The sequence below is a fragment of the Macrotis lagotis genome, chromosome X, assembly GCF_037893015.1.
Source record: "Macrotis lagotis isolate mMagLag1 chromosome X, bilby.v1.9.chrom.fasta, whole genome shotgun sequence".
Classification (NCBI taxonomy): Eukaryota; Metazoa; Chordata; class Mammalia; order Peramelemorphia; family Peramelidae; genus Macrotis; species Macrotis lagotis.
The window spans coordinates 130,503,177-130,575,265 of record NC_133666.1 but is presented as its reverse complement, the minus strand read 5'-3'; the positions used below and the strand labels follow the sequence as shown (position 1 = coordinate 130,575,265).

The following is a 72,089-nucleotide window of genomic DNA, read 5'->3' as shown; positions in this document are numbered from 1 at the left end:
TTATTAAAAATAATCTATGATTATTATTTCTAGATACAATTCAAATGAGGAGTTACAGGCAGAGTGCTAACTAAGACTTAGGGCAGAACTGCCAAACTGGGGCACTCAGGGGAAACTGAGTCAGCAAAGCATATTGTTCTAGATACTAGGAGAGATCATAAAATGGGTAAGAGTACTTTGAAAGAGAAGGTAGAAAAAGATAAAAGAAAAGCAAACATTTGTCTTATAAATTGGCCAAGGGTCAGATCTTTCTTCACTAATACAATTTTTCTTATACTTTTTGCTCTATGAGAATCACTGTATGTTACTCAACAAACTTATGCAGGCAATGTACCAAGAACAGGAAATGCAAATATAAAAAAAGAAAGATAGTCTCTGTCCTCAAGGAGCTTTCAATAAAAAAAAATAATAATAGCACACAAAAGGAAGCTGAAAAGGGGAAGACTTGGGCAGGAATACTAAGCAAGAAGAGGAGATTGGGGTGGAGGGGGATGGAAAAGTTCAGAGGAGTGTGACTGAAAGAGTGGGAACTGAAGAGATGACCTGGATTCATTCTTAAATGGAGGTTTGGGAGAATCACCAATTTGGGTTGAATGAAATGACTGTAAATGGCTTCTTATTCTTAAATTCTATGATTTCTTACCTGAAATGCCCCCCTTTGATAGACCTAAGACAAATAATCTTGAAAGCATTTAAGGGTGAAATTGTCACGGACAGCTCGGTGGTGCAGTGGATAGAGCAACAGCCCTAGAGTCAGGAGAACCTGAGTTCAAATCCTATCACAAATACTTAGTAATTGTCTAGCTGTGTGACCTTGGGCAAGTCATTTAACCCCATTGCCTTTCAAAACAACAAAAAGGATAGAATTATCCATCTGCAAGTATTTATTAAGTGCTTATTAAGCATCAAGTAATATACTAAGCACTAGAGAAAAAAGAAAGGCAAAGAAACATCCCTGTTTTCAAGGAGTTTGTTTACTAACAGGAAAGAAAAAATATTAGTAACTTAGTACATAAAAGATATGTGGATGGTTGGTTCTTGTCCTTTATTATCAAAGAAGACCAAAAATCACCATGTTAGAGACAAATTACATTGTATCCCACTGTGGCTGGTCAGACCAAAATGAACTCGGAATGCACTATCATAGGTCAGACACAAATAGTCCATGTGAACACTTGGGGTCTTTAAACATACACATCTATGAATCCCTTGAGCTGCTTCAGTCTACCTTGTTCATAGAGCACAACCCCCCTTTCTAATGAGGGCACACCATGCTGGGAGTCTTGTGCCAGTGTCTCCCTTGAAGCACAATCAATTCTGAAGTTCTTTTCTTTTTTAGGTTTTCTTTTTTGCAAGGCAAACGGGGTTAAGTGGCTTGCCCAAGGCCACACAGCTAGGTAATTATTAAGTGTCTGATACCGGATTTGAACCCAGGTACTCCTGACTCCAGGCCCAGTGCTTTATCCACTACGCCACCTAGCCGCCCCCAATTCTGAAGTTCTTAGGAGAGATCTTCAGAGTGCTCTAGTATAATTTCTTCTGACCCCCTTGTGAGCACTTGCCCTATATGAGTTTTCCATAAAAGTCTTTTTGGCAAGCATATGTTTGTGATTCTAACAATGTGGCCAGTCCATCATAGTTGTACTCTCTGTAATATAGGAATGGCAAAGTGGTATGGGTGATATCTTTTGATATGTACATAAATTGGATTTAAGGGAGGGAGAGTTGCATAAAGTTGTCAGCCTCACACATCCAGTGGTAAGAGAATCAAGACAACTGGTAATGGTTCCTTGGTATCTTTGATGTCTAACCAAGCTCTAAGGGTTTGACAGCACCTGTTTCATGGCTATTGGAACGAAGTGTTATCATCCACCCATTGCACCAATTTATATGCTTGGTATAGACACCCCTCCTCAATTCACTGATGAGTCTGAGACTTCCTTGGTTACCCTCACCTTGATTTAGTCCATCTGCCCAAACAGTTTACCAGGGTTTGGCCACTGCATGCTACAATCTTGGAGTTACTGAGTTAGGTGACACAAGTGAACATCAAAGGTGGAAAGCAGCCCTGAAAAGGGCTTAGCAACCCTCATAGTAGAAGTTCTAGTCTTTCTTGAACACACCCTACACCAACAAAATATATACAGAGCAGATGGAAGACAAGTTGATAGGGAAGGCAGATGGAGGTGGCATGCCTTCTAGAACAAGGAAGATCCCTCTGCAATAGGTGGGATATGAGCTGAGACTTGAAGGTAATCAGATAGAGGATGGGATGAAAAAAATCTAGGTATAGAGGATAGCCAGTTCAAAGGCAAGAACATTTGAGGAACTACAAGTAGATTAGTATTGCTAGATCATAGACTGCATGTGGGGTTGGGAGGAAACAGGAAAGAGAATAAAGATAAAAAATAACAACATAACAAGAATAAGCATTTTCTTTATCAATGATAGTGGAGTTGCCACTTTTGGACACATACATAACAGTGCCCAAAATGCTGAATAGGTAAATAGAAATAGGGCCAGAGAAAGCAAAGTTGGAAAAATAGCTGAAATTGATTTAGAACACAGATGAAAATTTTTGTTGATAGCAATAAAATTGAGGAATATAATTTTAATATATTTTAAAAAAAGATTTCCAAAGACTTGTTGGGGAGGAGAAATCTGATCTTATTATTTAAGATTAAGTGGGTATGGGTGAGGGGTTGAGCTAAATATCAACAACTATAAATCATGGATTTTCCATCTCAAAAAGGTCTTTGTAAGACTAATCTACCCATACTGCTGTTTCTTTGATGAGGATATGAGGAATGAATAAACATTCATTTTCTTTCTTTTTCTTTTTTTGGCAAGGCAATGAGGTTAAGTGACTTTTCCAAGGTCACACAGCTAGGTAATTATTCAGTGTCTGAGATCAGATTTGAACCCAGGTATTCCTGACTCAAGGGTCAGTGATTTATCCACTGTGCCACCTAGCCACCCCTGAGGCCAGTTTTGAACTCAGGTCTTCCTGCTTTCAGGACTGGTGCTCTATCCACTATACCACCTAGCTGTCCAACATTTATTTCCAAAATACATTTTATAATACTCTTTAGGATTATATAAGCTTGAATTTTGTAGTAAATATAATATTTCATTGTTGAGTGATTATAAGAAAGTATTTGATTAGGTAGAGCAAAATACTTTCTTAAAGTCTCTCCTCAATAATGTCTCCATTAACAAATCTTAGATTACTTTAAAGATGTAAAAATAGAGTTCAAATAGTGTTCATTAACTCTGATTATTAATATCAAACAAGAGAGCAAACAGGGAAACATATGCTTACCAAAGATGTTTACCATTACTATGTCCATCATTGGACCTGAATGGAATAGGAATTCCTTAGAGATGATTGAGCTCCTCCAGATGCTCCTGTTTGTTAATGACAATGTGCTGATTTCATCAAGAAGTGGAACACTGCATATTCCACTAAATGAGAGATATAATAATTCAAAAGAGTTTAATTTAGCTCTTCATACAAAAAAAAATCAAATGGATGAAAAATAACCATAGTTCAGACCAGGAAATGCAGTTGAATGGATAGTTAATGCAATTGATCCATGGTGTAGGTCCTGATTAATGTAGAGAACGAATCTGCCTAAGATGATCGCATTACTCAGATTCACACTGTGTATTTCTATTGAGCTGGAACCAATTATCACATTTTATATAATTATAACTTCAAATAGTGTGTATTTAAATGCATATGAACACTTTAGGATATTCATTATTCACACTATTAAGGACTTAGCCATATCTTGATCAGACATCAAGCATGGATGATGAAATGAACCCAGAATTGAACAAGAGGAGAATGGGCTGGACTGCCTTTAGGGAATTGTCCTATATTCTGTTTTGTTTTGTTTTTGTTTTTTAGCAACACCAAGTTTCTTGCTGAAGTAAGGACCTACATTTTAATGTAATTTTTCCCCCTGGTGATTTCATATGGCTGTAAAGGTCATAGAAAACCCTGTTTTTCAGAAATACCAAAGTTCAAAATCACTCACAGGACAATGGAGAAGCAGATGATAAGTTGGAATGTTGTTCCCCCCATAAAGAATTGTGCATGGGAAGCCTTCCTAATAATATCATTAGAAAGAATAAAAGGACATGGTATCAAGAAAGAGGAATAACGTAAAAACACAAAGAAAGAAAGAGGAGTAACTGATGAAAAACCATCATGCTCTATTGGTATCTAGGCAATATCAAGGGGCCTAGAGTGGAGGTTTTTAATTTGGGCATCTATGAACATTTTTAAAAGGTTTTTAAAATAACTTTTTCAATATTATTGATTTCCTTTATAATCTTATGTATTCAATATTGTGCATTTAAAAACATTCTTCTGGAAAGTGACCTTTAGACTTCACTAGACTGCCTCTTGTGTAGAGGAATCTTCCAGAAGCTTAGGTGGATCCTCTAGTAGAGGACTTATGAGAAGATATAGATAAAAGATGACTATTATATGAAGATATATATATATATATATGTACATATATATATATATATATATGTAATGATTGTCTGCACCTCAGACCCCTCCAGTAATGAAACTGTAGACCCCCAAAACATCAAAATGCTTCTCTTTCACTTCTTTTTGCTCCTTCGAGTGATAACTAGCTATTGAGGAGTAGGTCAAACATCTTTATTCCATGGGTTTTCCTTTGATCCCCTTAGTTGACAGAATCATCTCTCTCTCTCTCTCTCTCTCTCTGAATTTCTATGGCACCTACAGTCTTTTAATTCATCATATTCTTCTATGTGGCTTAATTGAGCACTGTCTGTTGAGTCAGTGGGCCTAGGTTCTAATCCTGCCTATAACAATGCAGGTATGATCTTGAGCTCTTAAGCTCCATAAGCCTTGATTTTTTTAACTGAATATGAAAGTGTTGTACTTAGTAGCCTTTGAGGTCCTTTCTAACTCTCTATATATGATGCTATGATTGTCTAATTATCTGATGTAATGTGTGTATATATGTCCTGTCTCACCAAACACCTTAAAAGTTCCTTAATGTAGACTCAGGTCTTATGATTCATTTTAATTCAGCAAGTATTAGTTTATGTAAAGTTAGTTTCTAGGGATACAAAGAACAATATGCCTCTGTTCAAGGAACTTTTATTGTTTTTTGAATTAACAAATCACATTTATATAAAATTTAAAAGTTTTAAAAGCTTCTCTCTCTCATCATCATCATCATCTTTCATTTGATTTTCCAAAGCCTTGGGTGAGTGTAAATATTATTAATCACATTTTATAAGAAAGGAAAACTGAGACTCAGAGAGATAAAAATGACTTGCTTACTTAAGATCATTTAATATAAAAATTTCTAAGATGACTAAAACTCACTCTCCCAGTGACTTTTTAAAATAAATTATACTGAAGTATCCACTTTAGAACAGAATAAGGCATTTTAAATGAATATGGTGCAAGAAAGATTTGTTGCTTTATTTGAAACAAAGGTCACTGAGTGACCACTGAAACCATCCATTAATGGTGAACCACTATTCCTCATCTGTAAAATGAACTGGAGAAGGAAATGGTCAAACTCTCCATTACCTTTGCCAAGAAAACCTCAAATGGGGTCATAAAGAGTCATCCACACACTGAACAGTCATATATGCACATATGAACCTGCATATATATTCATACCCCTTTCCTCTGTACCCCACCTTTTCCCTATTTTCACCTCAACCTCTTTTGCATCCCAACTCTTCTCCCCTTGTTTCGTCTGGACTCCCTGGAATAAGTAATTACTCTGTTGAGGAAGGATGCTTGAGACAAAAATAATCTGTAGATCTTTTCATTAGTTAATTGGTTGTAAAATCCAAACCAAAGTCAGTCATCTCATGCTGTTATCAGAAAACCATCCCTCTGATTTCTGTATTCTTTAACACCTTCAAAGAAAAGTTTTAAGATGTTCTTTGTTGTTTTTTAGAGTAGATTATTTCCTGATACGCCTCTCACCACACTTATACACCTATATATATCTTGAAATCTTCTTTGTTACAGACAGTTAAGCAAAATTGACAAAGAACTCATATATAATAGTATATGTAATACTGCATTTTCAAAGAATTCCATCTTATCTTCTCACCCAACAGACATATTTCCCTTCTCTTTTAAAAGTCAGGGAATATATTTTATCATCTTTCCTCTGAAACCAAGAATAGTCATTGAAATTAACTTCAATTTGGTTGCTTTGTTTTCATTTAGATTATTGTACCTATTTTGTACTTCATTATCCTAATCCTACTTAATTTTATATCAGATTAGTTATTTTCCTGTGAATCTCTGAATTCCTTTATCGTGTCCTTTGTTCTAGTGTCTCTACATCTCTCTCATAATTTTTTCACTTCCCAATCAAAGGACCTTCACTTTCTCATTTTTTTCTTACCACAGAATTACTGCTTTGAGTATTTTGTTATATGTAGGACCTTTCTTTCTATCTTTGAGCATTTTGGTGTAAATTCCCATATAGTAGGATAGGAACAATTTGGTGTCTTTTTTCAAATAATTCCAAATCATTTCCAGGACAGTGGTTCTATTTCAAAGCTCCATCCACACTGTACTTATGTACCTTTCTTCCTGTAGCCCTCCCAACATTGACTATTTTTTACACTTGCCCTCAAAGTTAGTCTGAGTGACTCCTCTTTGGTTCAATGCATTTTTCAGTGAAAGTTCTGGGACAGAAAAAGAGGTCATTTTTTTCTTTTTCATTAAAAAGTTCCAGTTTGCAGGCATATATACAGGAGCTTAAAATATTAGCTGACGTACTTTATCATCACAGTTCCAAACACTTTGTCCAAATTTAATCTATTCAGTGCAAACATTAATATAAAAAATGCCTTTCCCATGGAGCAAATGTTTTTTTCTCCCTTTCAGTCTTTAGGCTTTGTTCCTTTTATCTTGAAACCCCAGGTAAAGCAGGCTCAGGTGTCCTATGTTTGAAGACTTACACTGAGGGCTTTCTGGAATCATCTGGAGCATGTTTGGGGGGTTTAACTTCGATAAGAGGCAGGAAGCAGTCTTGCTTGCCAGTTTTGCTTACAAGTGACTTTTCATAGTAGGAACAAGATAGGGTTTAAAGAGTGAGATCTAATAGCAAAAAAGTGTAAGTTTATCTAGCAAGAAATTCTCCTTCTCTCCATCCCCCCAATAATCTCACTCCAGAACTTTATAACTTCTCAATCATATTTTTTTAAATGGCATAGGTATTTGCCTGTGTATCTTGAGGCCCAGAACACAGCAAAGAATGAATTCAAATGGAAGGCATATCTATGTAGTGGGAGCCATTCGACAAGACATACTTTGGAAACAGAATGATGTGCTGTGCACTGAAATTGGGTTGAAGTGACCCCTAATTTTTGTTTTCAGTGGAATGTCTTAGCAGAGCCTGGCAACTCTTTCTCAATACAGTGTTTTGTTCCAGGGTAGGCGTGAACCATATGCATTTCCTGTGTGTGTGTGTGTGTGTGTGTGTGTGTATGTGTGTGTGTGTGTGTGTGATCCATATGGAGCAATCTTTGAATAGCAATTTTTCTTTGAATAGTTAGCAACTTTTCAGTTGTCTCAGGGGTTGACTTTAGGGAAAGTTCTTAATGGATCAGATTTTCCTATAGTCTTGTGCAGAAGGGGAAATCATTGACATTTCACTGACGATTAACTCAATGCTTGTTAAAGTTAATGCCAAACTTCAAGAGTGAGGTTCATAATAATTTTTAAAAGAATCTGGGATTAAAGAAATTGAGATTAATCATTCCAAAGCCATTTTAAACTTAAAAGAACAATCTATTACAGTACTTTTCTGTACCTGGGTAGATTTCATGAATTTAATCACAGATGGATAAACTTCACTGTAGCTAGGTAAATATTTTTTGTTTTAATCCAGAACATTTATATGAACACTTAAATGTATATACTAACCTTTGGATTCAAGATCAAAGTTTTTATAATGATTAACAGCATCATGAGTGGGCATGGTTGAAAGCACCCTTGTGCCCTTCTTATAGCATCATTTGTTAACCAAAAAAAATCATAGAATGTTGGAATTTTGCTTGTAGTCTAGTCCTTATTGTTTTCTCTGAAACCAAGAATAGTCAAATGAGGAAATTGAGGCCTAAAGAGGAAAAGTAACATGATGATGTAATTAGATATCATTTATAGAAATTCAGAGCAGCAGAAGTTACCATTTCAAGAACCTGTCATTCTGGATTCTGTCTCTTTGATTGACTGTTAGCTCATAGGCTTTATTTAAAGAACACTTTTATTTACTATTGGACATCCCACATACCTGCTGTGTTCATATGCAGCTCTATTACTTGATTTTTCTCTTTCCAGGTTACCATGCCTTTTCCCCTTCCTAACTCCCTTCCAAAGACCTAATTACTAGCCTACTCAAGTGGAGTCTAACATCTTGTTTTCCTATAGCATTTATTCCTTGGTCCAGTTTAGACTCCTGTACTCTTTCTTGTAGTTCTCTGGCTTGTATTCATATTAGTCTTATGTCCCTCTTCTAATATCATATTCCTGGTATGAAAACAAGGCATGCACTGAAAGTTTATGTTCATGCTAGAATATAAGCAGGGATGTGCAGAAAGCAGGTAAAACCAACTCATACAATCTGATTGTTAAATATGAAAATTTTTTCATTAGAAATGGGCAAAAATTTCAAATTAAGATTTGATTTATTGATTGTGGGAGGTATTAAATTCCTAGACCCAGATATAGCTCAAACCATATTTCTATGTAGTTAGGATTTTTTTACAAAAATAAATAAAAATATAATATAACAGGTAATGATAATTTGTAGTTTTCTAAGTTAATATGCCACCAGCCCAAATCCATTTCTATTTGAGCTGAATACTACTGGTCTAAACCAAATGTTGGCAAATAACTGCTCAAGTAGCAAAATGTAACCTCCAGCTTGTTTTTGTTTAGTGCTCTGAGCTGAGGTTTTTGTTTTTAATATTATTATTTTACATTTTAAAATAAAACTTCTCTTTAAAATGTAAGACAAAAATAAAAACATTCTTAATTTAATTGTCATACAAAAATACCAGGTCCTATTTGATTCACAAGTCATAGTTTGCTGACCCTGGTCTAAAATTAAGAAAATGGTGAATAAAATGATAGTAATGCGGATTAGAATTTAAAGTGGATTGTGTATACATTTGGGGTTCAGGGGAGGTTGTAGGAGAGAAGAACTTATTGTTAAACATCTATTGAGTGTTAATATAATATATTATATTAGTATATAGACATTTGAAATTTCCATTGGAATCCATTTAGTGAATTAAGCAGAGAGTGATATGATGGGAGTAGCACTGGATTGGAAGAGAGGACTAGGGTTCAAATTTTTCTTCTCTAGTAGTAGTAGGTTCTGTAGTTCCGGACACATCACTTTCCCTCTCTGGATTTCAGTTTTCTAATTTATCAAATGAAGGATGATGTGCTAGATGGGCTAGAACTTTATCTCTTCTGGATACTAATGACTATTTAAATAATGGATGGGAAATGAGCTAAGACAATCCCAAAGGATTCATGATGAAAAATGAAATATGATTCTAAAGGGAAAAAACTCATATTGTGTAGATACAGACTGAAACATAATTTTATTCTTTCTCTTTCTCTCTCTCTCTCTCTCTCTCTCTCTCTCTCTCTCTCTCTCTCTCTCTCTTTCTCTCCTTTCTTCCTCTTTTCTTCTTTCTTTTTTTGTTTGAATCCTCTTGTGCAAAATGACTAATATGGAAATGTTTTATATGATTGCAAATGTATAATCTATATATTGGATTGATTACCACAAAAGGGAATAGGGAGGGAGGGAGGGAGGGAGGAAGGAAAGATAGAATTTGGAGTTCAAAATTTTTAAAATGCTAAAACTTGTTGTAACATAATTGGGGAAAATAAAATTTTCCTTTAAAAATGGCTGGAGAGAACAAAAGGGAAAAATTAAATTAGATGACCCCCTAGGACCCTATAATTATTAATATATGACCTTGTGATCCTATAATTACTTCAATTCCCCTAGATCATGCTCATTTTGATTGAAAGAGCTAATATTGCTTTTGGTGATAACTGGTCACTCACTTCACTTAGTCATTCACTTCACTTGGTCATTCACTTATTTCAGGTAAAATAATAGCTAACATTTATAGAGGGTTGGCACAACAATGTTATGTGACAGGCATTATATTGAGCACTTCACAAATATTATGTCATTTGATTCTTACAGCAACTCTATGATGTAGGTGCCATTATTTTTCCCATTTTACAGATGATGAAACTGAAACAGAGATTACGTGGCTTGTTCATGATAACAGGGCTAGTAAATTTCTGTAGCCAAATGTCAATTCAAGTATTCAGAACTTGTGCTCTAACCACTTCATGACCCCATTGTCATATGGGATAAGTCTTTAAACAGAGCTTATAGAATTGTTTAGTTTAACTGAACTCTTCTACCCCACAAAGAACTGGAGGTTCAATAATAACTTCTGCAATTTTTAAAATAAGTTTTTAAAAAGGGTCACTAAGGATTGTAATTATAGTACAAAAAATTATAATGATTTTTCACATCTGATGGTTAGATCATTAATTCCCTATTACCCTTTCTACCATCACCAACTTCTTGAGCATGTAATTATAAATGATCTCCTTGACTGCCATCACCTTGGATTATGGAAAATACCTGTTAGTGTGATAAAGGGTTCATTTCAGAAAATAATGTGTATTGATAAATTGTGAAATAACCCAAAGGGAGGAAGAAAGGAATAGCTAAATGGTAATAATACTGTGACAGCTACTGGGGGTGTAATACAGTTAAATTTTTTGAAACTGATGAATGTTTATGGAAGCATCTCAGTATGACATTATCAATTTGGTCTCCAGTTGAATACAAATGAGAAAATTTTAGAGTGGGAAATGTAAATACATGACTTAAATCATTGAAAATCTGATTTTAAAACCTATTAAAGGTTGATACTCTCAATGATTTCTTTTACTTTACAGGTGCATTGCTTCTTTATAAGAAAATTTTCTTGGTTGGTCATTGCAATGGTCAGAGTTATTAAGGCTCTAAAAATTATTCAATTTGCTATTGTTGTTACAAGGATTTTTCTCTTCCTTTTCTTTTTTCATTGTGGGGAGGTAGAGGAGAAAAATTTGCTAATTGAAAACAAAATTTTTAAAAAAGGAATTCCTTTACTTTATAGATGAGCAGAGTGAGAAATTTATGTCAAGGCCCAAGTTCGTGGTGAGGAGCAGCATCACAGTTTGCAGGCCATTCAATCCCAGGTGCAACATTTCCCCAATTATGATGAAATCCAAGTGTCTGTTCCTTTTTTTTACTTTTTAGGATCAATTGGGTTTAAATGACTTGTCTAGAGTCACAATTAGTGATCATCTTAAGGTGGATGTGAACTCAGATCCTCCTGCTTTAAGGGCTGGTGCTTTGTCACTGCACCATCTAACTACCACCTAGCTGCTCTTTCTGGTCTTTACTAACTGCAAGGTTGAGTATGCTTCTCAAGCTTAGTCAATCTCTGCTTTCTCTTCTGTAAAAAATGGGAGAATAATAAAGATATACTTCCAATGTCATGGTGAGTTTATTGTAAAGCTCAAATTGAATAACACTATTTAGAACTCAAAATTTAAAAAAAAGATGCTAATTTTACATGTAATTGGGAAATAGTTAATAAAATAAATAAATAATGTATCTTAAAATTAGATAATATTTTGTACAGAGGAAATAGTCAACAAATATTTGATTACAATAAGTTTATGTTTATAAAGTGCTTTGTAACTCTAATCTCTGAGCCTCAATTTTATCGTCTGTAAAAGATAAGTAGACTGACAGCACCAACTCTAAGGTTCCTTCTAGCTCTGGTTCTAAGTTTTACAAGTTTAACTATTGAGGAACATGAGAGGACCATGAAGTATTGTGAATAACACTGTTAAATCATCAGTGACCCCCAATTTTATCAATGCTACTAGATCATATAAATGTTTAAAAGGGATTTCAGAAGCTCTCTTGTCCAACCTCTTGATTTTATAAGCAAATATGATCAAATTTCATTTTTCTTTTTTAAAAACCTTTCATTTATTTTAGCATTCTTTTCAAATTGAGCTCCAAATTTTCTCCTTTCCGCTCTTTCCATCTCTTAAAAAAACTGGGGAAGGATGATGAGTGCTGGATATGGAGTTAGAAGAACTAAGATTCAAATTCAGCCTCAGACTCTGTGTGATCTTGAACTCAAGTCACTTAATTTTTTTTGACTTAAGTTTCTTCATCTGTAAATAGGGATAATATTTAGGGTTGTTGTTAAGATTTAATGACTAATACACATAAAGCACTTTGTAAACTATCATCATCATCATCATCATTCCTCTTTGATGTTTTTGGTATTATTCTTGTCCTGGAAAACAAATGACATTTAGACAGTATTTTCAAAAGTCAGACTTTAACATGTTCCTACTAGCTATTTTTTTGTTCAGTTCTAGAAGATGCCTAAAGCAACATAACACTTGAAACTATCAAAAGTCTGTGATTTATGATCATTAGTCTAGAGCTAAAATCCTTAGAGAACTCTGATACAAGCCCTTCATTTTACAGTTAAGGAAACTAGGAACCAGAAAATTAATTTGCATGAGGGTTTATAATTGGTAAGTGGTAATTTGGACCTAGATCCTCAAACTTCAGACTGGGTGAAGGGAGGAACAGAATAAGAAAAATAAAATGGAAAAATGTTCTTCAATCTGCAACCTGAATTCATCAGGTCTTTATCCGAATAGAATGTTATATCTTGTGGTTTTGTTTGTTATTTTTTTAGTTGTGATAGATCATTGTTGTCTATCAGAATCACAGCTGATTATCTTTACATTGATTTTCTTGTATTTCTGTTACAATATTTATAGTTCTAGTTCTGTTCTCTTCACTTTGCATCAGTTCATTTAACTCTTCCCATGTTTTTCTGAAGACTGAGTATTATTACAATCAATAATCCATCATAAATCCCACCCACATGTGTGTATGTAATATGCATAATATGTATTCATATGCAGGTTATATACATATTTTATATATATAATTTCTTTCTTACACCTACCCCAATGAACAAAATTTAAACATTCATAATAAATGTACATAATTTTACAATGCAAATTCTCATATTGGCCATTTCCAGAAATATATGTCTTATTCTGAATGTTGTCTATCATCTAAACAGAATTAAGTACTATGGTTTATCTTCAGATCTCTAGACTTGAGGTTCATCATTACATTATTCAGAGTTCTAAAGTCCTTTAACATTGTTTTTATTTATAATATTATCATTTTACAAATTTTTCTCCTAGTTCTATTTTGTTATTTTTGAGTTCATAAAAATCTTCCCAATTTCCTTTACAACTATTCATTTCTTCATTTATGACACAGAACTATACAATTATATCCACATATATTAATTTGTTTAGTAATTTCTTATTCTCTGGGCAGTCTTTAGTTTCTAGTACTTTGCCACCACAAAAAGAACAGTTATCAATGTTTTGTACCCATGATTCCTTTTCTTCTTTCTCTTATCCCTTAGAGTTACATAGCAATAATCATTGGGACAAAAACCATTGTTTCCTGTAGACCAACTTCAGAAGCATCAGACAATAATTTGAAAACTGCATGACTTAGAGGATGGTCTTGTAGATTTGCTGAGACTAAAAACAGTCATCTCCCTGCAGACAGGTTAGTTCCAAGAGATATACAATGTGTCCTGAAAGCTTTCAGCTCTCCTAGCATAGCTTCTGAGACTGAGACACAACAAAATATGGATCAATTTTTTTTTTGCTGCTTATATTTATTTTGACCTGGAAATCAAGACTAAGAAAACAAAGGTTCTCTCCACCAGTCAGCATAGTATCATCTACACATGGAACCATTGATTATAGTAGATGAAGAGAGTTTGAATGCTGTGGATAACTTCAGTTACTTTGTCATCATACTTCCCAGAGGTGTCAACATAAAAAGATGAGATTGATTCAGGCACTGACAGAATTAACTCAGCATTTGGGAGACTCTGAAAGAAAGTGTCAGGGAGAGAGAAGAAATATTAAGCTACCCATCAAACTGAACTTTTACGAAGTCATTGTATGGATGTCATTGCTATATGCCTGTGAAACCTGGCCAGTATACCTGTGCCAGAAAATTGAACCATTTCCATTTGAATTGGCTTAGAAAGATTCTGAAAAATCACCTCACAAGATAAGGTAATTAGACACTGAGATCCTCTCTAGAGCAGTCAAACTCAACTTCAGAGAATGCAGCTTCAATGGGATGACCACATATCCCTAATCCCCAAAGCATGATTAACTAAAAAATATTTTATAGAGAACTTACAAAAGGGAAGCATCCATACAGAGATCAAAAATGATACAAGAGGGGCAAGTTAGGTGGTGCAGGTAGGTGGCATGGTGGATATAGCACCAGCCCTGGAGTCAGTAGGACCTGAGTTCAAATCCAACCTCAGACACTTAATAATTATCTAGCTGTGTGACCTTGAGCAAGTCATTTAACCCCATTGCCTAAATGGTACAAGAATCTCTCTCAAGGTCACTGTGAAGAACTTTAGTATTGATTGTGAGACATGGGAGTTGCTGACCTAGAGCTGTCTAGAATGGTGTGCTCACATCAAAGAAGATACTATAGCACAAAGGAAACATGAGATGAACAAATCTAGAGACATCTTTATCTCAAATATTCAAATGGGTTTTTTGTACCTGACCTTTTGGAGCCTTATGAAATTGTATTGAACTGATCAGCCACAGTGAAACACAATGTACCTTGAACTCAACATCATAATATCTCCAGTTCTCTTCTAGTTATAAAGAAAAAGGAAAAACAACAGCGCCACTTCTCTCCCTCACATGCCCAATCCAAGGTCACCTTCACATCATTAAAAGGTATTAGAATAGAATTTGAGTAAAGTTAAAAAATACACTTCCAGCACAATAATGTGTGGCATTGCTATTGACTCACTATTATAATTATTCATGCACAATTTATTGCTTTTACTTATAATTGCTTTTGTAAGCAAGTTGTGGAATCTATTTTGTAGTACTTTTTAATACTTCTTACTATAGTATTAACATGTGCCTTTGCTTTCAAAGAGATTGCAATCTAGTTGAAAAAATAAATCTAAATAATATGCAAATAATTATGAATATATGGAAAATAAAAATGAATTAAGATTTTAAAAAATCTTGCTTTTTATTCCCAGTGTTACAGAAGTCTTAGGAGGCTCTCTGAGTCTCAGGTTACATATTTGTAAGACAATAAAAGTCTTTATAATCTATTTGAATAGTTGTGAGGTCCAGATGAAATAATGAATACTTTTAAAAGTTCTATAAAGATGTGAGGCATAACTATTAACTTCCAGGCCATAACTTTCATGAAAACAGGGACCTTTTCTTATCTATCTTTATATCTTTCACCACCTGCCACAGTGTTCTATACTTAGTAGTCTTTCTTTCTTTCTTTCTTTTTTTTTTTAGGTTTTTGCAAGGCAAAGGGGGTTAAGTGGCTTGCCCAAGGCCACACAGCTAGGTAATTATTAAGTGTCTGAGACTGGATTTGAACCCAGGTACTCCTGACTCCAGGGCTGGTGCTTTATCCACTATGCTACATACATAGCCACCCCTATACTTAGTAGTCTTCAATAAAGTGTTTGAGGAATGGATTTGAATTGAATATAAAATGGCAAATAATGCACAAAAGTAATGCAAATCCTCAAGGCATAGACTACAAATAAAATTAGATTTGAGAAGGGAACCAATAAAAGCACATTTCTTCCTCCTAGTATAGTAAGAACAAAGATTGTCCTATACCTTTAACTTTGAGTCATAATTATTTGCAGCAGATAACTCTCACTCAGGTTATTTTTTTGTAAGTCATCACAGTTTTTCTTGGCTTGCAATCTTGTTGTAGCTGTTTTGTGAGATGTATGCACAGCTCATTTCAAACAAAGCAATAGTCTTTATTTTTGCACATTTTATGAAAATTCTCTCATCTGTGCTGTTTGTAGAGTTTTGCTTACCTTAAGACAATGTGAAATATTTCACGCAGCAACTGTTAAGAATGTAAGGCTGCTCATGAAACAAATGTTTCTGCTATGCAAATGCTCATGAAACAAATGTTGCTGATATGGTGAAAATCTCAAGGCCTCTTGGGAAGTAATGAGATTATATATTACCTTATATTGCCAAGTCTGTAAAATATTTCTATTTATACATATATATGTATGTATACATATATGATTATACCTTGAACTTATAGATTTCAAGAAAAGTATTTTATATATATGCACATACATAATAGATTTATATATGTAAATTATATAATAAATAAGAGAAGGTATTGTACATACATTCATAAAAGTATTCCCATTGCATATATGCCCAGTAATTACACCCATGCACATATATGAATACATATGCACATATATAGTATATATACATATATGTGTATGTGTATATATATACATACATATATGTATGTATGTATGTGTATATATATATACACATACACACACACACACACTCCATCCAGAACTGTCCTTATCATCCTGATCCATATCTGGTCCCTGGACTCAGATGATTTCAGAGAAGAAAATGAGGCTGGTGACTTGGTACAGTCCTCCTTCACTTAAATCCAATTCACTTACATGTCATAGACCTTATGTTACGGTCTTCTTTGAGGAACAAAAGATAAGTCATAATAACATATCTATATTGATATCTCTAATTATCTATCATTCCTATTTACCTATTTATCTATCTATCCATTCATCCATCTACTTCTCTCTCTCTCATCTCCTTCTTTTCTTGTCCTTCAAAATTTCCTTAGATACTCTAAAGGTATGGATCAAAATGAAAATTCAAATAACCCATAATCCCATCCATGTGGTAGCTCATAGAGGACAACACAGGGCAATGTAAAAGTTATTGCACTTGGAGCCAGGAGACTTGAATTTCCATTTTGACTCACTTACTAGCAAGACAAACCATTTAAGCTCTCTGAGCTTCATTTTCCTCCTCTGCAAGTGGGCCCAATAGCAGTTGAACTATTTTTTTTTTTCACAAAGCCAGAGTAAGAAAAATTATTTGTAAACTTTAGTCGTCTAAAAATTCAGGGTGTTATATTCATCCTCCTGTCACCTCAGGTTGTAAGTTCTCCAATACCTTGGTAGAATAGCTCATGAGTTACTGTGACTTTGAAAAAAAGCAAAAAGAAATGCTAAACTTTATCACCTGTTGGTTAACCTTTTTGATGATCAGACTCTCCATATTTGGGTAGCCAAGTCAACATTCTAAAGAAAAGTCAGACAAAATCCAATAATGGGCTTTGTTAACATAGACTTTGAGGACCCAAGGGTACCTTCCATTCATCATTAAGAGAAGCATAATGTGATGGAAAAAATAAATGAAATGAATGAAAAAGTTTTATATGTACCAAAACCCACAATAACTACTGGGTTAGAATTACAAGCAAGCAATGTAAAGTTTGAAAGGAATCAAATAACCTGGGTGTGAATTATGCTGTTATCACTTAATATTTTTTTGAACTTGGACAGGACACTCAGAGTTTCAGTTAACCTTAAAGTCCCTTCCAATTTTATATCTATAACCTGATGATTCTTTGATATATTGAAATAGGACTTCCAGAGGATAGTAATAATAGCATGAATTACTAAAGGCATTTTTATATACATTACTTTATCTTGTCCTTATAAAAACCCTGCTAAAAAGTAATAAAAGGAATATTATTTTATGGAAAAAAAATTCCCAGGCTCAGACTCCAGCAACTAGTCCAACCTCATACACTGCTAAATGGCACAACTGGGATTTGTCACAGGGTGACTGATAATCTAGAAGCACTATAGAGGGTCCCTAATTTAACCTCATTTTATAGATAAGAATACTGAAGACCAGTGAGAAAAATCAGGAAAGTAAGTAGAAGTGAAATAATGTTACAAGGGAAAAATCTTAGTCTCTCATTAGTAAAACAATATTGTAAGGGCTGAGCAAGATAAAGAAACCTATTTTACGTGAAGAGATGAAGTGGGATGGCTGTGAAATCAATAAGACAAATAGATGATTTGCTTTCAATTTCCACCTCTTCTGCTCCTCAAATATTCCATCTTTGGTGTGATGGAATAGTGAAGAGAAAGCATTAATCGATAGGTCACAGAAGGAAGAGTGGGAATTGAGGACAACAAAAAAGCAAAAGAATTTGAAACAATTTGGAGCAAATCCACAATACAAGTAATGGGTGAGACACTATGGTGACTGTGTTTGGACACTTCAGGAAATTCATCTTTATAAGAATGGTCCCATGACTTAGTACTAATCCTCACTGGGGGATGAAGGTATTGAGTTTTTGGGAACAAACATTTTGAAGAGAGAAGAAAAGAGGTCATAGATTCAAAGAAAAGTTGCCATGAAATCAAAGAGATAAGCAAAAAAAGGAAAAAGACAAAGAATAGGATTTTGTCCTTTGAATTAGTGTTACAGACTTCTTTTTATATGTTATATCTCTATTAAGAGTTATAATTTTGTGAATTAATTTTTACAAAATTTAAGAATACAATAGAAATAATAAAAAGTGGGAAATTAAATCAATGTTTCTTGAAAAGGGATGTTGACATCAACAATATTAAAATATTGTTTCTACTGTCACAACATATTTAAAAATTTTTCCCACTTATACAACCACCAGCTCTTCTCAACCCCCCAACTCTTGCCTAGATTTTTTCTACAGCCTTCTAATTTGTCTTTCTGTGTAAATCATTCCTCCACCAACCCATTCATCAGTATTAAAAGTGATTTTCCTCCATTTAACCACCTTGTCACCTTTATCTCTACACTCCCACCACTACAGAATGGACACACCCAATAAAATCTAGTGGCTCTCTTAACTTCAAAAGTCAAATATAAAATTTTCTGTTCATCATTTCAAGCTATTCACCACCTGGTGCCTTACTTCAAATCTAAACACTTTACTCTCTTCCATCCATTCTATGATCTGGTCTATTTGTAGATCTTTTTTTTCTATATTCTATCTCCATCTCTCCGAGTTTAAATTTGTTCTTTACCATATCTCTTCCTCACATCTTAGAGGATTCTTAGAATCCGTGACTTCCTTCACATTTTGTTTCAAATTGCATCTTCCGATGGCCTTTCCTTTCCCTCCTCCACTCCCAGGTGCTAGACAGTTAGAATTTTCCCCCTTTAAGGTTACCTTCCATCTTACTCTGTGTTTTTATATTACTTATTATTTACATGCATTTATTTATATATTGTAAAATCACCTAAATATGTATGTATTTCCTCCATTAAAAAAGGCAGATCCTTGGGGACCTTTCTATGTATCCCCAGAATTCAACAAAATGACTAATGAATTAGCCTGGATAAAGTGGAAGTGTGAGGAGTATTGTATACCTAATCTTATATGAGTGGGAGAAAGTAAATGTTAAAATTGCATATACAGAGAAAAAGTAATAAATGTATACACAAGGAGTTGGGATCTCGCAGGGTAACAGGATAGAAGTAGTGCTGGGGGAGAGAATGAGTTCCGGTTAATTTAAATAAAACAAACTACAGTCTAAGTACTGTTTTAAAATAGACAGATAGATGATAAGTTAATAGAGAATGCATACTCTTTAAATCATAATACTTAATGTAAACAGACTAAAATTTCCCACAAAATGAAGAAAATAGAAAGAACTAAGAAAGCAAAACTCAAAAGATTTATAATATATATAATATATAATATATGATATAATATATGATATATAATAAATAAGATAGTCACCATGTGAAAATTAATGAATTTAATAAAATGTATTATGCTTGAGTAACTCTAGCAAAATAGGAGTTTTAATCTTAATTTCAGATAAAGTATATGAATATGGTAAGAATTGTGATTCCTTATTATGAATAACAGAATTTAGGACCAGACAAGATATAGAGAATATTGTGATATAAAAGGGATAATTTTAATTAGTAAAATTATAAAATTTTTGCAGAACCAAAACCAATGCAATCAAAATGAACAGAAAACAAACTAGGAAAAACATTTTTACAGCAACTATTTCTATAAAAGCCTAGTTTCTTAGAATATAGATAGAGCATTAACTCAAATATAAAAATACAAGTCATTCCCCAATTGATACAGGGTCAAAGCACAAAACAGGCATTTTTCAGACAAAAAAAATCAAAGTTATTCTTAGTCACATTAAAAGAAAATTCTTGAAATCAATTTTGATTAGAGGAATGCAAATTAAAACAAATCTGAGGTATTAAAACAAATCTGAGGTATCAACACACATCCATCAGAATGGCTAATATGACAGAAAAGAAACATGATAAATGTTGGAGAGGATGTAGGAAAACCAGGGCACTAAGGCACTAAGGCTTTCTTTCCTTTTTTTTTTTTTTTTGCAAGGCAATGGGGTTAAGTGTCTTGCCCAAGGCCACACAGCTAGGTTATTATTAAGTGTCTGAGGTCGGATTTGAACTTAGGGACTCCTGACTCTAGGGCGGGTGCTCTATACACTGTGCCACCTAGCCACCCAACTAAGGCTTTCTTGATGGAATTGTGAACTGATACAACTATTCTGTAATAATTTGGAGCCATGCCTAAAGTGCCCTTTGATGTGCAATAACTACTAGGTTGATATCCCAAAGAGATTTTTTGAAAAAGGTAAAAGTACCTACATGTGTGAATATATTTATAGGAGCCTTTTTTTGGCAGTGGCTAAGTTTTGGAAATTGAAGGGCTACCTATTAATTAGGGAAAGTCTGAACAAATTATGGTATGTGATTATAATGCAATGTTATTATGCTACAAGATATGTTGAGCTGGATAATTTTAGAAATACCTTGGAAGACTTAAGTGAAGTGAGTAGAAGCAAAACATTGTATACAGTAATAGTCATATTTAATGATGAACAACTGTGAATTATTTAATTATTCTTATCTATACACTGATTGAAGATAATCCCAAAGGACTCATGATGAAAAATTCTAATCACATTCAGAGAAATAACTGATGGTTTTAGTACCAAAAGCATGCTATCCTTTTTTCTTTTAGAAATTAGATTTTTTTGAAGTATGCTGATTTTAAATGATGATATTAAATAATACATGTGTTTCTTGGCATTCTGTATTACTTTAAACAGTGGTTATATTTCAAGTCATAAACTAATATAAAAAGACAGTCATAAGAAATTATATTTTATAGGCAACTCCCCCAAATTAGTAGTGTATAATTAGTTGAAAATAAAGGAAATTAATGACTACAAAAATATTGAATATTAAAATAAAATACTTGATACTTGAAATAAAAGATTGTAGAACAAATAAACAAAGTTAATGATTTAATAAAAAAATGAACTAATCCAATAAATGTAGTAAAAAATAAAACAACCAAAAATAAAAATATTGTTCGTAGCAGAAAGGAATGAAAAATAATTATTTCAACTGTCTATCCATAATTACAAGTCATCAAATTGAAAATTCAAAAAAGAATTGATAACTATCAATAGCTATAACATATAGATATGTAAGTGTTCATATCTTTGTATCTGGACACTATAGGAAAATTAACAAAAAAGGAAGTACTAAACAACCTAATATACAGAAAAATTTGATTAAGCTTTTAACAAAATGTCAAAGGTTGGGGAGAGGAAGAAAAGATAAATATCAAATGACACCAAATAGTTAAAGATTATTTAATACAAAGGCTAAAATTATTGTCAAAAATAGAAGAAGATACTGTACCATATTGTTTTCATGAGACAAGTCTTGTTATGATAATCAAACTTCATATCCAAACTAATCAAGAAAGCAAACTAAAGACCAATTTAATTTTGAATAAAATTTTTAAGGGAGATTAATGGATATATTTCAATATGTCTATTCTGAATCTCAGAGAGACCAGGGGAGTTATATATTTGAAAAATAATTAGCACAGTTAAGCACAAACTATAAAGGTAATAAAAATCCATTATTTTTTGAACAGGTATAGAAAAAACTTTGACACAATATATCATTCAATTATGTTAAAAGTGTCAAAAAACCTGAAAGAACCTTTATTTGATATTATAAAAAATCAAAAAGTTAGAACCAAGAGCTAGTGGATTTTGTAATGATGAAACAGGAGAAACTTTCCCAGTATAAACAGCTGAGGCAAGGATGATCCTCTTCCCTACTATTATTTTTCATATTTCTAAATTTGCTAATGATATCAATAATATACCAAAATTAAAGTTTTTATCATGGTCAAAGAGAAAGTTAATCAAGTTGGCAGAGCATAAGATGATATGGGGAAAATCCAGAGAATAAGCAAAGAAATTCTTTGATCTTAAAACTTTTTTAAAGTGGCAATATTAAAAATAAATTCATAAAATAATCAACACCTCTATTTAAAAAGAACATCAGTAACAAACAAACAAACAAACATGAGAAAGACATGGCCATAAGCTTCTAACAAATGCCCTACAAATATATTAAACATTAGGGAATTAACTTATCAAGATACACATAGAATTTACACAAATAGAAATACAAGATATAAAAGGAGACATATTTTTAAAAATAACCATTGCTCATGGTTGGGCCATGTCTATATAAAAACTATGTTATAGATATCATTATCCAGAGATACTTTTAAAAATGTTTATTGACCAATTATTTTGCTTTTATATTACGTGTATTTTTCCAATTCTCCATTCTTCTCTCTCTCTCTTTCTCTCTCTCTCTCGCTCCCTGAGAACCATTCCTCAATTCCTTATATTAGACTATAAAAAGAGAAGGGAAAAATAGCTTAAGAAAACGTACATACATATATATATATATATGCATAATATCAACATATATGTACCTCTATATTTTAATCTGGATATGCAATTTTCTAGATCCATAATCTGTCTCCTTTGCTAAGACAGGGAGGAAGAGTCTTTTATATGCATTCTTTGGGGTGCAGCTTTTGTATTTTGATTATGCAGCTTTTGATTTCATTTGTTTTATTGTTCTTTACACTCACATTGTTGTAAGCATTCTATGTATCTACATTCTTTTCATCTGTATAGCTATATCTTCCCCTTAATTCTACTTACTTAAGCTTACTTTAGTTCATATAATTTTTTCTCATTCTTCTCAGAGTTCATCAAGCTCAATGTATCTTGTAGTAGAAAGATATTCCCTTCCCTTCTCATATCATAATTCGTTTACTCATTACTTTGTTGATGAGTATCTACTTTGTTTTTAGCTTTCTGAATATGTACATTTCTACCCACATAGACACATATTCACTCAAAAGCCACTTTTGTGTATGTGTACTATATATATATAGTATGTGTGCAAATATGTATATATGTATGTATGTGTGTGTGTATGCATGCATATGTCCAGATGACTGAGAGAAGGGATCCTGGAGGGACAAGAAGGGGCTGACAAGACAGGATTGGAGGGAGGGCAGTCAGAAGAATAGAAGAGGCTGAAAGGATTCAGGACTAATGGGGAAAGGAAACTGGAAAGGAATTACAAAGGAGAAAAGATTGGGAGGACAAATAAAAAATCATGTATCTATATAAGTGAATTGAAATTATATTATCTTTATTTCTTTACAATATAGTCTGAACTCCATAAATGCTATTTATTAATTTCTACTTTTTCCTATTATATACCTTGAGATTCTGCATGTTTTGTTCCTTCAGTGAATCTTTTTTCCTAGGTCTGCAAATTGATTCTTTGGCAGTTTGATTGTTGTAGCACTAAATCTGTAAATTTATGTTGTTGGTGTTATCATTTTTATTATATTGATGTGACCCAACTATGAGTACTGAATATTTCTCCAATTACTTAACCTGTGCTTTGTTTCTTAAGGAATATTTTGTATTTAGGTATTTAATATGCTTTGGTAAATTCACTTCTCATGCTCTTTTCCATCATTGTAAATGGCAATTCCATTCCAATTATTCTTTCCAGGATATACTTATCATAAATACATAAAATAATAATAAAATTAATTTGGACTATATTCTCATAGTAAATAATGAGTAAAAGTATAAATGGAGTGGACTCAGAATTGCCAGGAGGGAGATGAAAGGAGACTTCATGGGATGATATCAATAAAAGATATTTTAAAAAAGAAAATTGGATATTGCCATTCCACTCCACTATCCCATAAATTTATTGAGTGATTTGATTTATTTCAAATAAACAAGAGTTCTTCATTCAACTTTGAAATTACAATATAAAAGAAGAGTTTGGTGGTGTGATAAAGTTTTTTTTTTTTTTTTTTTGCAAGGCAATGGGATTAAGTGTCTTACTCAAGGTCACACAGCTAGGTAATTATTAAGTGTCTGAGGTGGTGTTTGAGCTCAGGTCCTCCTGACTCCAGGGCTGGTGCTCTATCCACTGTGCAACCTAGCTGCCCCTGTAACAGAGTTTTAAGATGGGTACAACTTGACCTGTTAAGACAATACTATTAAAAAGAAATCTAATGCTCCTGGAAGATGTCAGCTGAGTCTAATTTCATTCAAATGAAAAAACTTATCATGCAGTTCCTTCATTTTTTCATTCTTAGTCTATTGGGAAGACATGAATGTATTCACTTTTTCCTTTGATTTATGGAGAAAAAGAAATCCATTGATTCATAGAATTCCTCATAGAGTTTGAGGGTGACCTTAGAAACCATCTATGGCAATGCCTTAATTTTATTTATTTTTCTTAAGAAAATTTTAATGTTATCCTTTAGTTTTATATAATATTCATTTCATACTTCCCTTATAATAAAGGCAAAAATAGCAAAACTAAAAAATATATCAACCATGTTGGAAAATAAAAATCACACTCCATACCCATCATTTCTCAGTTATTCAGTGAAGGAAGAAAATTCAATTTTTCACATGTTCTTGAGGGATAAGCCTTGTAATTATAATAATATAACATTCAGTTTTGTTTTATTTTCCTTTCCATTTACATTATAATCATTTCTATTTACCTTATCCTGTCTCTTTTCATATATCTTCCGACGTTTTTCTGAATTCCTCATGTTTATCATTTCTTTTTTTGAATTTTGTTCATTATATTTGTTATCCTTCCTTTTCCAATAACTTTCAAAAATATATTTATTTGACAGATCTAGATTAAAATGCATAAAAGGGGAAGGAAAACAGAGTTATAGAGTAAGGAACAGTAAATTATTTTGAATCAATTAACTGCACTCATTAACATTCTGTAACAATGGGATTAAGTGGTCTGATTTATGGTTTCCATGACATTTGTTTATACAGATAAAATTATGGCAAGTTATGGCAAGTGTTGTTCTTCCTAAGGGAAATGTAAATGAATTGATATTTCTTGCTAGAAAAAGGTACATACATACATATAATCTACACATATGTGTGTCTATATACATGCACCTTTATACATGGTTAAATAAATAAAGGCTTCTTCTCCTCTTAATATGGCCCTCTTCCCCTTTAGAATTCTAGTGTTTTAAAGTTCATTCTATTTCTTTCTGAACCTGAGTTAACATTCACATGAAGAATTCCAAGGCAGAAAAAGCATCTTTATCAGAGGTCTAAGATTTCTATTGGAGAGACCATCCTTCTGGCTCTGTAAAACAATCAGGGCAGAACTCCCTAGGAAAAGGTATACACATATTAATAACTAGAATATCTAAGTAGTATTAATTATTTCTTGCCTTATTTTGCTTTCAAGCTAGAAACCAGCCCTAGAAGGTTTCTTTAATTATAACTTCAAAGAGGAGCATTCTTCTGGGCCAAAATTGTCCTAAACCACTGGAATATGAAATAAAATTGTCCACATCTTGGTAGCCAAACCTTGAGGAAATGAGAAAGCATGCCAGTGTTCTGTCCTCATGTTTCTCAGTTACTGTGCCTAAATATTCCAAAGCACATAAATGGAAGACAATATCTTGTTCTTAATCAATTATTGGCAACCCTGCCCTAATTCATATTTATCATTTCTTAGGTCCAATACTATTCCATAACATTTATGCATAGAATTTGTTTATTCATTCCCAAATGATTAGTGCCCACTTTGTTTACATTTCTGACCTATCACAAAAGTGTTGCAATGAATATTTTGACAGGCATGAAGACCCTTCCTTAAGACAAATGACCAAAAGCAGGATCTCTGGGGAAAATGGTATAGACATTTCCATTTTTTTTTCTGAGCATCTTAATTTAAGAAACAGGTTTAGTAGGTGAAATGACTTGGTAGATCTTAAGCAAACATATGACTTGTCAAGTTAACAAATCTAGTTAGTGCTGTAACAGACTAAAAATCAGCTCATTGCATGAAGACTAAGTTGTTAAGTTTAGAATTTAGGATTTCAGATGATGATATTCTTTTGAAGTGGGAGATTAGAAAGGAAGTCATATGAACTCACTTTCACTATGCTTTCTTCACACTTCAAGTCTGAGAATATAGCAAAATTGCTTCTGTGTTCACTTCCAATGTAGCTTTCCTATGGGAGGAAAGACTATCAAAAAGAGAATGAATAAAATTTGCTAAAGAAGGCCAACATTTGCTCTCAAGACAACACAGGAGACATAGTAGCTCCTGTTCTAAAGTAACATGTTTCAAGGGAGGAAATATGAGACTTCATGGCCAATTATAAGCAGGATTCACCAGATCTTGCTATAATAAGCAAATTATTAATTGTTTTTGCTGTTGCTGTTTTTCTCTACTGGCAGCTCTATAATCTTTCCAAATTAGATGTCCCCTCCATCAGTATGGCTTGTAGCCCATTGAGGCCTTTATTTTTTAATCATCCAAGACTCTTGTCCATGTTTTACAATTCAATATTATGAGTGGTTTTCTTTACTTTCTTTTGACATGAGAGTGTACCAATGGAAATATTCAGATTGTTCTGCTATTTTTCATCTTTACTATGCAATCATCCCATCTTTTTTCTCTCATGTACTTCCCTGAGAATATCTTTTATCCTAGTTTTTCAGCTTTTTTATGTGTTATATGTTGCATCCTGCTCACACCCACTGCCATGTGTTTTATCTATCACTCTCTGTGTGATATTCGAATTAACTCCTCAGAGGATATAGTGTTCCAAGATTCCCAGTCAAGTAACAGCACTAGTAGATTCTTGGTATTAAAATTATGCTCCCTTTTTCTCAGAGAAGTTTGAGGCTATTATAGGAGATTTTCTAAAAGCAACCCAGTCCATTCTCTTCCTTCCAGTCAGTTCTGAGCCCAACTCATTGCCTATTTGTAATATATGTATGTATTTACATGCCTGCATATACACTGATGGGCAAGTTCTATCAGTTGTTCTAGCTCTGTCACTCACCACATTGTGACACTTTTGAAGACAAGGAATTGAGGAAATCTTTGGCAGGTGCTACTTTTCTGGAAAAACTTTGAGAACAGTCCCAGAACAGAATATATTTACTTTTTTTTGTTTTTGTTTTTTACAAGGTAATGGGGTTAAGTGGCTTGCCCAAGGCCACACAACTAGGTAATTATTAAGTATCTAAGGTCAAATTTGAACTCAGGTACTCCTGATTCCAGGGCCAGTGTTCTATCCACTGTGCCACCTAGCCACCCCTTTTTTTTTACTTTCTAAAGCTAAATATGGAGAAGTTCATAGCAGTAGATCAGTCACTTGGTAATGAATTCTTTAGCCATGCCAAGAGGCAAAGACAAATATAATAAATGGTTCTCGGCTATATAAAATCTAATTTCATTTGTTCAATGACAGTGATAGAGAGATTGGTGTGGGGGCAGATGAACCATACAATTTTTAGTCTACCTATAAACAATGACGGTTAATGGTACTCTGCAAGTGAGATATTTATTCGGTGATTAAGTAGCCTGATGGGACAAAATTTTATCTATCAATTGATATTCTTGCTGTGAATGAAATCAGAAGACAATAAGAAATTGTAGTTGAATGAAAGGATGACTTGTACATTCACCTCAAAGGAGCAAATAAAAATGTTACAAGAGTTGGTCTTATTGAATATTCAGAGAAGATGAGAAAAACCATTTCATGTGATACAATTATCTAAAAGCACTTTGTTTTAAATCTTGTATCAAACACTTACTAGGTATGTGACCCTGCAGAAGTAACTTACACCTTATGGGCCTCAATTTTTTCCATCTGTAAAGTGGGAGAAGGAAGTCAAAGACCTCTGAGATACTTTTCAATTCAAAATCTATGGACTTAGGGGGATTTACAAAAAAGATCATCTTGAAGGTAATTGCAGTTCAAATAGCACTTGTTGTAAACATATAGAGAATGAAGACAGAAAAATACTATGTAAACTATCCAAATTATTTTACAAAAATATTTGGTGAATTCAATGCAAAGGTGAGTATAAGAAAAGCCATAACTGAAATGGAGAAAATGGAAGTTGGTCACATTTAGAGGGTTCCAAATTGGTTCTACAAACTTTGGGGGAAATGATTGACCTTCCTTTGGTCTATTTCAGGAGGATAAGTAGTCAGATTGAATTAATAGTAATGCTATGGGTCCTGACTCATCCACCAGAGACTGGGAGAGTTTGATCCAGACATCTTCTTTTCCTCAGATAACTGTAATTTCAATATTTTTAGTTCTTCCCCTCCAGGGGAAGTATTAAAGGAATGTGGACAATGACAACTTCAAGTCTTTAAACTTCCAGACAGATTATGAGGTGTACCTAGTCCCATGGGGAATGCAGTTTTTTTCTTGTCTCTTAGTGATAGAACTCCAATTGTCCATCCATCCATTCCCTTGTCTTTCTGAGTCGTCCTTTCAGATGAATCAGTCTTGGAAGTTTTCATCTGAATTCTCTTTTGTACTGTAAAGTCCTATTTGTATGTAGTTATTTGTATTTTGTCTCTCCCACTAGAAGGGGAATTCCTTGAGAACAAGGATCCTCTGTTGCCTTTCTTTGTATCTGCTTAGCTCAGTGACTGACCTGGCATATAGGAGGTATTAAATTTTTTTTGACTCAGTGACTGACTCTGAATTCTGTGTATCAGCCCTCATATCTTTCCTGGCCTGTATCGTGAGTAGTATGCTGGACATCTCTACTTGGATGTTCCATAGACATTGTGATCCCACAACGTTAAAGAACAAAAAACCCAAAACAAAATTAAAAATCTCAGTATTCTATACTACGAGATCCATCCTCTTTTCAAACTTCTCTATTTGTCTTGATAGAACACCACTTTTCTAAATCACCCAGATTAAAAACTTTGCCATTGAGTTTACCTTTCCCTCAACAGTCTTTCACAGTATCTCAATATTATTTGTCCCTCATCTCCCACTCAAACAACCTTTACTTTATATTTGCTCCCCATTACCTCTCATCTTGATGGTCTTCTAATTGGACTCCAGTTTTAGTCATTCTTCTCTACATTCTATCCTCTACTTAGTTGCAAAAATAAGCTTTTCTAATTTATAAGTCTGAATCTGACTTTTTCCACTCAAGAAACTTCAATGGCTGTAGGATAAAATCCAAATTCAGCTTGGTATTTTAACACCAATCAGAATTCAGAACTAGCCTCCCCCTATAGATTTATTTCAAAGCATTTCCATTGTTGTACTCTTCTATTTTCTATCCAGACTTTTCATAGATTTCATAGATTATTATATGCTTACAATATATCCTCTCCTCAATTTTGTAGCTAGGTTTGCTAGGTTTCTTCAAGTTTTAACTGCAGGAAGACTTTCTGATACCTCTATGTATTAATCCTTTCTCTCTTCTCAAAGCAACATGCATATACTTATCTGTTTATTAGTTATATTCTCAGAGTAGGATATAAACTCCTTGAGGGCAGGAACTGAAGTTTTTTTAGTCTTTGTACCTCAACTTCCTAGTCCAGTGCTTTTTTTATAGTAATTTCCCCAAAAATGCATATTGGATTGGATTGGAAAGTACCAAAAAATCCACATGAATGAATTCTCCCCACACACACTTTTTGAACTGGTTTGTGTGTGTGTGTGTGTGTGTGTGTGTGTGTGTGTGTGTGTGTGATGAAAGTGGACTCCCTCTTCAACCCATCCCTACTCCTTAGGCTAAATTAAGGACAGCATCCCTGTCCCTTAACAAAATTGTAGAATGTTCCCCTTACAGCTTTGTAGATAAGGGAAGATATCAAAAGAATGAAAATACTAGTCAACATATATAAATGAGAGGGCAAAGGCTTATAGATGAGAGAAACCCCATACCTACATATTATGAGTATCTTCTTTCAAAATACAGTTGGGAGGTCCTACCTACCATGAACACCAAAATACATCACAAACAAACCAACAAGAACAAAAAAAAATGAATTATATTTAAACAGACAGGAAATAACTAGTTACCACTACAGTAGTTGTTTCTGAATCAGCTGTCTATGTAAAGTCAACCCCTAGACTTGTAAGGGTAAAGATCAAAATCAATATCAAATTAGAAGAATAAAAATGAGAAGATGGTATGGTGTGCAAATGAAGCAAACTCCAGCCTGACCTATTTAAACAAGCTTGTTTACTTTGGGTGACAGAATCAGGATGCAAAATGATCTCGACAGACTGGAACAGTGAGCTGAAGCTAATAAGATACAATTTAATAGAAATGAATAGAAAATCCTGCATCTGGGTTTGCAAAAACCGACTCACCAGCATGGAGTGGGGAGCCGTAGCTAAAAAGCTATTTACGTGAAAGAAACATAAGGGAAAAACATGGCATAGTAGAAAAATCCATTTGTTTAGAGCCAAAGGACCTGGGTTCACATTCTGGGCCAGGCATTTATTATCTCTGCGATCTTTGGCAAATCAGTTTCTCTCTCTGGGCTTCCATTTTTCCATTTATAAAAAATTAACAAGGGAGAGCTAGTGTTTAAAAAGTTTTTTAATGATTTGCTAAACACTGTATATGTTATCTTATTTGAACTCTTAAAAATTCTGTGAAGTAGTTACTATTACTATCCCAATTATACGAATGAAGACATTGAGACTGTGTAAGGTTGAGAGACTTTTGAAGGGTCTAGGAAGTTAATAAATGTCTGAGGCAGGATGGCCTAGATCTCCTCTCTCAGATTCCTTCTAACTCTACCTTGGGATGTTACTGGATTGAAAATTCAATAGAGTGCTGGATTTGGAATCTAAAGGAGGTATTTATGCTATGTCTTGGACTCTTACTAGTAATGATATTGAAAGTAGGGGTGATAATGCTTAGTAGTCCCTACTTCATCTGGTTGTTGTGAGGATCAAATGAGATAGCTTGGGTAAAGTGCTCTGCAAAGCTTAAAATGCTTTAGACATTTCATCCCCAAACTTCTCCTTGAATCAAAAACTAATCTTTGAAATACCAGTGTTCTATTGGTGTTCTGTAGTTGTACCTCCTGGATCATTATAATCTTTAAAGAATGGAAATTGAACTTCACACAGAGAACAATGATGAAGAGCAGGGGAGGTGTGAGGAGAGTATAATACATAATAAATGAAGAACTGAAGTAAAGAATATTATCAATGAAATAGAAGATATTACATAGATATATAGCTATTATATATAATTATATAATACTATACAAGACACATATATACACATAAATACAATTTACTTAAAGGTATATAACAAAATAAACATGCATGCATCTACATTTATGCACACATACACATGCATTTATCTGTACAACATACAAATACAATATATAATATACACATACGTATACACTTGTATATTTACCAATATGAGGGTGTGCACAAGTGCATGCATGTATATATTTATATTAGTTAGGTATCTATAGGCACATCATGTTTATACTTGCATATGCTACACACCATATGTTAAATGTCATGCAATGTAAATGTATGCACATGGTTTCATACATGTGTGTAGGTACTCATGTGTGTGTCTCTATATATCACACATTTCTCTATTTCCATGTATGTATGTATGCATGCATGCATGCATGTATGTATCTATCTATCTCTATAAATGTTCACCTTATGGGAAGATATAGACAAGAGTAGCTCAGGAGTTCAGTTTGGGTCACCATATTTGAAGATGGGCACTGGCAGACTGTGACTGTAACTATGAGAATGGGACCAAGGTAGAGAGGATGCTTAAGACAATGTTCATGAAGATGAGTTTAAAGAATAGAGAGAAGAGTTAAAGAAGACATCATTTCTGAGGGAGGGGAGACTGCCATATAGAAGTAATCTACTTTTTCTGTTTGACTTCAAAAAGCAGAACTAGAAATTATGGATGGAAACCATAGGGAAGTGGGTTCAGTCCAACATGAGGAAAAATTTCCTTATAACTGGAAATGTCTAAATACCTGTTTTAATAAGTATTTAGTTCTCTGTCACTGAAAGTCTTAAATGAGGGAACAGACAATCAACTTTGGGGAGGTGTTGTAACAAAGAAAACACAATATTGATTTTGAGTTCTATCTAACTCTCTTAATCTAGAAGTCATTTCACTATTTATACAAACACAGACCATAACTTGGTTATTGTTTCCTTAGGTATTCATTTTCTCAATCCTTTTTTTATATCTCTAAAGTTTCTGACTGTACTTATTTGTTATCTTGTCTTTGATAGTCTCTGCCTTTAAATTTCTATGATTCTTTTTTTCCTGTTCTTCTCCAGCTTTCCAGCATACTCCTTCAAAGTTCACCCATGTCATGCTTCATAAACACAAGTATCCTACAAAGTTCTGCCCTGGGCCTTCTTCTCTTATACCATATTACTTGGTAATTTTATCAGCTCCTGTGGTTAAATTGTCATTTCTACCTGTCTAATCCTACTTTCTCTCCTGTCCTTCCATCTAGCATCATTAAGTACCTTTTGGACTCTGAAACTGGAAATTTCACTTCCCAAAAAGAATTTATCTTTCTTTCTAAACTATCCTCCTTCTAAATTTCCTCTGTGAAAGGTACCATCTTCCTTCAAGACAGCTAGGTTCCCAAATTCAGTATCATTCTTGATTACTTATTTGCATTCCCAACCACATGTCATCTGTTGCCATATCTTGTCATTTCTTTCACTACATCTTTTATTTCCCCTCATATAGCTACTGCACTAGTTAGGGGCCCTACATCTCTCACATGAACTAATGCAATAGCCTCCTAATTGATCTCTGGTTATTTAATCTCTTGCTAGATTAATTTACCCTTCATTGAACTACAAAAGTCATTTTCCTAAAGTGCAGATCTGATCATATCATATCCCCAACTCCATTCAATGAACTCCAGAAATTCTTAATTACCTCTAAGACCAATATGATATTCTCTGGAATTTAACATCTTTCATAGCTTGAACCCTTTTAGTCTTTCATTTTACTCTACTCATTCTACGGTTTATCTGCATTGACTACATGCTACTCCTGGTAAGGATGCTCTTTCTCCTGTCTGGCTTTTTCCCTATGTTTGTAATATTTTGACTGCTGTCTATTAGCTTCCCTGGATTTTATCAAGTCTCAAATTCCTGATACTCCAGGAGTCCTTCACAAATACCCTCTCTCTTCACTTTTACTATCTATCCCACCCCACCCTACAGTGCCTTCCTTGTCATTATTTTCCATATGCTTTAGATGTATCTCATATGTACCTGTTTATATGTTGTCACCTCCAATATGTAAGCTCTTTGAGTGCATTTGCTATATTTTTCTCTTACTTTGTATCTCTGGTTCTTAACATATTGCCTGGCCTTTAGTAAACAATTAATAAATGTATAGGTGAGGGAAGGAAGACTAGAGTACAAAATCACAGGATAAACTCATTCATGGAATGGATGTTGATAGGTGGTCATAGATGAATGGTTATTTCTGGTCAGATGAAAAAAGCCTGAGAAAATCACAGGGAATTTTTATGACACAATAGATATTCAAATTTAGATGAATTGCAAAGTTGTTATATGTTGATTTGGGTAAATATAGTTAAAAAGATAGGTTAAGACTAATTTGTAGAAAGCTTTGTTTCCCAGGTAGAGTTTGAATTTTATCTTTTAGGCATAGGGTGCTACTGAAGGTTTTTGATATAATATAACATAATACATGATTCTATTCTTCTATAGAAGATCAAAGTTTAGATTGAATTAAAATGTTAGAATGTTCTATTTAGGGTGGACAGGCTGTACTTATTTTTTTCTCATGCATATTGCTTTAATATCATTGCTTTAATATCAACAACCCCTGGGACTAAACTCTTTCTGCCAATGTAAATTTACAGCTGTTTTATTATGAATGGCACTAAAAGTTTAAGTAGCTTGTCAGAGTCACACAATTAGCATGTGTAAGAGATGGGACCTGAAATCATGTGTTATTGACTCCAAAGCTGGTGAGGCTTTATCTACTACTTTTTCTCATGAGTATTCTCTGTTGTTGTAGTAGTAGTCATGATGTGCTGTTGATGATGGTGGTGATTTTTGTGGGGGGTAGTTGTTGATCATATTAAAAGAGGAGCAGTGAAATCACAATGTTGGAGTCAAGGTACAGTGTATTTGATGAGGTGCAGTGGCTAACCAATCTAATATGAGGTGAGAAGGATGGAGATGTCTCTAGATGATATAACCTTTCATGTTTCTTTTGTGCTACTATGATTCTATTTTGCTCATAGAACATAGTGCCTTCTTTGATATGGGCATACCATGCTTCATGGTCCTGTGACAGAATATCTAATGGCTAAAAATCTATGCCACAGTTCTTCAGAGACACCTTGGTTTCCATGTGAGTACTTGCCTTGTGTGAGTTCTCCATAAAATAGTTTTTTAGGTAAATATGTTTGACATTCAGCATATGTGACCAGTTTATTGGAGTTGAGTTCTCAGCAGTAAAGTTTTAATGCTTCACAGTTCAGCTTTAGAGAAGATCTCTGTGTGTGGTACCTTATCTTGCCAGGTTCAGAATTTTCCTAAGACAATTCAAATGGAAATAGTTGAATTTACTGGCTTGGCACCAGAAGATTGATCAGGCTTCACAGACATTTAACAGTGCCATCAACATTGCTGCTCTATAGATCTTCAATTTGATAAGCATCCCAATACCTCTTCTTTCCTTCATTTTCTTTTGGTGGAGGCAGTAATGATGGTCTTGATGATGTTAAGCATATGAAGATAATGTCTCTTTTGTTGTACCTCCTCTTCAACTTCTTACCAGAATGCTAGGCATACATTTATATCATAATACTTACTGGTCATTTAAAATAATTTCCCTTGGTTTTCCCCCCCATTATCACTGAATCAGCTAAAGGTTTTTATAAGGGAGATTTGAAGTGGTCATATCAAGATCAGGTTTATATGCTTAGAGGATAATGGACATATCTTTCAAGTAAGAGTCCATCAAATTTCACATTGGTTACAGAAATAATGTTCAATTTCAAATTGAAGTCATACTCTATCAATAATTTGCAGGAGAAAGCAAACATCATTGAATTCCAATTATAGGAAAGAGTTTTCTTTATTTTATCATTCTGGGAATCTAATTCTGAAGTGGTTTTTGTCTTTGGTTAGAGGGTCTTGCAAAATTTGAGTTTTTAAGAGTCATGTAAATACCCTTCTCCTTGAAAAATATTAAATCTTTCCATCACTTTAGCATTCTATAGTTGGCTACAGGGGAATCATTATTCCTTCTATTTCTGGACTTTGCTTTATTTATTCTACAAATACTCAAACTACTTTGGAGACTTTAGTGAGATATTTTTGTCAGGTACAATTTCCATTACAGAGAAAGGTAGGTTAACTGTCCAGAAAAGTGCGAAGATAAACTAGCAGTCCTCGATTCTTACCTTGCTGGAAGAAAATGAAGCTTCTTTAGCTTTCTTTAAGGCAGTTGCCTATAAATTGGTTTTTGAAATGAGTCCTTATTTATAGATACAAGATGATGTATAGACTTTTCTCCCCCATTTCTATACAATTGAGATTGAAATCTTAACCTCTGATGCTTACTATATAACTTTAAGTAAATCATTTAACTTTCCTGGACCTGAATTTCCTCATCTATGAAATAAGGATGTTTGACTAGTTGGGCTCCAATATCCCCTCTATCTCCTAATTTATGACTTTACTGGAAGTAATAATAAACTATTAAATGTCTTCCAAGTGCCAATCTACAAGATCACATAGGGGGTAGGGTTTCATCAATGCCTTGGGAAGGCAGTTGGTGTAATGGAAGCAGAATCTGAGAGCTTGTATCTAACTATCATTTATTATCTGTGTGATCTTTGGGAAGTTGTTTAAGCTATTTGACCCCCAGTTTTTCATCTCTAAAATGAGGGGTTGGATTGGATGATTTTTGAAATGCATTCTAATTTTAAATCTATGATTCAATGACCATAATTTACTTGGTAAATTGAGCACTGCCTCCCCCTTATACCACAAAGTTTCAAATGAAGATGTATAAAATTATAGGAAAGCACTGCTCTATGCTGATATAAGAAAGGATAGTTTAGAAAAAAAGGACACTTTCTTTCTAAAAAGAAGCGAAGCACAGTACTTTCCTCTTTGACTTGCTCAGTCAACCTTTAGAATAAAACATTCAAGCTTTATTGATACCCACATATTCTTTTTTGGACTGGACATTATCATCTTCAAATCAGAATGGGACTCAGACCTACATCAAAACATAGAATAAAAAAAATTATAACTTGTATTATGTTTTCCATAGTCCTGATCTCATTAATTTGAGGCAATTTTCAAGATGGAGAAGAGCTGATAAAAGAGCTGAGTCTGTAAGAGATTTCTGTTTTTCATCCATCAGTCAGGTAATTGTGGGAGTTATGGCTTTGTTAGGCAGAAGCGCAGAGCCCTAAGGAACTGATAACAGAGCCTCTCTCCTGTACAGACAACAGAACAGGGTCCTCTAATTGAATACATCAATAAGCTTTCTCATCTCGTATAACTTCAGTGCACTCGACGGGCCTACATTAGACATAATCATATTTTGATCACAAGAAAATAAGACTTAGATGAAATAATATCAATTTTATTTACAGGGTAGGGAAGGGAGCATTCAATCGGTGACAGTGTTATTTATTTATTTACTTTCTTTAATCTAGCTTTGATCTGTGTGTGAAGCGCTGATTGGATGACAGATGGATCTAGAAAGCCTTCATTTATGATAGTGGCTGGACCTTTCAGTACCACAGACATTGAACAGCATCATCTTAGAAGATTAAAAACATGATCAAAATAACAAAAGGACATTAGAAGGACCCAGACTTCCTCAGTCCTTAGACCTGTAAGTGTTACAGCAGGAGGGTATCCTGAGGCTTTTGATGTCAATCAATAAAGCTGCATTTGTAATATCCTCTGCTACCAAAACACATTTTGTCCTTGATATTTGAGAAATGTTTCTCTTTCTTCTGAATACCTGCACCTAGAACTAGGACTTACAAAAATGGAGAAAAAGATTTGACAGTGTAGGGATGGTGGGATTAGGAGCAGACTGGTTATTAGGAGAACTTGGTTTTAATCTTAATTCTCCCATTAACTAGTTACCTTTCTCTATGTGACCTCCTAGGTTGATTCTAGCTCTAATATTCTATAGTTTTATGATTTTGCTTATTTGCAGGAGTTGGGGTGGGGATGAGGTTTGATTAAATATCATGAAAATCAACAGTTCTTCAGAAGGTAGTCAGGGAAGCTATGATACAAAAGGTAACTTACACATAGAACATAAACAAATAAAAAATCCTTATTCTTTACCTTCCCCAACCCCTCCCCACCACCTTTCCTAAATATATTATGTTCCTTGTTGACCAAGTCTTTCTACAAAAAGCCCTTCTTATAGAAGGATAAACATAATTAGATGTCTGACAAAAGTTCCTATGTTGAGAGCATAATAGAAGTGTGATTTGTTTATCCTCCAGCATTTAGTTCAAGGGTTCCCAATCTTATATATATGTATATATATATATATAATATATATATATATATATATATATATATATATATAAAAACTTATCAAAGAATATTTTAGGAAACAATTCTATTATTCTGTTGAAATTAATCATTTTTACTCCATTTTTTGATATCCACAGGAGATTTCAATTTATTTTTTTTCATATTGAATTGAATATATGTGAAGTTTTAATAAACACCAAGTAAAAAACAAAATTGGAAACGCTGAAATAGACTTTCCAGGGGAAAAAGGCAATGAAATCGCATTTCATTTGTCTCATAACTGATTTTTCAACAAGGAAAGTTTTTCACAAAATTCCACAAAACGAGATTGACTTAGCTTGAGTGAATCATTAAGGCCATCAAAAAACTGTAGAGATAGATCTGATCATAATAACTAAGATTATTTAGTTTTTATGGGATATATCTCTTTTAGGGGAAATGCCTGAGAAAATGATAAATTATGGTAACAAAATTTTATAGATGTTTAGTGACCTTCAATTATTAAAAAAATGAAAACCATATGCAATAGAAACAGATCAAGTCAAGTGGTGCAAATAGAGCTAGTGGAATGCATCAATGAAGAAGACAATACATAAGGTTTGGGTGTGGTTTTCTTTATCTTAACAGACTAAAGTTTTGTGATACCAGTATCCATTTAAGGAGAATCTCTTTGGAAGGTATCTCTTTCTATTTAAATTTGTCACATTGATCAAAATTCTTCAATCTCTTAAGGAACTTGCTGCCAGAGACATGAAAAGTTCATTGATTTTTTCCTTATCTGCCAGACAGTAAGTACAAAAGGCAAGATTTGAAACCAGGTGTTCCAGAGACTTGATACACAAGGAATCATTTTTAAAAATTCATTTCCTATATGAAAAGGCAAATGGAACAAATGAAAGTAAATCTACAATTTCATTCATCTGTTTAATCAACACAATTTTCTGAGTTCCTAAGAGGTCAAAAACATTAAGAGATGCTATGGGGAATATATGTAATAAATGCCTGTTGACTTAAAGCCTTGCAGAACCTAGCAAAATACTATACATACAGATTAATTAATAAAAATGTATAAGAGAAAAGAATCTATCCACAGCATAGCTGTTATGGTTAGACATTATTCTTCCCAAATTCTTGATTTTGTAGGGCAGTGCAAGAGCAAATAAACCATGTTTATGGAGAGGAAGTTTTTGTGTTTTTTTTTTTTTTTTTCATTCTTGGCCATGAAGGTTTAACTACTTGTTCAAAAAAGCAAGGCCTATTCTAATAACGAATCGTGATTTATAATGTTAATTTTGAGGCAGATTCACAGAATTGTTTCATGGAAAGTTTCTATTGGATAATTCACAATATTGGCATCTATAAATAAAGTTCCTTGTTAGCTCCTTAAGCTATCCAGTTAAATAAAGCATTTAAGTGCTTACTGTGTACTATTACTATGTCTAGTACTGAGAAAAAACTACAAGAAAAAAGAAAATACAGTCCCTGATCTCAAGGTGCTTACATTCTAATAGGGAAAGATAACACTTAAAGACAAAAAATATTTCTAAAAAGAGCAAAAGCAAAACTAAAGCAGACTTTATAGTCCTTCAGGAACTACAATTTCAAGAGCCTGAAGAGAACTTGAAGAGAATGAAAAAAAAATCATCTCTTTAAGTTCTAGCCAACTGCTCTCTACCTCCTCACATAGGAAGAGGGCATTGATCTCCATCAATAATGAGAACTGAGTACTATAACCAGTGGACATTGATAATAACTTTATACATATGTATATATATATATATATATATATATATATATATACACATACATACATACATAAACATACAAATTTACTTTAGGACTTGTCATTATGCTGACTTTCACTAGAAAAAGGAGCAATTAGTGAAATGGACAAAGATGGGTTTGCTTCAGCAGATATGTATTAAAAATCTCCAAAGTTTTTGGGCTTGGAGAAGTAGGACATGGTTAATGGGGCAATTATGCTTTTTACCATATAAATATAAGTAAGTTTCCATGTACTTAGTTGGCAACAACTCTCATATAGATGACTAAAAAATAAAAGTGCAGGTCAGTAGTCTGATTACACCTTGACTAGATCAATGCATCCAAATTTGGGTCAATTGTTACCTGCTGATATCTGATATATGTGTATGTTTCAACATTTAAAATTTATACACACATATATTATGTATTCCATCATATATATATATATATGGATGTATATATTTAAAAATAGTAATACATGAATCCATGTTTACATGCATATGACACACATATGTATATAGAAATATGCATGTGTGTGTGAAATGTTCTATATAAGTCATATTGCCTTGATCAACATATTTCACTTCCTTACTCTAATAATTGGACACTAGCATGGGAAGAATAGAGACAAGAACAAGGAATTAGCATGTTCTCACTTAAAATATGAATGCATTTTCAGTTTCATTGGGATTAACTAAAAATTAAAGATACTGAGGCATAGACAATGAATCATATACATTCTAGCTCGTATAATGCTAAGTAGCTATTGACAGTTCCACCTGAGATTCTTATTAATTTGACCACATTATGGTCACAGCAACTCAGTAATGATGGGAAGCATTAACATCAGGTCTATAAAAGGAAATTCCATCTAACTGTTTAAAATGATTACATCACATTTTCTTCTTTTATGTAATATAGATATTTCACTAATGAAAAAGTTAATTCATTTAAGGGTGAGGGGGGCAGTAAGAGAAGGGAAAATCCTTCTACTTGATTTTAAGCTCTCTAAAAGTAGATTCCTTATATTCCTTATATCTGTTATGTGATTAACAATACCAAATTAGAAATTACACTTATAATTTATTTAATGTATTCATACTTTCACAAATATAGAGATGAAAGGGAATTTAGCAGTCATCCAGTCCAACTCTCTCAATTGATAGATGAAGCCATTGAGGCTCAGAGAAATGAAGGGAATTGCCCAAAGTAAAGATCACATAAGTCATAAATGCCAGAGCCAGGATTCAAATCCAACACTGTGTCCAGTATACTCTAGCCTGAATTAATCTGGCTTCTTGTATAAAAGAACTAAATCAAGAGTCATATAAAAAACAATGAGAAGTACCATGAAATCATATTTTAAAGAAAGCACTTTCTGCTGCATTTATCAGTTTGTTAGCTTACTAAGAGCCAGGGTAGAAGATAGAGGACATGCTGTGAGGGAGATCTGAGTTCAAGTCTTACCCTGATGATTATAAGCTATGAAACTATGAGCAAATTACTAAACCCTTATATATCTATGCCCTACTAACTTTGGAGTCAGACAGAAAATCCAAGTAAAAATTCCATTTCTGATGATTCCTCTATAACTTGGAGCAGGTCACAACTACTCTAAGCCTGAATTTCTCCATCTATAAAATGAAGGGATTAAACTAAATGTATTCAGATCTCTTCCAATTCCAGATTTATGAGCTTGTTTATTAAATTCAATAAACCTGTAAATATGTATGCATATATATGTATATTTAATAGATGGGTTATGATCTATATTGTTGGGAGATTTTGAGGTGAGCCAGATACTAGTACCCTGTTTATATAGCTTTGATGTTGGGATGAAATTAGGTAATTGAATGACTAACAAAAGAAAGGTTAGAAAGTTAATTACTGAGTTTAACAGCAAGAATGTGCAGCAAAGATGCAGGGACAGTTTTTAAAGGCCTGGTTGTCCTCAACACCCTGTAGAAAAGGGTCTGGTCAAGCAAGAAAGGAATGAGGACTCTTGTGGTAATTAGTTATCTACCAAGTTCCAATTCCATTTGTGTGGGATCTTTTATTTCCTCAGGTGACCAGGAAACTGCATCAACACATCCAGTTACCTTCTAGAGGAGGGAGACATCTTAAGTCTTGCCCCATTCTGGGACCAATCAATTCTTGGTTTTGTCACCTTTTTCTAACCTATATTAAGATGGGAAGGGGGCACCCTGTTTAACACTGACTCTATCAAAAGTGAGTAATCAGTGTCATGAGGACAAGACTCTTTAGAGTATAGATTAGATACAATGAACATTTATTACCTATTTTGTAGAAGAAAATGCTAGTCTTGGAGGGAGGAAAAGTAGCATTCAAAATAAACTCTGACATGTGTGATTCAGGAGACTCACTTAACCTCTATGTGTCTTTCAAAACTTGGTAGGATTTATTTACTAAATAATAAGCTTAGGTTTAGGTGGGAATGATTTATAGACGCAGAAGGTACTTTTCCATGCTGAGCAAATCATAGATCCTTTGATTGCGGAAGATCCTTGTTAGACAGGAAAGGCATGAAGTTGAGATAAGCAAGTATCCAACCAATACAAATTTATTCAGTGCCTGTTATATGCCAAGCAAAGTCACTGGAGATTCAAAACACCAATGAAACCACCCCTGCAAACAAAGTTTGCATTATATAGGGGAGATAGCATGCAGATACAAAAATATATATGAGCTAGATATAAAATAAATATTACATTTTTTGGGGGGGAACACAACAATCAGGGGAGTGGGGATTCAGAAATGGGATTGTGTAGAAAATGGTACTGACACTGAGATAAGAAAGTCAGTCTTATCTTGATGGAGTTAACATCCTATCAGGAAAAAAGACACAATTCTAATACAAGCTAATATAAGTGTGTAAGGGAGGTGAAAACAAAGTGTTATACAAAACCTAATATTAGGGCAAGCTTGTTAAAAATGTTTTCTGATGGTGTTGCTAGAGACTCCAGATACTCATGCTGTCTTGAAACCTTTGAACTTGCACAGGCTGAGACTGAAAGTAATTTCACTTGCTTGTTGTTCACTAAGTTCTTCCCTGGGATATCTGTCTACTTGTGTGTTGGAGGGCATGATCTCTCCCCAGTTGTTTTCCAGTCAAACTGTTCAAGAGACAATGTACTGTGTTTGGACAAGCAAAGAAGGTTCTTGAACTTGTCACTTGTTTTTTGCTGCAGTTAGCTCAGATTTCATCTCTACTGCTCCAGGGACCTGACTCATCTGGCTTCGCTACTCTACCTTGCACTAAAGTATCTGCAGATCCAATGAGGGAGTATGCTTTGCCACCCTTAGGGGTTTGTACAGTAGCAGAAGCTTTTCTTCAACCAAATGCAGAAACATTTTTCTGAGCAGTCATTTTTTGCTACCTTGGGATGATCAACAAAAACTATCATGGATTAGACATTATCCACCAACCATACAGATAATATTGATATTTGGCAAACTAACTTTTCTGGATCTCTAATGCTCCTTTCTATTGGGAAAGACACAGTCAGAGCTTCCAGCTTTTGACCATTCCAACTCTTTTATCTCTCCTGTAGAATTTGAGTTCCTTGAACTCAGTGATTGTCTTTGGCTACTTAATATTTGTCACAGAGTGATATTATTAGTAGATTTTAATAAATTATTAGTAGATGTTTGATAAATCCTCACTAAATTTTATCCATACTCAATCAAATATCTGTTTAAGACTAGTGTAAGTAGTGTAAGCTCTAAGAGGTCTCATCCCAACACTCAGAGGCAAGTTGAATCCCCAGAGCTTGGTTCTCTCTCTATATCTCTGAGAGTTACTTGTATTCCTACTATTTTTTAGGTTTTTGCAACGCAAATAGGGTTAAGTGGCTTGCCCAAGGCCACACAGCTAGGTAATTATTAAGTGTTTGAGACTGGATTTGAACCCAGGTACTCCTGACTCCAGGGCCAGTGCTTTATCCACTATGCCACCTAGACACCCCACTTGTACTCCTATTAATATGTCACCATGTTACCCAGGATTACTTTAGCCAATCTTAAAAAATAGTTCTAGAATAATTGGCACAAAATATCCCCCCCTAAAGTCTGTGACATAGTCTCCTGTCAATATATATATATATATATATATATATATATATATATATATACGTGCATATATATATATATATATATACGTGCATATATATATATATATATATATATATATATATATATATATATATATATATGGAGCGAGAGACAGACAGAGAGAGAGAGAGAGAGAGAGAGAGAGAGAGAGAGAGAGAGAGAAAAGAGAGAGAGAGAGAGAGTCAGTTAGTCCAGAGTCAAGTGGACTCAAGCTTAGAGAACACACTCATGACAAAGGTATAACTTACTGCTCCTATTTTCTGGAAATCCTTTTCTTCCATTTGAGGGATGTTTGAAGAAGTTCCCTTTAATCATGGTGGCATGTTTGAAGAATTTCCATTTTAGGCAGTTCTCTATTGTTGACTCTTTATGTAGACATTGTCAGTAACTGATTCAAGATGTTGACTAGGACAAGGATGAGGAGGAAAAGAAGCTCAAAATCTTTTGGACCTTTTACAATTCACAAGGTCCTCCTCTTGTCATTATATTGTAAACATCTTGAGAGCAGGGACTGTCTTTTCCTTCTTTTTGTATTCTTAGAGTTTAGCATAGTAGGCACTTAACAAAGGTTTACTGCTTGTATAAAAGGGATCCTGGGGTGGAGAAAGGAGATCTGATCAAAACTGAAGTCAAGACTCTCCAACTATCACACTTTGCTACCCCACCCCACCCCACCCCTAAGAAGTTCTGGAGATGTTCTGAAAGTTACACTTTTTCTAGTTTCTGGAATTCTATACCACCCCAACTTGACAATTTGTAAATGACTGGTGGAATGTGGCAAGCTTCTTTAGCCTATCCAAACATGATCCTTGTGCAATTACAGTTCAACTTCCAAATTCCTGTGTCATTCCAGTTCAACTTCTTCTCCCAATTCATTACTGTTGAAGGCACCACTACCCTCCAGTTACCCAGGTTTGCCACCTAGGTGTCATCCTTGGCTCCCCATTCTTTCTTCTTCCCACCATATATCAAAGTCCTATCCACTCTCTCCTCATAACATCTCTTGTATATGTCTGACAGCTTCCATCCTGATGTAGGCCTTCATCACCTTTTATCTACATTATTTCAACAGCCTGGTGATGAGTCTGCTTGTTTCATGTTTCCTCTCTATTCCAGTGTATCCTTTATTCAGCTGTCAAATCCTAAAGCATGGATCTAAACATGTCATTCTACTATTGGATAAATTCTAGTGACTCCTTATTACCTATAGTGTCAAATCTCATGTTTGATCCTTAAAATCCCTTTATATCCTGACCTTCTCTTACCTTTCCAGTCTAATACCTCCTTCCCTTCCATGTACTCTATATTCCAGTGACATTGACCTTCTTGCTTTTCCTGTACAGGATGCTCAGTCTCCTGACTAAATGTTTTTATTGACTGTTCCCTCATGTCTGAAATACTCTCCTTCTTCTTCTTTGCCTGTGACTTCCTCAGTCTCAACCAAGATATCTTCCACAGAAAGCCTTCCCTGATCCACCTCCAGTGCTAATTCTTTTCTCTGTTTTCATTACCGTGTAATTCTTCATATATCTTGTATGTATAAAGTTATTTTCATATTATTTCCCCACATTAGATTGAGAGTTCCTTGAGGGTAAATACTAATTTTTTTTGTCTTTCTTTATATTCTTTCTTTATATTCTTAGTGCTGAGTATTGTGTTTGGTTCATTATAAGCAGTTTTGTACTAAGACCAACAAGAAATTGGTAGATTGAGACACCTTGTTAAGAAGATATCAAAATTGGATAGGATTGCTTGGTTCCTTACATCAGCACTGGAAGACAGCATATTATAATGCTACCTCCAGAATATGACTCAAGATTGCATCAGTTAGATCCTCTTACTTCCAAATATCTACCAATATCAATCGAAATTGAGTTTGAAATTTTAACATGATCACTTTCTTTTTGAACCTTGAGGATTTTCTTTCCTTAAGAATTCTGTTTGAAAATGCAAACAAACAGACAAACCCAGTGTAGTCCCAACTTAAGCCATTGTCAACTAACACTTTAATTAGCAGTTAACACCTTAATCAGAGATTTGTTTGTAATTTAGGGCCAGCTGTCAGCAAGAATATAGAAGGCAGACAGCCAGTCAGTTAAATTGGGAAGTAGCAACAAGGAGGAATAGAATACTGACTTGGTTGATACTTTTACAAACATTGGTCCCACATTTGACAGACTCAGATAACACACCTTCAAGAAACTTGTTTCTATGTGGTTGTAGTCACCTCAACCTTCAGAGTTTGTATCAAAAATTGTCAAAAAAGGGTAAGTAATCTTACTAAAGTGGAATCAAGAAAGATATCTTGTAAAAGATAGGATTTTAGCAAAAAGAAAACCAGGGAAGCCAACAGACAGGGACATGGAGGGAAAGCATTACAGACCTATATATGGGAGTTTGGAGATGGGGTGTCTTTCTAGGGATGTCTTGTAAGGCAAATAAAAAGAAAAACAATCTGCATTTTGTCCTTAAAGAGCTTGCCTACTCCTAGGAGCATATGGTATATTCTGAGATCAGTAAATATAAATTGTATACAAAATAAATGCAAAAGAATTTCAAGGCTGAAAGGTAGCACTAAAAAACTGAAGGGAATCAGGAAAGACCTAAAAAAGAGGCAACACTTGATGAGATCCTAGAAACAAAGTTAGACTTACATGAATTGATACTGAGTGAAGTGAGCAGAGCCAGGAGAACATTGAACACATTAACAACAACATTGAATAATGATCAACTATGATGGACTTAGCACTTTTCTGAAATATTGTGATCAAAGACAATTCTAAAAGATTTGAGAGGGAAATTCACACCTAGAGAGAAAATTCTGGAATCTGAATGCAGATCAAATCATACTATTTCACTTAAAAAAATTTTTTTTGTTCTTCTCATGGATTTTTTGTCCTGATTCTTCTTTCACAATATGACTAATATGACATGTTCATCATGATTATACATGTATAACCTGTAGCAGATCATGTACTGTCTTGCGGAGGGAGAAGGAAAGGAAGGAAGAGAGAAAAATATGGGATTCAAAATCTTAGGAAAAGTGAATGTTGAAAATTATCATTACATGTAATTGAAAAAATTAAAAAGAAAATATAAGAAAGTCAAGGATTTCAAGAGAAGTGAGGAAGAAGTACACTTTTGACAAGGGAAAGAATCTGTGCAAAGGTGAGGTGATGGGAGATGGGATGTTATAGGTGAGGGAAACAAGGAGGCCAAATTGGCTCAGACTGAAAAGTGAGTGAATGAGAAGTATGAAATAAATCTGAAAAGATAGATTGGAGTTCGATTGTGAATAGATAGAATGCTGGACTTGGAGATAGTTAGAGCTGAGTTCAAATTCAGAGTTAGACATTTACTAGCTGTGTGATCCTGGGTAAGTCACTTAACTTCTGTCTGTGTTGGTTTTCTCAGCTATAAAACAATATTTGCAATGAGCTGAACCACAGAACTATAATCTCAGCCCTAGTTGATGTTCCTTGACTAGTGACATTTGTGAGCTACAGATCCTTGCTATACTCTGGAAGGTTTCTACTAAGGGTTTTTTTTATCTGACTTCCCTTCTCAGTATTTCAGTTCCTGTCTATTTTCATATACAAGAAAAATGTATCCAGTACAGTTTTTTCTTGGATTTCCCTATCACCACTGTGGAGTTTAAAAAATTGCCCAATTGATACTAAAAGAAACTGAGGCAGAGTTCTGAGTTAATGGCACTTTATTGAACAGTCCATGGTCCCCTCCAAGAAGTGGACCTTAGATCTCCCTCATGATTTGCTATGCCAACTTCCTCTAGGGCTTTAGTTTTATAGTTTTCCCTACCCAAACAATCCAGAAGGAGCAGATCAAAAGTACAGAATATCTTAGACCTTGTATTTGATCCTTCAGTGTCTACATACAATACAGAAAAACCCCATTGGTTGACAAATGAGGTAATACTTAGAGCTTGATCTATCTTGGCCTACTAAGACTGGACAGATAAATAGATGTTAAAACATCTGTATGGGCCAATAGACTGGTAGAAATGCAGACCACAGGTCAGCAATCGAGGTCACTCATTGGTCAAGGGCTCATGATTATCTCTTCATGTTGAGCAATAGACGGATGACAAAGGAAGGAGGGACAACAAAAATAGCTGGAGGACTTTCCATGTAATTAAGTTAGCTCCACCATGCTGGCCTTAGTCACTATAACAATGAAAAAAAAAAAGATTGGGGGTACTCTAGTTAACTTTGTAAGATTAATGAAGTGAATTATAATTTGCAGTTTAAAGCTCTGGGTCCTAATATACATACACACACACACACACACACACACACACACACACACAGATAGATAGATATAGATATACAACTTAAGATCAGTTCCCATAAGGAATCATACCAAACTGACTGATACTGATTAAAATAAAATAGGGGTCCCATTAATCATCTTTTATACCTCTCATTCTAATATTCTTTCTTGATCTATTCTGGAGTAACCCATGAGAGAGCTAAATTGTATTGCTTTCTCCAACGCTGCCATAGTTGTTTGGACTTTTTTGTTAATCACCATTTCTTTCATGCAAGTCATTGTTTATAACAATGGTAGTTATACCTTTAATTTACATAGATTCAGAGTTTATAAAATATTTTTTTTGCAACTCTCTCCTCATTTTGAAGAAGAAATTGAGAAGTTAAGAGGTGTTATATAACTTCTCCAGAATCAGAGTCAGTATTTGAACCCAGTATTCCTGAAACTTTCTATCAAGAAGAAAAAGTATGGGACTATATGTGTTTGAAGAAGTTCAATACCTGTAATTTCACAATTTTCTTTTCCACTCAGAGCAATGATGAAGAATCTCTACTAAAATGTAGATTTAATCATGTAAGCTATGGTCTGGTTCTATATTAATTTTGTGACATTTAAATAATTGATTTGATTTAAATATTAATTTTTATTATATTTAATTTTTGGAAAAATAAAAGTTTTATTTCATTATTTCTTTGAAAACTTATTTTTTTTACTTCATAATCATTTCTCAGTATACTTTCAACTTTCTTCCATACTAGTGAATTGTGTCTTATAATAGAGCCAACCCAAACAACAAACCTACTATATCTGGTAGCACATAAGCCTTCTGCTGTAGTCTTCTACTACTCTACATGCTAAAAAGTAGTCATTGTTGTTAATCCCAATTCAGATGGATCTTGGTGTTACTCTTTTTATATTAGTTTTATTTTATTTAATATTTTTGGATGGTGTTCTTTTGTTTCTGCTTTCCTGTCCTTGTACCAGTTCATAGGTCTTCCCAAGCTTCTTTGAATGATTCAACTGTATTTATATGACATAGTCCCCCCTCCAGCTATTTCCTAATGATTTCCTACTCTGTTTTAGATTTTGCTGCCACAAAGAAAGTCACCATGAATATATTTTTAAATATAATTTATCTCTCTTCCTGTCTATATTATCTACCTAATCATGAGATAGTTTTGTCAAATGATCAGAACAATTTGGTGTTTTTTCATGTTACTCAATCAAGCAATCTTTTATTATACATTATACAAGTTTCTTGGTAGGCATTCAGATACAAAAGTTGGATAATTCCTGTCCCCAGGGAGTTTGCAGTCTCTTGAGGAAACATGTCTAAAATTATTTTCCAGAATAGTTAAACTCATTTATAGTATATATCAATCTTTGTAAAACTTTCTCTTTCAATCATCTTTGTTAACTTTGTCAATTTAAATTGGTGCCTGGTAATGTTATGCCCACCTTCATTCTTACTTTAAACCTTTTCCCTTTGTATTGAGTCCTTCTGTTCTCCAAATGAATTTTATTGTTTTATTTATTTCTATAAATGATCACTTTGCTGTAGATAGGTATTTGGCTAAATGTGTAAATTAATTTAGATACTATGCTCATTTTTGCTATATTATCAGGTTATAACCAAGAATAATGAATATTCAATTGTTTGTATTCTTTTATTCTGTGCTTTGTAGCAATATTTTTATAAGTACTGAATACCTTGCTAGATTAACTCTCACATATTTTATGCATTTTTTAATTACTAATGGAATTTTTCTTTCTTTTGTTTCTTCATGGATTTTTTTAGTAATATAAATAAATTCTCCTACATTTTGTGTCTTTATTTTATATCCTGTTATTTTAATAAAAGAATTAATTCTCTTAGATAGTTTCTGACTCATGTTTTCTCTGTATATATCTCAAATGTAAATTAGGGAGATTTTTGATTCTTCTTCATTTATACTTTTTATTTGCCTATTTTCTCATTCATATTTTTATCAGTTCTAAAACCATGGAAAACACCAGGAGATGCAAGTTATTTTTGAAGTTAAATTTCCAATTGGCAGGGATCATGCATTTAATCTTTCTCATTTTTCTGTATCAGATCTGGCAAGATACTTTAGACAAAGAAATATTTAATACTTTTTGATTAATAAAAAAGACAAAATCTTTAGAAATATGAAGCATGAAATTCTAGAATTAAACTAGAGAATTAGAATTGGGTCAAAATTATAATCTCCCTCTTCTCACCCAGAATTTGGACTTGGTGTAGGACTAGCCAGTAAATGTTGTACATTTTTAGTTCTCTTTAAACATATGAAAAATTTTTAAATTTTAATTTATATCATTAAAATTTTTCTATTATTTTTAAAATATAGAAATCAATAAAACAATATATTGAGCCCTAATATGGTACTGTTTGCTGATTTCTGAAATGTAAATAAATTTCCATACATCAAATAGACTTTAGTAATCCAATTAAGTTTCAAATAATATATTTTATAAAACTGAACAGTATCTGGCATTTAATAGATGATTTATAAATAATAGTTGTCATCATCATTCTTATACACTTGCATGTATTCTGTTATAACAAGTAGATTATTGGATGGTGTCAGGAGGAAGACTCTAGTTCCTGTTTTGCTGATCTCTGGGTTTGGTATTTAATTGATTATAGAGTCCTTGATGGAAAGGACACTATGTATTTTAATCTTTTTATCTCATTGCCTTGTATAATGCCTCAATATGATCAATAAATGTGAATATTAGTGAATTTGGGCATGGATTTAACTCTTGGGTATTTCATGAATTTTCTCTCCTCTCTGGCTTTTTCCCCCTTTGGCTTTTGCAAGGCATTGGGGTTAAGTGACTTGCCAAAAAGGTCACACAACTAAGTAAGTATTAAGTGGCTGAGGTCAAATTTGCACTCAGTTTCTCCTATAACTACAGGGTCAATGCTTGATCCACTGCATCATCTAGTTAGTTGTCCCCTGTCTCTGGGTTTTAATGGCATTCTTTTCCTCTTGTTTACTTTCTACCTACTCAACTGTTCCATTTTAGTCTACTTTATTGCTTCAACATATACACCATGCTGCCTAAATATATGCATTTCCATTATTACCCTGTTCTCTTCTACTTATATACACTTTCTTTTAATCTTGTATCTTATTACTTGGTAATAATTAAACAATTATCATCTCTATGTATGTCACATGTACATGCACATTTGTTGTTGTTTAATTGTTCATTTGTGTTTGATTCTTTGAGACCCTGGGGATCTTCCTGTACAAGGGGTTTTCTTTGCGAAAATTCTGGCTTGTTCACTTCCTTCTCCAGTGGATTAAGAAAAACAGGGGTTAAATGAGTTGCTCTAGAGTCACACATCTAGTAAATGTCTGAGACTAAATTTGGACTCAGGCATTTCTGACTCCAGACCCAGCAGTCTATTCACTGAGTCACCTCTGCCTCACATTATGTGTGTGTACATATATGTGTATGTGAAGAAACAGTGTTTATGTGTATCTCTATGTACATGCAATATAAACACACATGCATATTACATGTAAGGTTACATACATTTGTGGATATATGTATAGCTCATGTATATACCATGAATTTTAGTTCCATATTCCCAATTTAAACATTTTGAACATTATTAATTTAGAACATTTCAAACTACTCTATGAGGGATACATTAAACTCACAGAGTTCCTTTTTTTTTCTTTAGGATGCATGCAAAAGATGCGCCTTCTAGATGAAACCTTTCTTGAAACCCTTTTCCTCCATGCCCAATTCTGGTATTCTCCCTTCGGAATTTCCCAATTTTAATTATTTCATATATACTTAATGTATTTATCAACTTATATACACACAGAATAAAATAATCCCTAGTTGCAATAAGCTAATATCTAATGGAAGAGACAACAATTACATTATATGTGAATACATATACACACTTTTAAATATACACATGTATATAAATTCATGTACATTCATGTGTGCGATGTAATATAACTGCTGCTTCTCAGATTAGAATATGAGTCCCTTTCAATTAGAGATTATTTTATTCTTTGTACTTGTATCCAACATGTAATGTGATGTCACATTCATAGTAGGCATTTTAATTTATTTATGGAATGGAATAATTATTTCCATAGCATAGTACAATTAAAAAATGATTGCACAAGAAACTGCCTACCATGAACAATTCACTCTTCTTTTTTCTAGTTATATAATATAGTCGTTTCTACCTATCATTTTTATAATGTTTTGAATTTTACAATGTTTCCCAACCTCCCTTCCCTCCCCGCACCACAGAAAGCAATTTGAAAACCTTTACATTGTTTCCATGCTATACATTGATAAAAAGTGAATGTGTTGAGAGAAAAACCATATCCTTGAGGAAAAATTAAATATGAGATAGCAAAATTACTTAGTGCATAAGACAACTTTTTTTTTTTAAAGAAAAAGTCTTTGTTCATGCTCCACAGTTCTTTCTCTGGATACAGATGATATTTCCCATTGCAGATACCCTAAAATTATCCTTCATTATTGCACTGATGGAATGATCAAGTCCATTAAGGTTGAACATTACCCCCATGTTGCTGTTAGGATATATAATCTTCATCTCATTCACATTCAAAGTCATAATTAATAGCTCTTTATTGCCGTCCATACTATCTTCCCTCTTTTTTGTATTTTCCCTTTTTACATTTTATCCATATTTCCCCAGTATTTTGTTTCTGAATACCACCTCCTTCAGTGTATTTGCCCCATATATCCAGCCCCCATCTTCTTTCCTCTTTCCTTTTAACCTCTTCTTACTTCCCTTCCTTCTGTTAGTTCCTCTTTACTGCAGCCCACACCCTTTTCCCCTTTTAATACTTGAAAAGTAAGGTAAGTTTCTTAACTTAACTGAATATATTTATGTTAATCCTTCTTTGAGCCAAATCTGATGAGAGTAAGATTCAGGTGATTCTTCTTCCTCTCTATTCCAATAGGTCCTTTGTACCTCTTCATGTAGTGTGATTTGCCCCATTCAATCTCCTCCATCCTCCCATATCTTTATTGTTCCCCCCTTTAATGAGATATTGTTTTTATATCATTCTATCAGAGTCATGGACAAGTCATGTGAGTCCATTGCTTCTGGCTAAGTATATTCTCTCTAATAGAGTTGCAATTCTCAAGAGTTATAAGAATCTTTCTCCCAGGTGGGGATATAACCAGTTTCATCTTAATGGATAGCAGTTTTCCCCCCTTTTTTCCCTTTTCATGTATCTCTTAAGTTTTATGTTTGAAGTCCAAATTTTCAATTTAGCACTGGTCTTTTCATCAGGAAAAGTTAGAAGTCTCCTATTTCATTAAATGTCCATCAGCTCAGTTTTGTCAAATGGTGAATTCTTGGCTACATTCCAAGATCCCTTGCTCTTCAGAATATTTTATTCCAGGGCCTTCATTCCCTTACTGTTGATGCTTCCAGGTCCTGGTAACCCTTACTGTGGCTCTTTGGTATCTAAATTATTTCTTTCTGGTACTTGCAGGATTTTCTCTTTTATCTGAATAGTTCTGAAATTTGGCCACAATTTTCCTTGGAGTTTTCATTTTGGGATCCCTTTCAGGAGGGAATCAATGTATTCTTTCAATAACTATTTTGCCTTCTGCTTCCATGATAGCAGAGAAATTTTCTTTCACTAAATCCTGAAATATCTCCGAGTCCAGACTATTTTGATCTTCAATGTTTCAGGAAGCCTGATAATTCTTAAATTGTCCAATAGTGGTATTGAGAGAATTATTTTCTTTTTGCACTTGTCCAATTATTTTCCAAGAATTTGTTTTCATGTTTCAAGATGTTAATTTTCTCTTGTTTCTTTTCCCGATTTTTCAAATTGATTTTTAAATTCCTTCCTGATCTCTTCTAAGAAGTCTTTCTGATATGGAGACCAATTTATATTCTCCACAGAAGTTCTAGATTTCTCTGAGTTAGGATCTTTGTCTTCAAGGACCCTACCCCCTTTTCTACTGGCTTTTCTTCATTTTCCTAGGATCTTGTGTTGGGGGGAGAGGGTTCACAGACCTTTGATATTGAGATTCCTAGAGATTTTGCTCACTGGACTTAGTAACTCCAAGTAGACTGGCTAATAGGGGCTTGTTACTTTCTCTGGAGTGCCTATGATCTTGATTTGTGGACCACTCCCTAGGCCTTGGGGGTTGGAGGGGGGCACAGAGAATACTGGATATCCTTGAATAATATGGACTGCAACCTTAGGTTATATGGCTTATCTCCTTATTCTTTTCTCTGTCCTGAGATCTGCTGCCCACACCTGAGTCTGGGGCACTGTGGGGCTGTTAATGTGTTTGTTCTTGGAAGAGTCACTTTCTCCCACAGGGATAGGGGAAGGCCACCCAACTGGAAACATGGGGACTCCATTGAAAAACAGAGCTGACCAAATCAATGTCTAGCTGCACTCTGGAAATTCCCTGCTCATTTTGCATACAGTCAAAGTTTCTGTGGCTGTTCTCAGGTAAGCCTTCAGGCCTCCCTCCACTGCCCCTGTGCTGACTCTCTGCTTTCTGCCCCTGGATCACCCATGCTGTCCTGAGACAAACTTTGTTGATAGATGTTTTTCTCCTAGCATCTCTTTCTGGGTTTGTGGATCTAAATTCTAAGACGCTTGATTCATGCTAGTTCTGAGGGAAAGCCAGGAGACCCTAGGACAGTGCCTGGCTTCTCTCTCTCATTTTGTCCAGAAGTGACAATTTACTCTTCTTTTCAAATATCCAACAAGCTTATCAAGTAATTTTTCCCCTTCCATTTCCTTTCCACCATAGCTTAGACATGGCTACCCATTAGAGACAAATAGATATTTATGTGTAAATTTTTTCTATTCACCTATTTGTCAATTCTTTCTTTGTGGTTAGAAACTTTCTTCATATGTCCTTTATAGTGAATTTAACTATAGCTAGAATAACTGAAACAGTGCTGATTGATTCATTGATTGACAAGGAGTCCTGAAAGATCCCTTCCACATCCAATCAATTGCTAGGCCTTGTTAATTGTGTCAGCACATTTCATAACTTCTCTACAATCACAATCTACTCTAGACAACTATTCAGTTCCACATTCCCTCTTTTCTGGGCTATTACAATGACATCCCCACATCCCTTTTCTACCCTCCCTAATAAATCATTTATATGTTTGCCAAGGTGATATTACTAAAGTATAGTTTTGATCATGTCACTCCCCTACTTAAAAAAAGGTCTGATTTGTTTTTTTTCTATTGCTCCTACTACCAATAGGGAGGATTAACATACAAACTCCTCTATCTGGCATTTAAAACCTTTACTATTTTGTCCAGTCTACCTTTTCATACTTGCTCATGTATTTCCTCTTCAGGTAAGCTAGAGTCAGTCAAATTAGGCTAATTGATGTTTCCCTCTCATGATATTCCAATTTCCTTTTTATGTGTCTCTGAAGAGGCTGACCTCCATGCTTATAACAGACTCCTTTTTGTATTCTGTCTCTGGGAATTATGATTCTCTTTCAAAAGTCATCTCAACCACCATGAGACCTTTCTTAATTTCTTCTTCTAATTATTTAGTTCAACCTAAATATTTTGTATTTATTTTGCTTATATTTCTCATTTATGTATATATTGTTTAGGCAGCTAGATAGACAGTGGAGTGTATTGGCCTTGGAATCATGAAGACTTACCTTCATGAGTTAAATCTGGCTTCAAATACTTTCTAGCTGTGTGTCCTTGAGCAAGGCATTCAACCCTATTTACCTCAGGTCTTCATCAGTAAAATTAACTGAAGAAGGAAATGACAACAATTCTAGTGTCCTTGCCAAGAAAACTCCAAATGAGGTCACAAAGAATCAGACATGACTCAACAACAGCAGCAACAACATAGTGTTTGCTCCTGTAGAATATAAACTCCTCAAAGGCATGATTATTTAGTTTTTCTTTGTATTCCTGGCACCTTGGTGCTTGCTTAATCTTTATGTATTCATTTATATCAGCTTTATATCTATGACTTTATGGTCTCCTCTCTGTCTCAGTGTACTCTTCTGAAAAGGAAAGGGAGGGACTAAAATTGGAATATCTTTAAGGTCTTCTAGTTCTAATATTCTTTGATTCAAATAACTTTACAACTTAGTTCATTTTGCCTAATTTAAAGAGTGATTATCTTTGGCATGACAGAATATTCATCAAGTTGAAAATGACTTGATGTTAAACCCCAATATTTGACTTCATAATGGAAAAATCAAACTAATTGCTAACAGTGACAGTAATAATATATTTCAAAAAATAATTTAAAAACTAGAAAGGCATAAAAATAATTACTTGTTTTCAGCATGAACAGTAGCATGAATAGCATCATATAGCATATGCCAGAGGACTTTGATTTCCAATGCTTCTGACATTGATGAGGGAGGACAAACAAAGAGTGGCAGAAACAAGCAATGCCCTTTAGTCAAGGGATTTTTAAAAAGAGAATTTCTAAAAGGCCTCTGCTATGAGAGATCTGGTCTATTGAATCAATTGCTAGATATTGACCTAACCATAGAAAATGTGCTTGAGTCTTTTACTTGTTTCCCCAAGGAGCCCTGAGTTAATTTAATGTTAATTTGAGCAAATACTGACTTCTCAAATTTCAAACAGACAAAAAAGAAAAAGAAAGAGGGAAAAGAAAAAATAGAGCAAATTTAATTACACTTAAATATTATCTTGAAATGTTACAAATTGTATGATAACCTGTGATTAATAAGGCATTTTTGCTTTGTTATACTTATTCATTACTATGACTGGTTTTGTCATTAATTTTCAGAGTTTGAAATCTAAAGATATAAAGGTGAATAGTAAATAAAAGCCTAGCATTCTTATATTGCCTGCCATATTATTCACTGTCACAGCTGTTCTCGCTCCATAGCATTTAACTCAAGGCTAAGGTGAAATTATAGTATCCATTTTTCCTCATGATGATCATCATTCTCCAAGGATAATGCCCATGCAAGCTGAATTTACTACTATTCAACCTAAAGGCCAAAGACCTTTTGGATTCTCTCTTGCCTAATATCTATTCATGCTCTGATATTCCATTCTATGAATAGAATTATCCTACTCATTCTCAACAGGATACAAAGCAAAGACCTCTAAAGGCTTTGGCAACTATGGAAGTTATAGGGTATATAATGCCTCGGTATCATACTTTTCTCCATTTTTTGGGGGGGATAGATGAACGTGCTTTATATTAAGGAGCTGCAGAGAGCAGAAGTGAGGTATAGTGAGAATGGTATTAGATTTACTATTTACTAGCTGGGTACTCTTGAGTAAATTATTTAACCTCTCTGGTCTCCTCAGGAAAATGACAGACTTGAGTTATAACACTTCAGATATCCCAGTATCATTAAACACACAGGCAGCCAACTCCCTGAACTATGAGAGTTACAGTTGAGAATTATGATTGAGATATTAGAAGAATCTCATATATCAGAGAAACATTTATAGACTCAGAGTGGTAGAGATGGACCAACCCTTAGAAATTATTCAGTTTAAGCCCTTAATTTGATGGAGGAAACTCAAACCTCTTCTCAGTAAAGTGAATTATCCAAGTTCATGTAGCTTGTTAATTAGTAAAGATAGGACTGATTGGAACCTTGGACTCCTACCCAGGGATATGCTGGTAAATATTTAAAAAGTGCCTCTCAAAGGGGTAGCTAGGTGGTATAATAGATAAAATATCAGTCCTTGAGAATTCCATTTAGGAGGACCTGTGTCCTGTGTTCAAATTTTATCTTAGACAACTTACTAGCTCTGTGATCTTGGGCAAGTCACTTAACCCAACTGCCTGCAAAAAAATTGTCTCAAAAGCAATTGTACATATAACACAGTTTTAAGTAGATCACAATTTAATGTAGATTATATACTATTAACATTTTCCCATATCTTTCTTAAAACCAGACTCATAAAACAGACTCTGATTTTTAGTGCCTTCCATATTGGGGAGTAAATTCCCCCCCCTCCAGAAAATGCAATAATCAGTTCTTGTGAACTGGTTGGAGCTGACTTTAGCACACTCTTGCATAATTTCTTCTTTCCTGCCATATTGCTTTCACTTTTCTTTTCACTCTAGGAAATTTATATAAAATTTTAAAATTAGAAACATTTCAATTCCATAATTATAAAAAGGTTTTTCTAGTTGCCTGAATTAACTGGTTTAACAGGGCCTTTTGTAACATAACAAGAGGAAATTGGAATGATGACATGATACTTTCGCTATTTAACAACCACATCTATGTTTCTAAGATCATTAGTAGACCTGTGGTTTTGTATTCCTTGATTTGCCCCCTTAAAAAGCAGTTGAGTTTCAGAAATTCAGATTCTCCCCTCCTTGATTGTTATATTTTTCTCATATCATTTACCCATCAGAACTTAAGGGTAAATCTAAGAGCTTAACTTAATTCATGTTGCATAAATAGCTATCTGAAAATATGATTTCACTTGTTTAGTTCTATTTATAAATGAGATGCAAGTGGTTCTGCCGATTTCTGCTAAAAGTTGGATCTCAGAAGACATGGACACTAGGCCAAATGACAAGTTAAAAGATAATGAAGATGAATTATGGATGTGCAACTGTTCATGTATAATAAAAAGGCTCTGCTCCTATTTTATGCTGGATCTTTGAATGGAATAATGGAATGTCTTTGTGCAACTAAATACAGTGAAATATGAATTAATCAGAATGGTGGGGGAAAAAGAGTGGTTCTTTGCCTGAAATTTCTGGTTAAATGAAGAGAATGGTTTACTTAGGGTTCCCCAAACATGGCAAGCTAATGCTTTTGATTATATTATTTTTCTTTCATGAATCCCAAACATTAAGTATTTTAAAAATGCTTTCTTTTTTTAAACTTTAGTCTCTTCTGACAAGTCCTTCTCCTAATTTAAAAGATTCCCTAATAAGCAAGGAAGAATTTTTTAAAAACTAATCACATTGTCTTACAAGATATATAATATTTTGTCCACATAATTCACCAACTAAGCAGATACTTCTCATTATCAGTCTTCTACAACCAGTTGATCATTAAATTCCATCAATTCTGATTTTTTTCCAATTAATTTACAATTCTGTTTTTCTTGTGAATATTTCTTTTAACTTTATTTTTGTTATGCATCAATTCATACAAATCTTTCTATATTTCTATATTATGCTATTAATACTGTTATTTTTTTTTACTTCAGTCATTTTCTAAATTATGGAAACACCACTTTTTGATTCGTTTTTTCCAACCACAGAAATAACATTATTAATGTTCTGATGTATATGTGACCTTTCTACCATTTGTCTACATGATATGTATCTTTCATATTGTTATTATTTGATCAAAGAATATAATAATTTAGTAATTCTTGGCATAGTTCCAAATTGGTTTCCAAAATGTTTTAGGTCAGTTCTCAACTACATCAAATGTCTACTAGTGACTCTTTCAACTTCTTTAGAAATGTACTATTCTTATATTGTATCTTCTTTTCTAGTTTGATATGAACTGTGGAACTTCAAAATTGTTTTAATTTACATTTGTCTTAAAAGTGATTTGTTGCGTTATTAATATAATCATTGATAGCTTTCATCTGCTGAAAATGGCTTGTACATGTCCTTTGTTGACTTGTCAGTTGAGAAATGACAATTAATATTATTGTCTTGAGACAGTTAGTTGGAGCAAAATCTAGAGCACTGGCCCTGGAGTCAGGAGGACTTGAGTTCAAATTCAGCCTCAGACACCTAATATTTACCTAGCTGTGTGATCTTGGGTAAGTCACTTAACACCATTGCCTTGCAAAAACATATATATACATATATATATATATATGTATATATATATACACACATATATATATATATATGTATATATATATAATATCATTGTACAAATAATAAGTATTTGCATGAAGACAACCATGAAAATTATGTACTATTTGTTTCCTTTTTGATGTTGTTAGTTAATATAAAGTGCATTTTGGGGTACTAGTTTCTCAATCAAAGGGGTAGAGAAATTTTATTAAAGATTGATTAAGGGAAAGAGGCCAAAATTACAGGCAGGGACTCTGAGCTTTTCCCCAGATCCCTTTAAATCCCTTTAAATAATGACTCTAAACAAATTCTAGAGTGGCAGAATCCACAAAAAGAAGGAATAGAGTAATTTTCCAATCCAAGAAAATCTGGAAGGTTGGCAAGAAAGATTTGTTGAACCAAGGTAATATAGAACCTCAGGCCAGCATAGACCCAGTCAGTGCAGACTGGGCCCAGCAATCCCAGGATAGTTAGTGGGGCAGCTAAATTAATAGCAGCAGTGGCAATTTCCAGACCTCTCAACCCACAAATACCAAAGACAATTTACAAAGTCATTAGAAAAACTCTGTCACACTAAGATGAAAGAGAAGTATAGTTCTAGCCCCAGCAAACCTGGAGGAGGCCTTAGGAGCCACATAATCAGCATCTGTTGCTTCCAGAGTCCTCAGGCCACAGATGGTAAGAAGCTTGAACAGAGGGTCAGGAAGAGAAGGGTCTCTGCTATCACTGAGGCAGGGCTGTTGCTTTGGTCACAGTCACAGTTCTGGGTTGCGGTCTCAGGGAGAGAAAGGGCCAGTAGTAGACCAAAGCTTGCTGTAATAGAAGAGCAGAGATCCTCCTTATATTTCCAGGGCAGATCACTCTGATTACTGACAGACTGGAGCACAGGAAAGGAGAGGAATAAGCACACCTCTCCTTTGATCATACAATCTTGTAAGAACTGAAAACTTGTAGGTCCCTAGAAGTATTTTGGAAGACAGTTGTACAAAACCCTAGAAAATGAGGATAGAGCACGCTCCTCCCTGGAAGCAGAACTCTTTAAAAAAGAGTTAAATTAAGTTGTAGGCTAGGAAAATGAGCAAACAACAGAAGATAATTTGAGTATAGAAAGTTAATATGATGTTAAGGAAGTTTAAAACACTCAGAAGAAAATAACAAAATCAAAGCTCCACTCCAAAGCGTCCAAGAAAAATATGAATTAGTCTCAGGTCATAGAAGAACTCAAAAAAAAGATTTTGAAAATCAAGTAAGAGAGATATAGGAAAAATTGTGAAGAGAAATTCGTCATGCACAATAAACATCAAATATAATTCAGCATCTTGGTAAAGGAGACAAAAAATACTGAAGAAAATAATAACTTAAAAAAACCATTAAGCCAAGCAAAGAGTTCCAAAAAACTAAGGAGGAAAAGGGATGCATTAAAAAAGTAGAATTGGGCAAATGGAAAAAGAAGCAAATAAAAAACTAAGTGAATTTAAAAATTCTTAAAATGGAGATTTGGTCAAATGGAAAAGGTGATACAAAAGCTCACTAAAGGACATAATTCCTTCAAAATTAGAATCAAACAAGTGAAAGTTAATAACTTTATGAGAAGTCAAAAAACAATTAAAAAGCAGAAGGAAAAAAGAAAATGTGAAATATTTCATAGGAAAAACAACTGACCTGTAAAATAAATCCAGAGAGATACTTTAAAATGTTTTAAAGTACTGGAAGGCCAGGATTAAAAAAAAGAACAAAAACCAAAAAACAAACAAAAAACCCCCCCTGTGACATCACATTTCATGAAATTTTCATGGAAAATTGCTCTAATATTCTAGAACTAGAAGGTAAAACAGAAATTGAAAAAAACAAAGTAATCATCTCTTGAAAGAGACCCCAAAATAAAAACTTCCAGAAACATAATAGCTAAATTTCAGAAATTCTTGGTCAAGGAGAAAATGTTGCAACAGCCAGAAAGAAGCAATTCAGGAATCATGGAGCCTCATTCAGGATGACAAAATTTAGTAGCTTCTACATTAAAACATCATAAGACTTGGAGGCAAAAGAACTTCAATTACAATCAGGAATCAATCAGCTAGGCTAAGAACACTTTTTTAAGGAAGAAAGATGAATATTAGATAAGATACTTTCAAACTTTCCTGATGAAAAGACCAGGGCTAAACAGGAAATTTGATGTTCAACTATGAGACTCAAGTGCAGCATGAAAAGGTAAACTAGAAAGAGAAATCATAAGGGATTTAATGATATTGAACTATATATTTCTGCATAGGAAGATGATTTTGATAACTCATGAGCTTTCTCATTATTAGGGCAGTTAAAAGGAGTATATATAGACAAATGGCATAGGTGTAAGTTGAATGTTAAAGGATGATTTTTCAAAAAAGATAAAATTAAGGCATGACAAAGGAATGCACTAGGAGAAGTGAAAAGAGGAAGCAGAATGGGGCAAATTATCTCACATAAAAGAGGCAATAAAATGCTTTTACAGTGGAGTGGAGGAGGTGGGGAAGAAAGGGGAATGAAGGAACCTAACTCATCAGAATTGGCTCAAAGAAGAATTACATCTACACTCAATTGTGTATAGAAACTATCTTACCCTCCAGAAAAGTTGAAGGGGAAGGAGATACTAGAGAAGTGGTGGGGTGAAAAAAAATAAGATTGGTGGAGGGGATAATCAGAAGTCAAACACTTGAGGGACAGGGTGAAAGGAGAGTGAAGAAAATAAATGTTGATGGGATATTGAATGAAAGGAAACAGGGTTAGTAATAGTAACTGTAAAAAATGCTTTGAAGTCAGTTTCTCTGATAGAGGTCTCATTTCTTAAACATAGAAAGAACTGAGTCAAATTTATAAAAATAAGTCATTTCCCAATTGATAAATGATGTGAACAGTTTTCAGATGAGGTTATCAATGCTATATCTAGCTATATTTTAAAACTGTTCTAACTCACTATTGATTGGAGAAATGCAAATTAAAACAATTCTGAGGTATTATACCTATTTTATAGGTATTTATATACCTATTTACTTATATATCTAAGAGATAATTATATCTATTAGAAATATTGTAGGATGATAAGTTATGAATGATTTAGTTTTTCTCCGCAATACAGTGATCCAAGGCATTTCTGAAGGATTTATGATGAAGAATGCTATATGTTCCCAAAGAAAGAGTTGATGGAGTCTGAATACAGATTGAAATATACTTTTTTAACTATATATTTCTTGAAGTTTCTTTTTTTCGGGGTGGTAGGATTCTGTTTTCTTTTATGGCATGACTTATGGAAATATTTTGCTAGACTACACATTTATAACATTTATTAAATTGCTTGCTTACTCAAAGGGAGTGGAGTGGGAGGAAGAGAAAGAATTTGGAACTGAAAATTTTATAAACAAATGTTAAAAATTGTTTTTTCATGTAACTAAGAAGAAAAACAAGATATTAAATAAATAAATAAATAGGTAAAAAATACTAATAGGCAATAACAACTGGAAAAAAAGAAAAGACATTTAATATCTTCCAATAGAATCAACATTCACCCTAACACTTTATTTACTTCATTGCAAAAGTGAGAGAAAACAAAGATGGGGATAAATATATTGGACAAAATAACTCAGTAAGATGGAGAGATGTCAAAACTTGTGAACTACATGAAGGATTCAAGACTTTATATCATAAACACTTTCTTTGAGAAAAGATTTGGTAAGGGCTGGATATGGAAATTGGCAAATAACAGCTTAGAGAATTAAATATGTTAAATTTTAACAGATAAGAAAAGACATGTTATTATGCCATTAATGTGCTAGAGTTAAAATTAAAATTAGTAAATAAATCAATACAAAGAAGAAAATAGTAGTGAGAAAGATAAAATATGCAATTCAAAGAGTAACTGCAATTTATTTAAAGGAACATTTGACAAGTCAAAAATGGGAAACTGATAACAGAAATGACATACATATGACAACAACTTTGTACAGCTATTTAATCAATGTAAACTAATTACCACCAGAAGGATACTAAATGAGATCAGAAATCATCTTAGTAAACATCAGGCTTACTTGAAAAATGAAGAAAAATTATAGTCAAAATACTAAGTTAGAAAATTAACTCATTTTAAAAATCTTATGAAGAAGGTTTTTGGATGAATATTACTCATAGTATCCATTGTCTTCAATACTTTACAAAAGTGGCAATATATTTAATTAAAATTATTCCCAAAGTGTGAAAAAAGGATTACAAGTAAACAGAAATAGAAAAGGTTTAAAACACATAACTTATCTCTATCAAGGACAGTGGAATCACCACACTTGAATCTTAGCATCATTGCCCTAAATATGCCTTATAAAGAAGGTAGAAATTACATGTAAGAAATTACACACATAACTAAAGAAAGCTGCCAGATTGGACCAAATTTTTACATAGAAATTTGTATTGGAAATGACACAATTGTGAGAGGACTCAGGAATGAAAATAAAATGTATTGGAAAGGATGATTACCAAAAGCATGAAAAAAATCTTGTCAATACTGAAAAATGTGACTTATAAACCACATATGTACTCTACCATATGTGTTAAATCTTTGAGATTCATCTATATAAATAAGGGTATTAATAGCAAATTGGCAAGATTTTGTGAAACAAATGCAACAAAAAGATCACATTTTACCATTTCACAAAATGAAGCACTCATAAGTCATTGAACAATTAACAGAAGGAATTCCATTAGGTATTGAATCCCAAAGTTGTGATAGCACTAAACTAAACTAGGTAAGCCTACCTGATCTCTGCATGGAAGTATAATTGGTCAGAAGGTTGAAATCTTATAATTGTGTGATCTTCAGTCTTCATCAAGTCTGATGAGATTGACCCTATGTGAATGGGAACTTTTAAGCCCTCTCGATGATCAGAGAGTCAACATGCACAGTTAGAAATTATCTGGAAGCTGATTCAAGAAAAATATAAATTGAGCTTTTTCTCATCTAAGGGCCAATCAAGATTTGGCCTTATTGCCTTTCAGGGAAAGTGCAACCTAAACTATATTAAGAACATGGGGGGAAGGGGAAATTCCTAGTCAAGTTTGGGAAGTGATTTGGGGGAGGGGAGAACTGAAGAACATTCAGTAAATTTACAGAATTGAGCAATGGTGTGTCTTTTTTGGTTGAGCAATAGCAATCGGACTATCATCACTGCATCACAGAGTTTGTAGATGAAATAAAAAGCCTGCAAAGGCAGAAAGAAGGCAAGCTATAAAGGAATTTAAAAACCAAACAGAGGGCTTGTATTTGACATGGTTATTATTTTATATTTTATAATTTATTTCCTAGTTAACAATACAATTGAACATTGAAGTGTCCTATATCTGATTTCTCAGTTAAAAATAAAGCTTCAAGTTGAAATGTTATATCCTTTTTATTTAAGAGAGTAGATACATACACACCCACACCCACACATACACTCACCCCCCCACACACACACACACCAGCATACCCACTGTAAATGGATTATAAATCAAACACTTGTAATGGAAAGTTGGAGTTGAAAAAAATCTGGCATTCAGATCTCTCTGTGACCCTTATCAATGCTTTAAATTTGTTTATATTCACTTAGTTTCACAAAATATATATGGGGAAATCACTGAAAGACTTTCTTGTGCTAAAAAAATATACTTTTCTTCAAAAAAATAAGTGCTTTGTACAATAATTCTTTTCCATCTTTTTCTCAGACCTTTTCTTTACTAGGATTCAAAGAAAAAAGAAGTCTTTCTGATCTTCTGGATTTTTCCAGCATACCTCACAAAAAACTTCCCTCAGCACCCGGGGTTTCCTTACCCTGGAACATCTATCTGTCCTTGTAGCTTCTTCTGGTGTGTTAGACCCCTTCTCCCATTGGTAAAGACCTCTTGGGATCTGTGTTTTGGGGAGGGACCCAAGTAGGACAACCTTCATTCCCTCAAAGATCAGATTCTGACTTTCTGGACTTTGGCATCATGCCCCCTTGAAGTTATATTCCCTCTCTCTTTCTTTTTGCTTGCATCTGTATACACAACGCTTACTTAGCCCATGGTAAGTCCTTCATAAATGCTAGCTATCTTTGTTTATTAACTTTTTCTCTCATCAAGCTAGGTCCTTTTTAAAATTCTCCCATTCCTGTCAATACTAAGGCTACTCTTATAGTATTAATGACCAAAACACTTGGATTACTTTTTTATTCAATAATTTAATATATTTTATTTTCTCCCAATTATATGTTAAAAAATTTTAAACTTCTTTTTTACAATTCTGAGTTTCAAATTTTATCCCTCCCTCCTGTCCCTCCCCTCTCACTGAGATGCCAAGAAATTAGATATAGGTTGTATATGTACAATAATATAAAACATTACCATATTAGTCATGTTGTACAAGAAGACAAAAAAGCATGCTTTGGTATCTATGCAGTTTATATTTTTTTCTTCTGGAGGTGAATAGTATGCTTCATGATTAGTCCTTTAAGATTGTCATTGTATTGTTGAAAATAGCTAAGTCATTCACACTTCTTTATATAATATTGCTGTTACTGTGGGGGTTCTGTTCACTTCACTTTGCATCATTTCATGCAAGTCTTTCAAGATTTTGTTGCACACATCTTACTCATCACTTCTTATAGCACAATAATATTCCTGCACAATCACATAAACATTGGTGCGCATATTCTCAATTTACTTGGAGTCATTTTCGATCTTTTTCACTCTCCTAGCTTTATTTGCCACCAAGTCTTGCCAATTCTTTGCTTGAAGTCTTTCACTTCTGCCCTCCCCTAACTCACTTTCTTTTCTGTCCCTCCTTACTTAGGCTCTAGCTCATGTCCACTATCCTCTATCCTAGATTTCTTTGAAAACCTCCAAACTTCTTTACTTGTTATTTGTTCTTCTTCACCACTGCCAATCCATCTAACGTTGCTATCTACTTTATCCTTCTAAATATCAGTTTTATCATCTCATTTTCTTGTTCAAGAAGCTTATTAAGCATTCCTTATTCAATCAGAAAACCAAGAAATATATGGTTGTTTGAAAAGGATCTGGAGAAATAAAAAAGTCAAGAATTGCCAGGAGCTTAATGAAAAAAAATGCAAACAAAAGTGGCTTAGCACTACCCGATCTAATATTATATCATAAATCATCAGTCATCAAAACTGTTTGGTATTGGCTAAGAAATAGAGTGGTGGACCAGTGGAATAGACTAGGTGTAAAAGCAGGAGAGGATTTTAGTAATCTGCTGGTTGATAAACCCCCAAAGTCTGGCCACTGGGATAAAAACTCCCTCTTTGATAAAAACTGCTGGGATAATTGGAAGTTAGTATGGAAGAAACTTAGATTAGACCAACACCTCACACCCTTTACCAAGATAAGATCCAAATGGTTACAGGATATAGACATAAAAAACAATCCTATAAGCGAATTAGAAGATCAAGGACTAGTCTACCTGTCAGATCTATGGAAAGGGGAACAGTTTATGACTAAGGAAGAGTTGGAGAACATCACTAAAAACCAATTAGATGATTTCGATTACATTAAATTAAAAAGGTTTTGCACAGATAAAACCAATGTAACCAAGATCAAAAGAAACGTAGTAAATTGGGAAACAATCTTTACAACTAATGATTCTGACAAAGGACTCATTTCTAAAATATACAGAGAACTGAGTCATATTTTTAAAACAAAAAGCCATTCCCCAATTGACAAATGGTCAAAGGATATGCAAAGGCAATTTACAGATAAGGAGATCAAAGCAAGCCATAGCCATATGAAAAAATGCTCTAAATCATTAATTATTAGAGAAATGCAAATTAAAGCTTCCATGAGGTGCCACCTCATACCTCTCAGATTGGCCAGTATGACCAGGAAGGATAATGATCATTGTTGGAAGGGATGTGGGAAATCTGGGACACTATTACATTGTTGGTGGAGCTGTGAACTCATCCAACCCTTCTGGAGAGCTATTTGGAACTATGCCCAAAGGGCAACAAAAATGTGCATACCCTTTGACCCAGCAATACCACTACTGGGTCTATACTCTGAAGAGATGAGGAAAAAGGGTAAAAACATTACTTGTACAAAACTATTTATAGCAGTCCTGTTTGTGGTGGCAAAGAATTGGAAATCCAGTAAGTGTCCTTCAGTTGGGGAATGGTTTAGCAAACTGTGGTATATGTATGTCATGGAACACTATTGTTCTATTAGAAACCAGGAGGGACGGGATTTCAGGGAAACCTGGAGGGATTTGCATGAACTGATGCTGAGTGAGATGAGCAGAACCAGAAAAACACTGTACACCCTAACAGTAACATGGGAGTGATGTTCAACCTTGAAGGACTTGCTCATTCCATCAGTGCAATGATTGGGAACAATTTTTGGCTGTCTGCAAAGGAGAGTACCATCTGTATCCAGATAAGGAGATGTGGAGTTTGAACAAAGTACAAGGACTATTCCCTTTAATTTGGAAAAAAAACAACCCAGATGTCCTATTGTCTGATCTGGTTACCTCTGAGAATTCTGTTCTCTTTAAGGATATGATTTCTCTCTCATCATACCCAATTTGGATCAAGGTACAACATGGAAACAAAGTAAAGACTGATGAAGTGCTATCTGTGGGGTGGGGGTGGGGGGAGGGAAGCAAGATTGAGGGAAAATTGTAAAAATTTTAAAAAAAGAAAAAAAAAGAAAAGGATCTTAGAGGTCATTCAGTCAAAACTAAGCCTGAATAGGAATACTTCATACAGCATTCCTATTCTCCAAATGATGATTCTCATGATTGGAAAGTTACCACTTTCAATCCATTCCATTTTTGAACAGTTCTCTGCAATTTTTTTGCCACAAGTTCCTACTACATGCTATGAAAATTTTTCCACATTCATATATATGCATATTTATGTTACATAATTTCCTTCCCTCCTCCTTTCCTTCTTCCCTCCCCTCAGTGTTGAACAGTCTAATAAATATTGTACATATACATATACATGTTACAGATTAAACATTTTCCATATGAGAAATTAGGACTAAGAGAAAAAGCCATGAGATAGGAAAGAAAAACAAAAGAAATTTTTTAAAAGTGAGTGTGATGCTCATTCAGATTCTGTAGGTTTTTCTTCATTTTGTTTCTCTGTTCTTCCTCTGAATGTGTATAGCACTGTCCATAACAAGTCTGCTAGGGTTGTCCTAACTCTCTGAACTACTGAGAGGAGCTGCATCCAACAAGGTTGATCAACTCACAAACTTGTTAATGTGTACAATATTCTCTTGGGTCTTCTTTCCCTCAGCATCAGTTCCTATAATTCATTCTATGCTTCTCTAGAGATTTACCATTCATGATTTATTATAGAACAATAGTATTCCATAGCATTTATATGCCATAACTTGTTCAACCATACCCTAATTGATAGGCATTCCTTCCATTTCCACTTCTTTATCACAACAAAAAGAGCTTCTATGAATATTTTAGAACATGAAGGGCTTTTCCAATTTTTATGATTCCTTCTGAATTTAGGCCTAGTTTGGAATTGCCAAGTCAAAATGGTATCACTTTTACTGCTCTTTGGGCATGATTCCATATTGCTCTCCAGAATGGTTGAATTAGTTCAAAACTTTACCAGAATTAATGTCCTAATCCTCCCACAGCATCTCCAACATTGATCGTTTTCTCCCTTTTTTCATCTTAGCCAGTCTGATAGGTGTGAGATAGTACCTCTAATTGTTTTAATTTGTGTTTCTCTAATTAGTAATGATTTGGAGTATTTTTTCATGATTATATATAGCTTTAATTTCTTTATTTGAAATCTTGCTGTTCATATCCTTTGACTATCAATTAGGGAATGACTTGTGACCTTATAAATTTGATTCAATTCTCTAAATATTTTAGAAATGAGACTTTTCAGAATTTCCAGTTGTGAAGATTTTCTTCTAATGGTTTTTATTGGTTTTATTGGTGTTAAATTGGTTTTATTAGTGTAAAAACTGTTTTAATATAATATAATAGAAATTCATACATCATGCAATTTATAATATACTCTAATTATTATTTGATCATTAAATTTCTCCCTTTCCATAGATCAGATACATTGAGTATTTTTTTAATCTTTGTCTAAATCCTATACCTATTTTGACATTTTGGTATAGGGTTTGAGATGTGAGTCTGTGCCTAGTTTTGCCATACTATTTTCCACTTTTATTTTTATGAGAAGTTACTTTGCTTTTCCAGTTTGTTATTTTTACTTTTAATGAAGTTGGTTTCTATACTTAATTTTTCATAATTTTCCTGCATAACTCTCATTTTTTCCATTTTTCTTCTTCTCTTCTTTAGTCGTTAAATTCTCTTTTAAGTTCTTTTATGAGGTTTTGGATTTGAGTCCAATTCATAGACTCCTTTGAGACTACCCATGTAGGAAATTTTTCACTGTGTTCTTCTTCTGAGGGGCATTTTTATCATCTCAATCTATAAAGTAGCTTTCTGTGGTTAGCACTATTAGTTTTGTGCTCATTTTAATTATTTGAGCTCTGCTCCTCGAGTATAGGTAGTATAGATCCAAGCTTTTGTGCTGGGGCTGGGGTCTGATCCCTGACTTATCCCTGGCCAAGATGCTGCCTATGCAACCCAGTGGTTTGTTTCCTCCTTTATGTCCAGGCACTGCCTATGCAGTGGTTTGTTCCCAATCCAGGCCTGTCTTTGCCTCAGTGTTCAGACGTTCTTTGGGGTTGAGACCCATCTTGCTGGCTTGCTATCTAGCTGCCAGGAACTGTCCTGTTGTCAAGCTGCTGGGACCTGCATTGTACTGTGGCTCCCCAGGCTATCCTGCTTTTCCTACCTAACTGGACTTCACTTCTTTTTTGCTCCCTTCCCCACGTGACATATTCTCCACAATATCTACAGTCGAAAATTTGTTTTAATTTTGTCTTTTCTTTTCTTGTCATCTATAGGCTTAATGTCTGTTTAGAGGCTTCATTTAATATTGTGTAGGGAGAAACTCCAGGAGCATTCTAGGCTCATGCCATCATCTTGACTCCTGCAATTTTTCTTATAATGAGATGAAGTAATAATGATGATAATGATAACAATAACCAGTATTTATATAATCTTTTAAAACTTGTGAAACTCTTTACAAACATTCTCTCATTGGATCCTTACAAAAACCTTGGGTGGAAGGTGCTATTTTTATCCCTCATTTGCATTTGAGGAAACTGGGGTAGATAGTGGTTAAGGATTTTTTCCAGCATCACACTGTTAGTAAATGATTGAGACAGAATATGAATTCATGTCTTCTTGACTCAACCTAGGCTAGTGCTGTATTTACTGCATGATCTAGCTGCCTCTATTTCCTCTAGCTTTCATCAATTGGTCTTAGCTTTTTTTCTCCCTGCTTTTCTTCCCTGTGTAAAATCTAAATTCTGTCAAGACCCTTCATCATCTGTCCCCAACCCATGTCCCTATTAAACAATATGTATCATGTAGTATATTTAGTCTCATCTTTGAACTGTCACAGCCATCACAATAATTCCTTTATTCAGGCCATTATTTCTTCTTGAAATCCTTCTCCCATCTCTTTTTTTTCCATCCAAATTTTAGTCATCCATTATGGTCCCATTTGATACAAATTCTGGAAAGAGTGCAGAAGGATTGATTGGGACCATTAGGGAGGAGTCTAAAATGCTCAAGAAATGAATCTTTATTTTTTTTCCTTAAAGACACCAAGAAGAGCAATTCTATTAGGAGAATGATACAATTTTGATCTAGAATAATGGACTGAATTTAATTGATTGATTCTATGCTAGTTCTTTTATCCCTTGTGCAATCTCAATATTTATTCCTCAGATTATGACAGTGCTTCATGCTGATTATTTTTATTGACTCCAATTATTTTTGAACTTGTCAACTGTAATATGGGGGTTGAGGACATTCCTTTTTCAATGTTAATCTCCTTATAGACATGGGTATAAGAAATAAAAGGCATGGTAAAATAAAAAAAGAGCACTGGGTGTGAGGAATACCAGATGGACAGTGCCAATGGCTAAACTGGTAACATGCTATGCTCCAAAAAACAAAAGGAAGCCTCCAGTCGGTTGGGCAGATTATATATAGAGGATTTATAGGATGAC

At 33.9% G+C, this 72,089-nt stretch overlaps 1 long non-coding RNA gene across 1 annotated transcript; it reads right to left on the bottom strand.

The window, feature by feature from the left end:
• Positions 1-22,770: 22,770 nt before the first annotated feature.
• Positions 22,771-56,778, bottom strand: LOC141500799 (uncharacterized). The gene is made up of 3 exons (XR_012472043.1): positions 55,831-56,778; positions 25,080-25,219; positions 22,771-22,872 (listed from the first exon to the last, which is right to left on the bottom strand). It is a non-coding gene; the product is annotated as an uncharacterized LOC141500799 (long non-coding RNA).
• Positions 56,779-72,089: the final 15,311 nt, after the last annotated feature.